Source organism: Drosophila ananassae, chromosome 2L (assembly GCF_017639315.1).
Source record: "Drosophila ananassae strain 14024-0371.13 chromosome 2L, ASM1763931v2, whole genome shotgun sequence".
Taxonomy (NCBI): Eukaryota; Metazoa; Arthropoda; class Insecta; order Diptera; family Drosophilidae; genus Drosophila; species Drosophila ananassae.
The window spans coordinates 20,314,783-20,375,914 of record NC_057927.1 but is presented as its reverse complement, the minus strand read 5'-3'; the positions used below and the strand labels follow the sequence as shown (position 1 = coordinate 20,375,914).

At 43.6% G+C, this 61,132-nt stretch overlaps 10 protein-coding genes across 19 annotated transcripts; all 10 read right to left on the bottom strand.

Annotated features, from left to right (window-relative positions):
- Positions 1-1,605: 1,605 nt before the first annotated feature.
- On the bottom strand, positions 1,606-2,246 carry LOC6501534 (E3 ubiquitin-protein ligase TRIM11). The gene has a single exon (XM_001955397.4). The coding sequence runs from the start codon at positions 2,064-2,066 to the stop codon at positions 1,749-1,751; it is 318 nt and encodes a 105-aa protein (XP_001955433.1). The 5' UTR covers positions 2,067-2,246; the 3' UTR covers positions 1,606-1,748.
- A 6,572-nt stretch (positions 2,247-8,818) lies between these two features.
- LOC6501533 (G protein-activated inward rectifier potassium channel 3) lies at positions 8,819-13,050 on the bottom strand. Of its 7 annotated transcripts, none has more exons than XM_014911607.3 (5): positions 12,716-13,050; positions 12,095-12,342; positions 10,076-10,350; positions 9,231-10,013; positions 8,819-8,995 (listed from the first exon to the last, which is right to left on the bottom strand). In XM_014911607.3, the coding sequence occupies exons 2-5, from the start codon at positions 12,340-12,342 to the stop codon at positions 8,892-8,894; spliced, it is 1,410 nt and encodes a 469-aa protein (XP_014767093.1). In that variant the 5' UTR covers positions 12,716-13,050; the 3' UTR covers positions 8,819-8,891. The 7 variants fall into 7 exon arrangements, with proteins under 7 accessions (XP_014767093.1, XP_014767095.1, XP_014767096.1 ...); XM_014911609.3 differs by having other exon boundaries at positions 12,802-13,050; XM_014911610.3 differs by having other exon boundaries at positions 12,741-13,049.
- Positions 13,051-15,598: 2,548 nt separating this feature from the next.
- LOC6501531 (cholinesterase 1) lies at positions 15,599-26,174 on the bottom strand. Of its 3 annotated transcripts, none has more exons than XM_032456172.2 (8): positions 26,107-26,174; positions 23,572-23,738; positions 19,928-20,032; positions 17,835-17,971; positions 16,877-17,775; positions 16,647-16,816; positions 16,305-16,585; positions 15,599-16,240 (listed from the first exon to the last, which is right to left on the bottom strand). In XM_032456172.2, exons 2-8 carry the CDS (start codon positions 23,719-23,721, stop codon positions 16,051-16,053), a joined length of 1,932 nt encoding a protein of 643 aa, XP_032312063.1. In that variant the 5' UTR covers positions 23,722-23,738; positions 26,107-26,174; the 3' UTR covers positions 15,599-16,050. The 3 variants fall into 3 exon arrangements, with proteins under 3 accessions (XP_032312063.1, XP_032312062.1, XP_032312060.1); XM_032456171.2 differs by having other exon boundaries at positions 26,016-26,168; XM_032456169.2 differs by lacking the exons at positions 23,572-23,738; positions 26,107-26,174 and adding an exon at positions 21,693-22,262.
- Positions 26,175-28,311: 2,137 nt separating this feature from the next.
- On the bottom strand, positions 28,312-30,217 carry LOC6501530 (UDP-glycosyltransferase UGT4). Its single transcript, XM_001955393.4, has 2 exons — positions 29,922-30,217; positions 28,312-29,848 (listed from the first exon to the last, which is right to left on the bottom strand). Exons 1-2 carry the CDS (start codon positions 30,175-30,177, stop codon positions 28,509-28,511), a joined length of 1,596 nt encoding a protein of 531 aa, XP_001955429.3. The 5' UTR covers positions 30,178-30,217; the 3' UTR covers positions 28,312-28,508.
- Positions 30,218-30,301: 84 nt separating this feature from the next.
- Positions 30,302-32,240, bottom strand: LOC6501529 (UDP-glycosyltransferase UGT5). 2 transcript variants are annotated; one of them, XM_001955392.4, is made up of 2 exons: positions 31,818-32,240; positions 30,302-31,736 (listed from the first exon to the last, which is right to left on the bottom strand). In XM_001955392.4, exons 1-2 carry the CDS (start codon positions 32,104-32,106, stop codon positions 30,391-30,393), a joined length of 1,635 nt encoding a protein of 544 aa, XP_001955428.2. In that variant the 5' UTR covers positions 32,107-32,240; the 3' UTR covers positions 30,302-30,390. The 2 variants fall into 2 exon arrangements, with proteins under 2 accessions (XP_001955428.2, XP_032311138.1); XM_032455247.2 differs by having other exon boundaries at positions 30,314-31,755; positions 31,818-32,204.
- A 35-nt stretch (positions 32,241-32,275) lies between these two features.
- On the bottom strand, positions 32,276-33,976 carry LOC123257150 (UDP-glycosyltransferase UGT5-like). Its single transcript, XM_044715004.1, has 2 exons — positions 33,683-33,976; positions 32,276-33,625 (listed from the first exon to the last, which is right to left on the bottom strand). The coding sequence occupies exons 1-2, from the start codon at positions 33,930-33,932 to the stop codon at positions 32,289-32,291; spliced, it is 1,587 nt and encodes a 528-aa protein (XP_044570939.1). The 5' UTR covers positions 33,933-33,976; the 3' UTR covers positions 32,276-32,288.
- Positions 33,977-33,986: 10 nt separating this feature from the next.
- LOC6501527 (UDP-glycosyltransferase UGT4-like) lies at positions 33,987-36,026 on the bottom strand. The gene is made up of 2 exons (XM_032455248.2): positions 35,744-36,026; positions 33,987-35,558 (listed from the first exon to the last, which is right to left on the bottom strand). The coding sequence occupies exons 1-2, from the start codon at positions 36,003-36,005 to the stop codon at positions 34,198-34,200; spliced, it is 1,623 nt and encodes a 540-aa protein (XP_032311139.1). The 5' UTR covers positions 36,006-36,026; the 3' UTR covers positions 33,987-34,197.
- Positions 36,027-36,201: 175 nt separating this feature from the next.
- LOC26514484 (UDP-glycosyltransferase UGT4) lies at positions 36,202-37,988 on the bottom strand. The gene is made up of 2 exons (XM_032449794.2): positions 37,693-37,988; positions 36,202-37,618 (listed from the first exon to the last, which is right to left on the bottom strand). The coding sequence occupies exons 1-2, from the start codon at positions 37,940-37,942 to the stop codon at positions 36,234-36,236; spliced, it is 1,635 nt and encodes a 544-aa protein (XP_032305685.2). The 5' UTR covers positions 37,943-37,988; the 3' UTR covers positions 36,202-36,233.
- A 9,959-nt stretch (positions 37,989-47,947) lies between these two features.
- On the bottom strand, positions 47,948-50,112 carry LOC26514611. Its single transcript, XM_014911824.3, has 2 exons — positions 49,147-50,112; positions 47,948-48,962 (listed from the first exon to the last, which is right to left on the bottom strand). Exons 1-2 carry the CDS (start codon positions 49,551-49,553, stop codon positions 48,884-48,886), a joined length of 486 nt encoding a protein of 161 aa, XP_014767310.1. The 5' UTR covers positions 49,554-50,112; the 3' UTR covers positions 47,948-48,883.
- A 3,653-nt stretch (positions 50,113-53,765) lies between these two features.
- On the bottom strand, positions 53,766-56,280 carry LOC6502686. Its single transcript, XM_001955389.4, has 2 exons — positions 55,358-56,280; positions 53,766-55,203 (listed from the first exon to the last, which is right to left on the bottom strand). The coding sequence occupies exon 2, from the start codon at positions 55,199-55,201 to the stop codon at positions 53,861-53,863; it is 1,341 nt and encodes a 446-aa protein (XP_001955425.1). The 5' UTR covers positions 55,202-55,203; positions 55,358-56,280; the 3' UTR covers positions 53,766-53,860.
- Positions 56,281-61,132: the final 4,852 nt, after the last annotated feature.

Here is a 61,132-nt window from a genome sequence, read left to right as displayed (position 1 = left end):
AACAAAAACTAAAAAAAAATACAAAACGAAGCGAAAAGCTACAAAACTGAAAGCGAAAAATGCGAATTGGGGGTCTAGGGGTCTGGGGGCTTCGACGGTCTGATGGCTGATGGCTGATGGCTGATGGCTGGGTCTCTTAACTGATGGCCCAGCGACCGAAATTGGCGCAAAAATGTCACCAGGCCGCACTCCTCGGGAGGGAGATCCGGAGGAGATTTGGGAGGGAATCGCGCGAATCCATCGATCATCGCCGGCTAAAATGTCAAATTGGTTTATCAGCCCACAGGAAAGGCGGCTTTAATGTCAGTTTAGCAATTTGACAAATGACTTGCGATAATAAAAATGCTAAAAATGTGGCACGTTGCATGTGGTGCTCAAGAGCTGAGGCTGTTGAAAGCCACAGGTTCAACGAACTCCGTGGTACTAGTTTCTGTTATCGAGAGCGGCTAATCGGCGATAAAGCCGTATGCTTGTTAGCTTGTTAAATCACATGTAAGCGTGGCTAAGTTCGAAGATTGACGATCGCACATCGCGGCCATCGCCGGACATTCATAAATGACCAATCGCCGGTATGTATCGCATTTCAGTAACTGCAGCAGGAACAGCAACAGCAGCAGCAGTAACACAAACACCAAAACAACTGCCACAAATTACACGCAGCCCGGCGACAAGAGGCATTAATAATTGGCCAACTAAATGCAATATCGAAGTCGCTTGGCAAGCCTTATCAATAAAACTGTTTACGAGCCACGCCCGCACACACGCACTCCCCCCTCCCACTGGCCACTCCCCACTCCCCGCTTCAATCCACTGGTCAGCGAAAAAAGGCGATTCCGATTCAGATTCCGATTCCAGGATGACAAATTGCGCAAATCCATGAGATAGTTTTTGGCTCTTAGCATTTGCACGATCGCCGCGGCCGTTGCATAATGTGCCGCTTAGATTTGTATCTGCTGCATGCGCCATGTTGTTGACTCAAAACGCTGTCAAAATGGCCAGCCAGAAATGATTCGTGCGATAAAGCCCCAAAAAAGACAACGGCAAACAAACAAATGCAGCCAGCCAGGGAGCTGCAAGCTTTTTAGATTTTTACCTGGGCTAGGCCTGCTCCACTGACCGCCGGTCAGGCATGAACATTTAATAAACATTTTTGCACCATTTTTCAGTCGCCCGACTGGCTGCCACTGCCACTGCCGCTGCTGCTGCTGCCGCTGTCACTTCGGCTAATGGCCATCATTAGCTGTTCATCCGCAGCCGGGGCTTATCAATTTATCAACCTCCAGCATGAGCGGCAATTAGCCAGTCTAAGCGGCTAATTAAGTTGCGCCAGCACGAGCAGATTTCCACAAATGCTGATCGATGGCGCAGAGTTAGCACTCTGAGATGGATGAATGGATGCATGGAGAAGATACCGGCCGGTGGAGATGGCGGTAGTCAAGAACCTGGCAATTCTTTGGCCAACTTGCAGTACTAGTCTGCTCCGCCATCGATTTCTCAAGATGAGCCTCTTTGGGTGGACTTTAAAAATAGTTAAAAATAGAATATTAGCTATGCCATTTCATATAGCTTACATACCTTTCCTTTCTTAAACAATGACATTTTGCCTTAGTGTTTATTGTAATTGGCTTTAATGACTCTTGTGAAACGGACAAACTTTTGTAATAACATATATGTATGTATAACTACAAATAAATATGCAAATATATACAAATCATAGAAAACAGATAGTAAAAGGCACAATCGAAAAATCAGCATCCCAGCTGGGCTTCCCGGTAGAGTTGATCGAAGAGCCGGCACTCCTGCTCCGACAGGGTCAGGATCAGCGTGTCGGTGTCCCCCTCGACCGAGTCCGTGGGCAGGGACGCCGGCAAGGATCCGTCCGGTGCCGGTTCTGGAGGGGCGGGCGAAAAGTTTGGCCGGAAGTCGCGACGACAGAGTGGACAACGCGTGTCGCAACCGAGTTGAATGTACCGCTCGAAACATTCCGCACAGAACGAATGACCGCAGGATATAAGATGTGGATTCCGCTGCTCATCTAAACAGAATATGCACGGGTTAGCGGTCATGGTCACTAAAACTCATCAGCATTAATCGCGTACTATTGAAGTCGTTTTTTTCAGCAGGATGGTCTCTCAGCTACAGTGCTACAAAATATAGGGATACACCTGGGGGCTTCGCCAAACAAAGTGAATTCTCCAATCCAATCGAAAAGTCAAAAGAAAGTTGAACGAAAATGCAAAGGCTTCTGCGATGAAAGTTTGACATTTTCTTTCATGGATAACGCGTGTGGCCTCTGTACATAATACCAGGCGTTAATTTTTGAATTGTACAACTTTATCCGGTAATATTGTTGACCATGTAACACCTATCGGCTTCATTCTAACTGCACCCAGTTCTTGATGAAGTTCTCATTCAGATCGTGTTCGGATCGGTGCGAGTCGTTCCCAGGCAACTCTTTTTGCATAATTCCATTTAATCTCGGCCAAAGTTGAGGGCAATTTTCAATTTGACTTGCCGACAACGACGCTCCTGTGGCTGTTATTGTTAATATTGCCATTGTTGTTGTGGCCGTGTCGCTGTGTTGTTGCCATTCAAATTGCATTCAAATCAATTACATTCGAACTAAACATAATTCATGTGGTATGGGTTAATACAACAAATTACAACTGACATTTAAACAGAAACATGAAACGGACAATTTAACATGAGCGAGGAATAAGCTATTGGAGGGAAAAAAAACAAAAAGAGAGATATGGCCCAGCAAAATCCGAGTAACAAAGGCAACTTCTGGGGCCGATTGGTTAGCTGGCTGGCTGGCTGGTTGTTTGCCCGTTTGGCAGGCATCATATGCGGCCGAAAAAAGGCCAAAAAGATACGAAAACAGAATTCAACTTCAACCACACTAAATCGCAGCCACTCGGCTCAAGTTGGGCCAGGCGAGCCGGAGTGACCTTCAGTATCCACAAAAATGAAAATAAACAAAAAGGCGAAAAATCAAAAAAAGAAACACGAAAAAAGTGCAGCCCCACCACACACAGGCGAAACAACAATAAAATTCTTTTCTCACGATTGTTGACTTTAACACTTATAGCGTCGCAAAAAAATAAATAAAAAAAAGCCCCAAAAAATCGAAAACAAAAACTTACGAGTGCGACTCAAAGTGGCGTACGAGTATTCACTGTCATTGTCAGAAATTAAGCCTCTGAGCTCAGCATGCAACACAATGAAAATGAGCTACTGCCACTGGGAAGTTGGAGTTATTTAGTTTTTAAGTTTTGGCTGCATCTCTGAGCAAAACAGAGTCACAGGCGGAAGAACAGAGGGTCAGACATTGCCCTGCTCCACATGCATTTCAATGGAAACGAAATCGAAGCGGAGATAAATGTTCTGGGCAGCTTTTGTTTTACTTAATTTTATGTGCTTTGCATATTTTTAACGGGCTCTGAGGAATAAAGGGCATTAAGCATTTTGCCTGCGTGCTGAGCTCATTTATTTGCTGCAGTTTTTTGCAGTTTATCGATTGAATGCATTCTGGTTTTGCCTTCTGCAATTAAGTGAAATTTATGTTACTGCAGGTTCGTCGCTTAAGTCTTTTGTTTGCGGGTCGCGCGCCGTGGCACGTAAATTGCCGAAAAAAACAGACATGCAAAAATGTATTTCCTACTTAGCGTGGGCAGACAGTAAGCCGGCTTCAATCCCCCTGACAGTCCCTGCCAGCCCCTGGTCCTCCTTCTGGGAGGCCGAACTTTGCTATCCTGCTCCCCAGCTCCTCATTTTAATCCGCCGCGTTGGTGGCGTGCATACATAATGCATAATTACCGGTTTCACTTTTCTCTCCAGCTCGGGCAGCCGCCCCCTCCCTACGTCTTTTCGCCCCTCTTCAAAGTGATTATCTTGGCATGCCTTGGCGTTTTTATTTCACCGTACAGATATTTTATTTTACAGGCTTTGCGGTTTTATTGCATCGCTCGTATGGTTTCTTAATTTTGAATTTTTATGATGTGTTAATGGATATTTTTGTGACATGACCTCCTGGCGAGCCGTTGTTGTTCATCAAGCTCTGCCAGTCAGCCAGCCAGCCATCCAGTTGGTCCGTCCGCAAGTATTAAATTCAAAGCCCCGAATGGAGAAAAACAGGAGCACCGATCCGGAGGGGTGCAACGAACCTGCAACGGTATTATGTAATCTCTGACTGTAATTGAAGCTATTTAAAGCTCGTTACATGGCAAGGACACTGCACTGAGATCCCAACTCTAGACGACAGACAAGGGCGAACATCCCGAGGGGCTGTCAATCACACAAAACACAGCATCGCAGTGTGGCTGGCAAACGCTAGGTGGCGCCGTTTGCCATTTGGCCAATCATTGCAGTTAAGTGAGCAACCATGTCTGGCAAGTTGCAACCAAATGTGACCCAATTCCAGTATCGTCCGGGGATCGACTTGTCGCTCAAATTACACGCACAGACCCCTCGGCTCTGAGAGCTGATTACAGGGCCCAGGGCATGCAATTTGCATCAATAAAACTGCAAACTAAAAGAACTGGTATCTGCGATATGGTATCTGGTATCTGAAGCCTGGTATCTGGCATCCTTTTCTGCGGCTGCGGCTGAGGCTGATTTTGATGCTGCTGTAGGTCAGTTTGCAAGAGCTGGCGTTGATTTGTTGCCTGCTTCTGCATTGCCCGCATTCTGGCTGCCTTCAATCAAGTGACGATGGGCGCAAACGAGCCGGCACATGGCAGGAGATGGATTCCAGGGCTGCCCCATCCCGGCCCAGCCCAGTTTGGATAACGCCCCTCGGGCACTTTCATCTGAGCCGCGACTTATCCGGCAGCTCGTCTTATCGGGTATCGAATTTGACGGGTGTCGAAGCCACTTGCCCAGGCCAATAATTACTTTCTCTGCGAGTGGGCAACGTCTGTTATTGATTTCCCTTGATTGCCGCCATAATTTTATTACGCATCATTAAGATAAATCTGCATTCAGCAGATCAGCCATTTGCAAATTGTTTACAGCATGTGGAAGTGTCTGGAAGAGGTCCAAATCTCCACCCATCAACACAGCCCATCTCATTCCCAGCTCATTTCCAAGCCCAAGTCATTTTCACAAGCATCAGCGATGAAGACTTTCCAAAAACCAAAGACCAATAAATTATTACGTGCAAATGTGAAAGGGTTCATGGCCCTGATGTAAATTCATCAAGAAGTGATTTTAAAATGGGGCGGAAATAAAATTATATAGAATGGAATTAGAGCCAACGATTATAACAAATGGTAATATAAATATGGTTAATGACTATTTTTGTCCCGATGCAAAGGTTTTTGAACTTTCCAACAACCATTCAGTATCAAAAGTACACAATCAAGCATGAAGGTTATAATTTTGAAAAATTAAGACGAGTCTTTATCTGGAAGTCGTTAAAGCAACCATGAAGGATAACCGTGTAAAAATGATGCCTTCACTTGAACTTACTTTCAATACCTATATACTCCTAAGAATTTGGAAAATATTAAAATAAGATACATAAATTCCCTGTGGCTAAAAGCACTTAAAGTAAAAATATGAAATTGTTTATAAATGCATAAAAATCATTGTATAATTTCTTTTGTGTCAGTTGAAGTTTGCTAAATTAACTTCACTTCACATCAAAAAGCCACCAAAATGATATAAATTCAGAAAATCCCATAACAACAGCCTCGAACAAGGTGGGGAAACTGCATCTTCTCCAAAGTCTTCAAGTGTTATTTTCTGACAGTTCGGACGTCAACTTTAAAGTGAGATCTGTCATAAAAGAGCCTGCGCCGCTTTTGATTTTGATATTTTTGGCGGCTCTTGGGAAAAAAAAGAAGCATGCAAAAAATACAAATAACTTGTATATGGGGGAAAAGGCTGCAAGACTTGCAACTGCCCAAAAATGTATGCAGATTTTTAATTAAAGCGCGTTATCAACAAAGCCGGGCCACAGCGAAATATCCGAAATAAAAAACATCGCAAACCGGTTGACCCGATAGCCAATTTGGTCGGGACTTCAGTCTCGACGGGTCTTGATCGTTTTGAGCGTCTTGGAGTGGCACTTCCTTAATTGGAGCAAGCATAACAACAAGTGCAAGCGCTAATTTATTATGTTATTTAATAAATATAATTAATTAGGCAAAGAAAGAGGGAGATAAAAGTAAGGGCCAATGAGCCTGCTTATTTGGCGGTCACATAAAAATTACTTAATAATTTCCATCAGAAATAATTAATATCAATATTATTCAAGAGTGGCTAAGCATCCAGAGGGCAGCATCTCATCATCAAGTTGAGCATGTCAGCGGCAACGGCGTGTTAAGCATTATTTTGGCCCGGCCCTTAACCCCTTACCCTCCCCTCCTCCGCCCATTGCGACATAAAAATGCTTATTACGCTTACAACAGAACATGCTTCAAGCCCAAAGGCGAATTACAATTATATACACATTCTCATATATTTTTCACTGGCACATCCATACACACAGGCATGGGTTCAGGCAACTTAAATCAATTGCGGCATATAGCGGCAGGGCACCGACTCGGGTTCGGAGTGAAGAAGATCTCCGGCTCGTTCGTTACGCTTGAGTAATTTCGCTTTTTTGGCGGCTTTTGTCCTTAGTGGCAAATGACTCGGAGCTTCAAGCTGGCTCCTGACGACCAGCGCTTTATGGCATTTTATGCTACTTATACTGTGCTGCCATTGCCGGGTCTGTAGCCGTCTTCTGTACCCCATATACCCCGAATCCGTCGGCCCAGGCCAAGAATGACCGTAATTAATCAATTTGGCCAAAATGGCAGCGCACAGGCGGAGAGGCCATACAGATTGGTCAACGGCAACGTCCGTGTAATAACAATGAAAACAGCGTGTGTTGCTGACCGACTCTCGTAGTACTTGTACTCATGCATATCCGCACACCATAAATTATGTTCGCACAGGGTTAAGCGCATTATTTAAGCATTCATCACGCGCTCTCCCCGATCCCATTGCTCAGTTTCAGTTTCGATCCCCGATTCCAAGCCCAGGTCCAGGCCCAGGCTCAGGCTCAGGCTCAGGCCAAGTCCCTAGCCGAACTTGAGCCTGATGGAGTCCCCTCCGCAGTTGGCCGCAGTTGCCGTGTAATAATTTTTAAAATTTATGTAAACAGTGTTGATTATGGATGAGTTATGTAGCATGTTCTACCTTTTGTTTTGTTCGCACTGCCGGGCCGCAGTTAATTTTAAGCTTGTTTTGCAACTTCGTTTATCAGCTCCCTGCCCCCAGATCTTCACCTGAGTCATCCCTCCCGATTGATGTCTTTATTAGACCTGAGTCCGTGTCCCCACTTGGATGAAATATCCCAGGAAAGTTTTCACTTTTATATCTTGATTCATTTAAAAATAAGATTATTTTATGACAAAGTGAACCCAATAAAGATTATGTAGTCCTGGGAGTTTGTCCCAGTTTTGTGAGCTCACGAGGCAGACGCCTCGAATCATGTCAACTTCGAGAAGCATTCGACATAGTTACCTCTGACAAACGGACCACGTTCATGCACTGTTCGCGTGTTTGTGAAGCACATTAAAAATTACACGAAAAATTGTTTAGCACAAACGGGCAAACGTTTTTTTGGCTTTTGGGAGGTAGTGCGGGAATTATGACCTGCGGGGCAAGTGGCTGCAGCCATTTGGGTGGCGCCTTTTGTCTTCGAAACGTGCCACAGTCGGAGGCACAGCCGGAGTCACAAATAATGCCACATGCGGTGTTCGTTGCCTGCAACGTTTCATGCGCGAATAATATTTTAATTCTGTCGATCAGCCAGCACGTTTCGTTGAAGCCAATCACAAGATCAGAGTGGCCATCGACATGTACCCCCCCCACCCCCCCACCCCCCAAATAAAAAAAATCAAAAAACCTTATCAAATGAAATCCATCTGAAACGCATGTCACTCGACGAGGAGCCAGGAGTCATAGTTGTGGGTGCTTGACTCCAGCTAATGGAGCTCTTAAGCATGTGGAGCTGATAAAAGCGACAAAACATTTAACAAGTAATTAACCATAAAGCGCGCCCCACATGCCTTCTGGCTGGTTCTGGTGGCACTGCAACTGCAAAATGCAGCTTGGGGGCCGCAACTGGGTTAAGGACGCTGCACAGCACTCAGCACCACCACACCATTACACCACTGCACCAAGGCACCACTGCACTACTGAAACCGCACTGCGCCCACCCCCGTGGGACAGCCCTCGCCTTTGGCAGCCGAACATTCATTTCGATTTCGTTTGCGTTCCTATTTATTTTTTGTGTTATTTTTCTTTAATTTTTTTCGGGTGAGTTGTAATAGAGTTGCTGAAATTTGGCATTGTATTTATGACTCGGGCATGGAGCATAGCATGCATCTGACCCACACCCACATTTCGTTAGATATCCACCCTGGCCAGGGAGCGGTGATGAATGCGATAATAAATATTCGAGTTGTTTTTCTGTGAGTGTTATAATTTAGTGTTGATTAGTTTGCGCAAATAAGAGTTATTGATTCAATTTCAATTAAAAGGATATGAATGTTTCGCCTAAGCGCCGCCAAAGTATCCACCGTGGACCGAGTTTGCTCGCCCACAAACAAAAGACCTCAGCACCGAACTTGTTTTGCAGAGTGTGTGTTTGGTATTTTTGTTTTTTGGCACCTCTTGCATTGATACCCCCGGATTATTAATGATGCCTAATGAGTGGGTTGGACCAATCTGAAACAGAAATGCAACTTGCAACCGCTACCAGCGAGCGGGGCAATTATGTGTCATTTGTATGAAATCCCAGGGACATGCAATTTGGGTGTAGACTCAAGACTCGAACTAAAGCATTTATTAACTTATTTTCGTAGGGGCACTCATAGTGGCTAAGTTGGGCACTACAAGGGCACCGAGAGCTGCCAGCGGAGGCGGTTCTGTTTTCCAGGGGACTGATAGCCGGAACTGTAGCTGGTGGAGTGCCCCGAATGAATCGAGGGGGAAGCTGGAAAAGGGAAATTAGGTTATACAACAAAATTCAAATTTCTCAAGCCAATAATCAAAAGACACTCACATAGAACAAGGACGATTACAAACTAGAGCAACAGAGACAGGAACAGGTTCTAAGAGGCCTGGTCGGAATGATTGTGGGACAGCTGACGCATGGTGAAAGTGGTTTCTGCTGGACAAAACACAAAATGTACGATTGATTTCCACGGTCATAGGTCACCATGCCTTACCTGGTGTGCGGAAGCCCTCCTGGATCTTATAGATCTCATTAAGCTCTCGGGCACTGCACAGGGGGGTATCCACCTGGGTTGTTTCGTTGAATCTGGCATAGTCGATCTCGTAGGCCTGGAGGTCCTTGTTATACAGCACCACTGGATCGAAACGATGGCCCCAGAGGATCTCAGTGTTGATGTAGCTAGACCTGGCCTGGGTGCTCTGTCCCGTAGATTCCACTGTACCCTCAAGGATCACAACGATTTCAAACTTATCCTGCAGCATATCGGTGGCATTGAGGTTGTAGAGTGGCGAGTTCTCATCAATCTTGTGCTCAATAACCATCGGCCAGATAAAGAACAAGTCGGATCCAGAGTCATCGGTGCCTATCTCCAATTCCGTGAAGTATTGCGTCATCACCTCGCCCTCCTTGGTGCTCTTCGTCCGGATCAGTTGAGCCCTCACCCCGGCCCCGATGATGTGGGACTTCCGCATGTCACCCACCCGGAACATCAGGGACAGGCATCCATCCCGTTGGCAAATGACTGCGTGCTTGGAGAACAGCAGCGTCTGGGCCCGTTGCTTAGCCCTCGTCATCTTGGCAAACACAATTCCGGCCATAAAGGCAGAAGACATTACACCGTAAATGGACTGGAAGCACATCATGAAAATGGCTTCGGGGCACTCGGGAGACGTTGTGCGGACACCATAGCCGATGGTGTGCTGAGTCTCAATGGAGAACAGGAAACAGGAGGTGAAACCATCGATGGCCGAAACACAAGGTGCCCAGCCAGACTCCTCTGAAGGGAAAAATCCTTATTTTACAAATGAAAGTCCTGTTTTAAAAAAGGCTTTCACTTACCTTGGTTATCGGGCATATGCAGATCCTCCAGATCGCCGTGTGTGTAGACAATCAGCCACCAGATGAGCGCAAAGAAGAGCCACGAAAGGATAAAGCTGAGGGCAAAGGCCAGGAGTGTCCAACGCCATTGCCAGTCCACCATGGTGGTGTACATGTCCTGCAGGAAGCGGACGCGGCGCCTCTGTAAGTGTTTTTGCACCACATTGCAGTCGCCATTTTTGAAAACAGCCCTTCGGCGGACTCGTCGCATACTACCCGGCCGGAAGTTGCGGGATCTGCAGTGAAAAATAAATAAACATTTATTACCGATTATCATACTGCCTAAAAGTTTGCTATAAAAAATTTAAGCCAGCTGGCAATTTTTTATTACTTTTGAACAAAATTTAATAATTTATGTTTAGTTTATAAAATAAAAAACTTATAAGATAAAGGCACATAAACTTTAATTTCACACTTTTCGAATGTGAGACCCAAAACTCTCCTATCTTTTCAATGTCATTTAATTTCTTTGATTTATGCAAGTGTCGGATGAAATTGGATGTCTCGACATCGTGTTGTTTAATTTGTATAAATTAAGTGAGCGAACTTGCACTAGTTTCTTTTGGGCAGGCCACACGAGAAATGCATTTAATTAAGCGGCAGTGGCAAATGCCAATGCCGTGAGCTAAAGAGCAGTCGCGGACCGGCTTATGCCACTTGATTATGGCTTAATTACAGCTCTCCCACAAATTGTTTGATTTATTGGCTTCACTTGTCACAGCACCGGGATTTAATAGGGCTAGTGTTCCATACAGTTTACGGCACCCACATGACCTGTTTGCAAGTAAGCTAACCAATAACCTTAACCCCATATTGACACTTGCAGCGCCAAGCCGATTAATTGGCATTGTGCCGATTGCATTAATGCCCGCTAATCGAATTAAATCATCTTTTAATGATTCATACACTGTATCATCTACTTCTTGATTGTTTTCATTTCTTTGGGACAGGCCCACGCAACAAATAAAATGTCTCTGAAGTTGCCGAAAAACTAAAAACGACGTAGGAAATGCCTGGGGCAATGATGGGAAACCTTCTGGCAGAGCGTTTAGCAAGTGACAAATGTGAGAACGAGCTCTTACCGAGATTTCAACGGAGTCTAAATAGCCTGGCCTAATGAATCTCATTCGTAACGCGCCCCTAAATCAAGTGCAAACTGCAATCTGCAGTCAACAGCACACACAAAATAAACTGCATTCGTAGGCGTGGGCGTGGGCGTGGACGCAACCAGATAAATTACAACCGCAAACGGCGGGCGGCACTCCGCTAATCAGCTAGACAAAAAGCAAAGTAGATGCCCAGAAGATGCGACAACGTGACAGTGGATCCACTACCGATGATTGAGCGTCTGTGTCGGCAAGTTCAAGTTGAATGTCAGGCCCCTTGACGGGCTAATTACTATGCGGAAAGCCATTGAGAGACAACGGCAGCGGAACTTTGAATAATTGGGTAATTGGAGAAGCGGATCACTATTTTGGAAAGATATTTTTAAGCTATTCGCTAGCATTTTAGGGAGTTATAGTTTTCTATAGAATAAAGAAATTTCTGCCTTCCTTTTTATCCAATCACTTTTAAATTTAAAACTTAAAAATCGCACCCTTTAGCCAAGGAGTGACTGGATCCTTTGAGGGCTTCGTAATAAACTCCTGCCTGTGATGGCGTATGCGAAATCCCTCGCATATACTGCCGCTTCCACTCCTTCATATGAGCAAATGTCTCCTCCTTGTCGCCGCCGGCTATAGTCTCGGCATCGGCTGGATCCTGTAGGACCTGTACATCACTGAGTGGAACCTGCATCGCGATAGACGTTCTAGCTTCGCGACTTCAAACCGAACTAATGCTCCTCACCACACTTTTCGACCAGGCTAACGTCAGAGACGCCAGTTAATTAGAGCGTCTCTAACTAATCGTTTATGGAACTTATTGACCAAGTCACTTAGGCTGGGCAAATACAGAAAACATATAACCCTTTCCACTCACCTGCAGCTCGGTTGGCGCTGAAACGCCTTGCCATTTGGGGTGATGCCATAGAAGCTGGTCGGGCGATTCGGAACTATGGTTATGGGATAGGAGTGGGGATTGCTGATGACGCTGTCCAGCGAATCGGGATCTGCCTCTATGACTTTTTTCAAGGGCTGGGAGGCGGCCTTTTCACTCCCATTCGCCTTCGCAGTCGACGATGTCGCGGTTGTGGGGGTCGCCGAGTGGGTGGAGAAATTGAATCGCATCTGCGGGATGTTGGTGAAGGAGCCATTTAAGTTGTTTTTTCAATTAAATTAATTCATAGGCGTCACGGCAAAGTATCTCAAGCCTCGAGTGGGCAAACATAAACTTGTGATAAGTGCAACCCAGGTGCGAGAAATCGACTTTGTTGTCAGCTGATTCTCACAGATCGTTGTAAAGGTAAATGAAATAGATATGGAATTTATGTGAATGAGGGAGCAGTGCAAAAAATTTATCAATCTGATTAAAAAGTCACGGATATGCTACATTATTATCATTGCATAAGATCATTGCAGATTCAGATTCAGATCGCTTCCGACTCATAAATTTTCACACCCTTTTTGCACTTTTCACAAGATTCAAAGGCACTGAGCACACCTTTTCGGAAATTCAGAGCACGCACCGTGTATGTTTGAATTGAGTTTCGCCTGATCGGCACGTTTCAGCTTAAGAAATTTTAGCACCTTGTTATGAGCCGAGAAATGTTCAATTAATTGACACCTTTAAGACGATTATTTCCTAGGTGGCCATTGGCAAATGGCCTAGGATTTGCTTTGTTTCAACGGCGCGTGTCAACTCGAGGCCGGGAGATCACAGGGCATACTGTGCCACACAAGCCGCAGATATAGCAGCCACTAAAGCCACGACTGACAGCGATCCGCCAGTCTGCCCAACGGATTAAATGACGGCCGACTGAAAGAACATTTTTCCGACTAAACAAAAGTGACGAACTGGAAGCGACGTGCTGTAAATGAGCTCGCACACCAGCAGGAAGAGAGAATTGCACACATACCGAGGCACACCACTTTTTCAGTTCTCTCACACAGATACAGATCGGCCACAGATACAATCGCAACGATACTGAAACCGAAAGATACAGCTTGAGGCTTTGCCTCGGAATAAGTTCAATTGGAATGATTCGTAAATTGAAAATGAAGCGGAAGATAAGCGTGATAAGCTCATCTTATCTGTGAAGCGGAGGAGAGAATGCAGGAAGAGGCAACCTTGAGCTGCAAGGGGTGGCGTATGCGTAATATTTTGTAGGGCCCTTACAGAGTGTGGCAATATTGATTGCCCGCCCACGACGCTCTGATTTATCATATCCAGAACAGTGTTTACTTACTTCTCTCTACTCAAATAGACAGTGCTCACAAATGAATCTTTGCTCAATTTCGAGTACAAGGTGGCGTATACGTAATATTATTGTTTGCCGAGACTCACGCGCTTTTCGGCTGCATTGTGTAAATACCAGTAACTGTGACGCCAACGAGATTGATATATTCGCGAGCGGTCATCGGCGGAGTCATGCGTAGTTGATTTTAAAAGCACAATACCCCATTAAAAACATTAGCTTCAGCAATAAATCAATGGGCTGGTTTTTTTTTTTTTTAATTTAACACTTCCTAATCTTCTTGTTGTAATCCATATACAATATGGCAGTGTATACAGCGAATTTTGAATAATTAACAGCATCATATTCATAGCAAAGATATTGATTGGTCCGTCACATCGATCATTGGCCGTGGTGGATTCTTTTTATCGTCTATCTTAGCGAGAATTGACTTTCCTTAACGGAGAGTGACGGAGTGCCTCGTGAACTTTGCGAACAGTGCTTTAGTTGCTCGACATACATAGTCGTAGTAGGGTGCAATCTACCGGGTACTGATACGTCACCGCCACCACGTCCTTCTTCCCAGCGAATTAGTGTATTGAGGAGCTTCATAAAGACAGAGTTGACAGTATACCTTTGGGACATAAATGTCTCATATCGACAACAGCAAATCACAATGTCACCTTCCATAAAATCCTCCAGACATTCGTAACGAGTCCCATCAATCCGGCAAAAATGCGATATTGCAGAGGGCATAAGCACATATTGTCGCAGCGTCTCCGTTATACCCTGCTTCAAAGTCCTCATATCTTTGTAAAAGACGCGAGAGATAGACACATTCACTCCTTTGAAAAACTTGTCCTTGTTGCGCAGAAAGCACACACGCATCGCCTTCGTGGGTGGTGAAGTGCACTTGGGCTTTGAGGCGAGGTACCGGATATACTTGTCAGCATCCCCCATCATGGTTAGTTTGGAAGTATAGGATTCGAAAATTCGGTTAGTTTGTCTAACTTATAGGGGAAATTCTTAAAAAGTTAGAAAATATATTCCTGCCTTGAAGCTTTACGCTTTTAATATTATGTTTGCTTATAGCCTAACCTTTCGAAAGCCTCAAAGGAAGAAAATATTCCCGACTACTAAGTTTCCTAGCGCCAGCCACAGGTTTTTGTTCCCAGACTACTATGTTTCCATGCGGCAGTCGCAGGGATTTTCCAATTTCAATGCTCTTCCGACATGCCACTGCCACCTCCGCTGCATAATCTACGAACCAATAAATTGCCAGTGACGCGGATGAAGACCAGCTGGGGTAATTGAATAATCAGCTTGTCGCCCAGTGTGAGCGCGACCCCTGCGATATGCGAACCATGTTTATCCGAATCCCCCACCAGCGGGGGTGATTTAACTCGCGCCAAGTGCAAATTTGTAGTCAATCATTATGCCACTTTATACTTATACGTTCTTGGGGTGATAATTCATATTTAAATCCACTATAGGGTCCAGTGAGGCGGCTATTTCTGTAAACGTCAACATATCGATTTGGTTGACTTTCACAATTAGCTCACATCTGAGAGATTCATATATTTATTGCTAAAATAATATGGACCGTTGGGTTAAATGGAATCGGATGGAAGTAGGGTTTTTTATTGTTATACATTTTTAAGTTTTCTCCGAGCTTAAAACTGAAAACTGAAAATAAATAATATATGGTTGTCCCGAAAGTATATGTAATAAATTATAACATATAATATATGTTAATATGTTCAAAAATCATTTGTATTAAGAAATTGTTAAAATGTAAAATTAATTCGTTAGAGAGGTTCGGTAATTTCGGACGGTCAGAGACAGATACCCACGTTTTTATAAAATTCATTAAATTTCTAAATAAAGTGTTTTTTAATCTTTTAAATTTGGACCATCAAAGTAAAAATAAATATATTTTGCTAGTTTACTTACATACATCGATTTTACATCAGCCATATTTTGGCGCCATTTGTAAACTGTGAATTTTACACAAACAGTCGCCATTTTCGTTTTACTTTTACATGCTTATACTTTTACTTTTAGTTGTTATTTGACCTAAAAGTAGGCAACGTTTTTTGCGAAATGCAAAGATCTCAACCCAACAATCCATAAAAAAAAAACAAATTATGTATTTTAAAATATAATATATTAATTTACAAAAATATTGTGCGCTGGTTTTACCAGCAAACAACTCAATCGATTGGGACCGGGCTACCAATATAGAGCCCGGCCTTAATGTTGGCATTAGACATATGATAGACTTTGACTATTTACACCTGATTATTGCAGATATACGTGTAGTAAGGAAAGATATCTTGACTTTGGCCAATGCGTATAAAAGTACGGGTGAAAGTGGGTGCGAATAAATGCTGGAACATTTACGAACTAGATGCTAAATAATATAGCTAATAATATAGCTAAATATAGCTACAAACTAAGAAAATTGTACAATGAAATTTGCATTTAAATATTCTGGCTTTCGCGCTATCTTTCACAAAATGGCAATACGAAATGTGTGTGTCTATGTGTTAGTGTAGGTGAATTTGTGGTGGTGAGAGAGTGTGCATGTGTATCCTTGAGTTTACATAGCAGCACCATTGTAATGCTGATACATCTCGTCCCAGAATCTTTGACGTTCCGGTTCGGGATTGGTCTTCATGGCCAGGTTGGCCGAAATATCCAAATAGTTAAGACTATTCATCACATTGGAAGGGTCAATGGGCGCCCACTTGGTGGTCAAGTTTGGATCATCCGTGTCGGGGGTTGGGGAACTAATATATAAATCAAACATTGCTAAAGTTTTTGAATAAAATTATTCTCCAATTGAATACGCACCCATATTTGGCGAAGTTCGTCCACATGCGCACCATGCGGTTCTTGACCTGTACCTCCATCGACTTGGGATCCAGACTCAGATTGAAGAAGCCAAATTTAAAGAGGTAGCCCAGCTCATCTCCATGGCAAACTCCAGGTCGCGGAATGCCCAGCATTCTTTTGTACAGACCCAGAGCTCCATCGAAGGAGAAGCGGTACATGTACACCGGAGCATTTCCGTACTTGGCATGATTGCGGGCCGTTCGACGAATTCCCTGCAGGAACATCAAATCCGTCAAGAGCTGAAAATAATAAAATGATTATTCAAAGAATAAGTTTTTTTAAAGATTTCCCCACACTTACCGCAATCATCTCGTCTACTGATTCAATTCCTACGTGTTTGTTTCCCAGGTAAAATGCTCGAATTTCTCGGGTTACTCTGTCATGAACATGAGTAACATTTAAATCACGAGGCACCAGCCGACCAAAGTCGTTTTCTATAATCTGCAGGAGTTGGGGGTTCTTGCGAAGTCCTATTAGCAAAAAATTCATGAAAATAAACTTTAAGCACTGTCCCTTCCATAAAAACTTACTTCTAATGAAAAGCATAGCCTCGTGTGTATTATATCCCGTCATGTAGGCCACATCGCTGTTGAAATTCTGGGAGTGGTACATGTCACTGGGGTGCTGGGTAAGGAACGGCTGCTCATAGAATTGCTCCTCTTGAGAGTCCTGATTCCAGTATCCCTCAACGACTGGAACAAACGGCAGACCAATGTTGTTGCGCTGATCCTCCGCCGTTATGGTAGTGGGTGCTGCCTCCACCAGTTTCATGGCCGGAACCCTGCGCAAGAAGTCCAAGATCTCCTCCGTCTTATTGGCTCCCACGTAGCCCAAATTGGCAGCAAGGCGGGCAGCCCGTTGGCTTGAGCTGGCGGCCATGGACCAGGGGTTCAATGCAGAGCCGCTCTGCGAAATGGCCCGATGGAAAAGACCCTTGGCCAGGGGTGAAAGGAGCAACAGCTGCACTGAGGAACCTCCAGCGGACTCTCCGAAAATCGTCACTTGATCGGGATCACCTCCAAAGGCAGCAATATTATCTCTAACCCACTTTAGAGCTAGTACCTGATCCTTGAGACCCTGGTTGCCTGGAGCATCTGGTCCGGCTGTAAGGAAACCCAATGGACCCAGTCGGTAGTTAAGGGTCACCAGGACGATATCCTCAGCCACTAAGTAGTCCGGTCCATAAAGGAAAGAGTTGCCAGAGCCAAAGGAAAATCCCCCACCGTGCAGCCAGACCATCACGGGAAGCTTTGTCGGTTCACTTGACTCCTCTTCCTTGGGCATTCGCGTGGTAAAGACATTGACAAAGAGGCAGTCCTCGTCTCCCTTAAAGGTGTCCAGGATCATATTCTTGTGCGGGCAACTCTGTCCCTCCCTCGAAGCATCCCGAATACCTGACCAGGGTTTCTCTGGTTCTGCAGCACGGAATCTGGATTGAGAAACATTTGTTAGTTTAATTGAACTTCAATCATTTTAATTCAATAATACCTTCTGGCGCCGGTGGGTGGTGCTCCATAGCGCATCCCCCTAAAACTGTAGTAGCCCCCCCGCTCTCCCGACCGGTATTTTTGGTAGCGTCCTCTCACCTTGCCCAGTGTTGTTGTGGCAACGATCTCTCGTTCTTTCTGAAAATGGAGAGAATAACATTATGTTATTGGATTTATATAATTCAAAACCAACGCTATAGTGCACGTGGTGGGTCATATTGCTCCTCCAATGCATACTTCTAAATTGTGACAAAGAAATAGATTGTGGATTTAAATCTTCGATTTCTTCGACCGCCTAATGCAAATAAACAAATCGATATACTAGTCGTTTAATGTTCTCTGATCAATAACCGGATAAAAAGCCATATTGTCTACAATGCATTTTCAACATTTTCAAATTGCCCACACAATTTAACAAAAAATCTTAAAAATATTATGTTCCTAGATTTTTATGCAGATTAATCGGTCTACTACTCATTTCAGATACTCTGCATTAAAATCGGATGATTTTTGGCAAAGATATAGCCATCGAAAGGGGTCAGATAGGCGGCCCCACGCATTTTCAACATTTTGAAGGGGACAGCTCACAAAATTTAACAAAAAATTTAAAAAATATTTTGTTCATAGATTTTAATGCAGATTGGTGGAGAATCGATCTAAAAATCGTTTAAGGTATTCCGCATAAGAATCGGATGATTATTGACAAAGATATAGCCATTGCAGGGGGTCAATTAGTCGACCCCATGTATTTTCAACATTTTGAAGGGGACAGCCCACAAAATTAAATAAAAAATCTTTAATATATTTTGTTCCTAGAGTTTTATGCAGATTTAGGGAGAATCGGTCTACTAATCTTTTAAGGTATTTGGATGATAAGAATTGGATGATTATTAGCAAAGATATAGCCATCGCAGGGGGACCCCAAAATTGAACAAAAAATCTTTAAAATATTTTGTTCCTAGAGTTTATGCAGATTTGTGTAGAATCGGTCTACTAATCTTTTAGGGTATTTGGCATAAGAATCGGATGATTATTAGCAAAGATATAGCCATCGCAGTGGGTCAAATGTTCGACCCCATGTATTTGCAACATTTTAAAGGGGACAGCCCCCAAAATTAAAAAAAAATCTTTAAAATATTTTGATCCTAGATTTTGATGCAGATTTATGAAGAATCGGTCTACTAATCTTTTAAGGTACTCCGCATAAGAATCGGATGATTATTGGCAAAGATATATTGGTCAAATAGTCGACCCCATGCATTTTCAACATTTTGAAGGGACAGCCCACAAAATTTAACAAAAAAACCTTAAAATATTTTTTTCCTCTTCTCTCTGAGCCATTTTGTCCTTACATGCATTCTTTCAATTCTACAAAGATTTTTGATTTTTTTTTTGTAATTTAATTGTCGTTGTTCTTATAAAATAAGTGTTTTATTTCTAGTTCAACCGGTTCTAGCCTCAAAGGTATCTTAAACGTTGTTACATTGTGCTGTTGGTAATAATTTTTTTAGTCTTTAAAAAATGTTGTTAAAAAATAAATATTATATTCCCCAAAAATGTAACTTTCAACTAAAAGAACCCAAACTCTTAGTAAATCCGTCAGATGTTCATTTAGTGCCTCATCAGTTCTTAACAAACAATTTGACCCACTTTAATGCCCACTAATTTGGCTACCAGCTGTGAATGCCGCCAAGAATATTGGTTGTACAACAAATTTGCATTAGAGTGCGAAAGTGGTTAGAACCAACATTTTTCCATGCCATGGAGCAGGCGTTGCGCAACTGGCGCAACCTGGTCAATAACCAATGGCGAAAAAGCGAGTTTTCGCCTCTGTTCTTGACTGAATTTTTTAGGCAAGGTGGTGGGACAAATGTCAAATCTTTCAATGCTATTTGCTATTGAGCCGAGAGTTGACGCGACCTCAGCCTCCAGTGCAGGTGCCTGCAATGGTCTGCATCCATATTTGGCCAGCTGGCTTCCACGTTCAAGTTGAGATTCAATTGGGATTGGCAGTGGGTCAGTCAAGCGCTTAAGTGCTTGGCATTTTCAGCGGCTGGGGTTCAAGGTGGAGAGATAAAACAATAGACATCTTACCCGCAGAGATCGCACCACCTCCTGGACCACTCGCATGGCCCGCGATGGCAGCAGCTGGACGAGTGAGTTCGGATGGGAGGTCAGGGTCTTCCAGGCCGTCGTCTCCTGCAATTACACAGAGGTGGGGATACTTAACATCAATTAAGAAAACAAGCAGCATAGCACAGTAGGTCAAATAATGTTTACTTGCAATATTTATTATTCTAAGCTTATGTTATAAGAGAAGATTACCATTATGCTTGAGTAGTAATATCATATTTTTTATTACAAAAACGAGGGTTTCAGCCCAGAGCACTGCGCCTTGTGCAAAAACTCAAAAACCAAGATCGCTGGGCCCGATCCGATGACAATTTTTGGGGCTGTCCGATTTGTAAAGCGGTGTTAACTGTTAACGGGCAACCTTCACCGACTGCGTCGCTTAATTGACACGCCATTTGCATAACTCGCATCAATCTGGGGTCTGTATGGAGGCAATTTGGCAGCAATAGTAATATCTCCATTTCAATTATAAAAGTCACGTGCTGCTGGAGGAAACGCCAATCTTAAAGTGTTGGCTGTGGCATTAGGCGATCCCCTATCTTTCAATTGGGCCTGCCTCAATGTGTAATTATAACTCATGGCAAATCATCATAACTGACATACTTTAAAAGGCCAACGGATAAATTAGTCACAATCTAAGGCATTCTGATTTAAAAAAATGCATCAGAGTGGGTAAGAAAATTTGATTAACTAATGCACATATTAAGTTTAGTCCATAAGGCAGCCAAGCGAGGAAAATTATAGACTACCTTAACCAATCAAATGTTAAAGACCTTCTTAAAAGTGAAAATGTTTTCCTACATTTTAAATTAATGCGGCTAGGGACTCCTCTCTATAATGTATTTGCCTTAAGACTTTAGCAGTGAATCATGACACACTTTGATGACGGTTGTGGTGGCTGTGGAGCACCGAATTCCAAGTTCACCTTTTACGAGTGGTTATGCTAATTACGTACGCTGCATACTCTAGGTGGGTAAATATCGAAAGAGCTATATAAGGCCTGCCACGGAATCGAGATCAATTGCTTGAAAGGTATTCAGGCTTCGGATCAATACTATCCATCATTGTTTATTTTGCATTTGAAATTCAAAGTGTGTGCGTGTGGCCTGCATCTGTATCTCTCGGATATGGTAATGTGGGTGTAGCTGGTTTATAACAGTTTTTTATTATTTTTATACGGCTATATCCGATCATTTTTGGCTTTAATTATAACTGTTTAATGCGCGCTATGTTTGCTCTGCTTGTTCGACAGCAAAACAAACCGTAAAGGCGATTAAGAAGTGGGTCATTGTTCAACACATAATAATAATAAAGATTAAGTGTGCTGGGAAAATAATTAAAACACGCAGCACAGACACGGCCAAGGGGCTAAGTAATCTGCCAATCAATCTTGGACTTCACTTAAGTCGACTTATCGCAGCATATGCCAGTCCATTGTGTTGCTTCGATCTAATATGCAAATGAGTGAGAGCAGCAAACAAAGCCGCATGCCTCTGAGTTGCATTGCGGATCTCGCATAATATTTTTGCCACTTACAATGCAGGATTATGCAATCAGCGCTTTCACGCCACGCTCGAAATCCAAAAATAATAAATGCGAATAAAATGCAGGCCGATCACCGGGCAGATCACCAGCTCCGCCACCGCCACTGCAACTCCCCCGATGAAATGGAAAGTTAGCCATGCATTTTCTGGAATATTGCATAAGAACCGAACCGAATACGAACCGTGGTAGAACTGGCCGCTCCGAGGATTTGGCGCATGTCCACTGACCCGGAAGACTTGTTAGTGTCCGCTGGTGGTGCTGGGGTGGTGCTTGTTGATGGGGATGTTGTTGTCGTTGTAGCGATTAAAAAAAACGCTTTTGCTGGCAAATCTGGCAAATCTTGCAAATCACCGCTCGGAGTTGGGGACTTTCTCTCCATCGTTGTGATTCGATGGCCGGATTCATTCGGTCGCTGCACACAAATTGCCAAGACAATTAGACCGATGGCCAGCACGAGGCCTGCGGCCATCGCTCCGCGGGCCCAATTCCGGGGGCAAGGCATGTCGGATCGCCGGAGGGACTGGTGGAGGGTCCCTGCACCTCAGCTAGGCAGAGCTGCCTTTGTTTTATGCAACAGCTTCACAACCGCACTACTTTGCCTTAGTTGCACTCGCAACTGCAACAGTTGAAACCCGGAGCCGTAAACTTTGATTTATTGAACTCGTACTTGCATGAAGTGACACTGGGATAGAGCAACAGCAAAAAGTCTGTGCACCCGGGATCAAAGCCGTGTTTCTCCGACCGCAAGTGCTGTACTTTCGGCTGACGAGAGCCTTGTGAGCTGGGGTCTCTAGTAGCGGTGTGAATAAAATTCCACTTGTACCTCGATTTTTCGATTTTGGCTTGGCAGTCATTATAGCACCCTGGAATCAATATAGTCGAGGAGCTTACCCGATCTATTGTATGGAGATCAGGGCTCAATAGTTGAGGGTATTCTGTTGTCGAGTCCACTTTCCCACTCTATTGCTGCCATCTTGTTAGAGTTGCACTTGTTATTGTCTGTCCGTCGTCGTTTCGGCGTTTTAAATACATTTTTGGTTTTGTTTTGGTTATTTTTTATTGCTTGTAATCATTGTTTTTTATGACCAGATTATGTAAGGCACGCAATGGCTCAGTGCAGAAATGTGGCCATTGTTCGCCGTGCATTCTGTAGTTGGCGGGTTTAGCTGGCCTTTTATCAGTCAATGTTATCCGACCGGCAAGCGGAAATGTTTCACATTTTAATTGTAATTTGTGTTAGGTTTTGGCCTCATCACGATCATAATTTGTTGATTGAGGGCAATGTAAATATTTAATTTATAGCATTATTAGTGTGGGAATGAAGATATTATGGATCGCGTGATAAGGTCTGATATATTAAGGGCCTAACTATGCAATTTCCAAGCGCATTGCAAAGCCGCTTCTGAGCCATGCACTTCACTAATAAATTCAAAGTGTCACAAACTGCATTGGAATATGAATTACGGCTTGGAGATTCAAATCGAGCATAGCCGATTGGAAGGTTAAACTATGTTAGCACAGAATTTCCTGCCCAACCTCCCATGTAACATATTGCTAGCCACTGCCCATCTAATTAGCAGATTTCAAGTGCTTTGTCCCTTTCACGCCTCCCATTTTGCACATAAAACAATAGAACTCTGACAGAAAACAGGTGTTGCAGCCATAATTTTTTGAGCCATAAAGTCCATTAACAGGCACATGTAAATGCAGTGGCCAAAACCGCGGTCGGTGAACGAGTTGGTCAAAACAGAAGACAATAGCACCGCGTTCATTGCGGAGTCTACTTGCAGAAGCCAGCATGGTGTTGAATTACTTTTGGGGCGGGGTAACAAATTTGCGACACGATGTCAAAGTCACACTAGCTTGCCGACCACCAGCTCTTTGCCTCTTGTCTTTGATTTAAATGATACAAAAGTGACTGAATCAGCCGAAAAGCTGGAATCTGGCACGCTCCACTCACCACCACAGAGTTTCTTTTGTTACACACACAATTTACTCAACCAAATGCAGATATTTTCAAAACTGATTTGTAGTTGGCTAGACTGGTTCTGGACACTCACCTTAAGCGTGTTGGATATCTTCCCGGCACGTGCTATGGCCGTTCCAAAGGTTGAGGGGGCGATGGCAATCGAAAAGCCTCCATCGCATAGAAGGAATACCACTACTCCGAGTAGCAGGAGAACCGAGGACAGTCTGGTTGTTGTCATCATGTGCGTTCGTGCTTCGACTGGGTAGACAAATAGGAATAATGCATTAGTCGATGGCCCGTGGAATCGCTTAATGTGTTTGCCGAACGTCAACGTCCAATACTGATAGCCCAAAACCGAATAAATAGCCGCGAACACCACACGCCATACACCGAACACCGAATGCCGAATATCGAATCGTAGTGCTGAACGTATGCTTCTGAGCCAACTTCTTGGTCATGGCCAAGACAAAGACGCGAATGTCAACAGCTTAAGAGCCAGCTGGGGCACTGGCTAAAGCCAAAATCAGCTTTGAGTCGACTCAGAGCTCGGCACGGCTCAGAGCTCTGCGCTCAAAGTTTTTCCAGCCATCAGCTGGTGGTCTCGATTTAAATTACTTGCGATTATTTTCAAATTTGTTCACCGCGCTTGTCTTGAACTAATACAGACATTATTCAATTTTGTTTTGGCGCTGTTTTTTTTACAGCCGTCTTGTTTTTTCCTTGCGTGAGGTCACAATATATTTTGCATGCTCACAGGGCGTATGATTAATTAGGAATTCATTTTGTTGCTGATGGCATTAACTTTATTTCACATTATGGGCTTGTATAAATATGAATTTGTTTTATTTTATTTTTGTTTTCCACATAAAAAGCTAGTCCCAATGACAACGGACTAATTGAATGGCAAGACCGGAAACCGGGGCGAGAAGGTCTCCAAGAAGCTAATGACCTTTTTTTGGGGGCCCATAAATCTGTTAATCAACCTATATGGAAAACTTCGGCAAATGTGTAAGGGTGCTAATTTGGGCTAAAAGACTGTTCCGCTTCCTTAACTGACTTAGCTAACAACACCAAAGAAATGTTAAACTCAGCCATAAATAAAGCAGTCAATGGCTAACCTGAACGCCCCCCAGTTAACCAGTAACCCAGTGCGACTTCCTTATTTATTTTGACCATATTTCTCTCCCTTGTTCGCTGTTTTCTCCTCGGACTCTCCTAGCCATTTTTGCCATTTATAACCATTTGTGGTTATGACAATGCCACGGCAACACTTGCACTTTCCTTGAAAGTTGTTCGACCAGCTGCAGATGCAGAGAGAAGAGAGTATAAGCGAGTGGGCCAGAGTTTCGAGCCAATTCCCGATCAGATGGGAGCTTCCCGCCATCTCTCTTGACCATAAATTATGCTTTTGTGATTACAAAAATCATATATTTTATGCAAATTGGTCATGGACCTTGCGCAAAGTCTCTTACTGATTTGTTACAAATCGATTGGGGGCCACCGCAGTCCCGTTAACAGAATGCGGCTATTTTGTAATAGCCTGGTCAATTGAGAGGCTAAGAGAGCCAGAGAGAGCTACAGCTACTGAGCCACAAATTATCAGCCATCCAACTCAAAATTAACAACAGCAAGTGGCTCATATACGGGTCGGGAAAACTCTATCCCAGCTGCTTTTGGGACTCTCAGCTTTGGCAGGGGGAGTGGGGGCGTCTGCTGAGAGCTGGAAATGCAACTGGGATTGGGGATTCAGGCCGAGATCGCAACTGGAGGCTCTGACTTGGTCCGAAGCCGGCCAGACGGGCTTGCGATGCCTTACGTAAGCGGCGAGCAAAACAAAAAAGGTAAATATTGGGAAAAGAGTACAGAAAAAAGACGAAAAAAATAAATTAAGCCAAATAGCTGGGCGGTCGAGCAAATATATTGGAGAGAGGTGTGAGAAGCGAGAGTTTTGGCCCAATGATAACGCTTCGAAGATGATGGCCAAATGAGTTGGGATGGATGCGTTCAAATTGCCATTTAACGGCGAATTTCGCCTGACCCATTACATAAGTAGCCGGCTCTGGCCAAAACGGAACTAATTCAAAACTATTTTCAAATTTGCCCATTGAAGACATTCAAAAGACATCATCTGCCTGGTCTCCGCTGCCTACAGCCTGCTGCCTTGCCACCTGCCCATGGGGCAAACTGTTTGTGTTGACGCATGAAGTTTCATTAACAAAAGTTGGCTGCGCAAATATTACGGCAGGCGTACAGGCAAATATTTGACACACATATTTTTCTTGAACCCTGCTCAATGACTCAACAAGTCGGCAACTGCAGTGCGCAATTTTCAACAGATTTTTCGGTTAAATATGTCAACTACATTGAGCACATCAATCAGTGGGTTTTTCTTTTCAAACTATTTTTGGATTTATTTATTTTTCGACACAGTCACAACACTCTTTGCTGCACTATCTAATTGACTTTTGGTGTATTAGGCAAGTTCAAGTTTGTCGTTTAAGTCATTCGTTTGCCACATTGATTCGATTCGAGTACCATTCAATTCCACTTCTTCTCGGGACTTGGTTAACGTTTTCGGTCTCGGATATATTTATTTAATTTTTGTTGGCTGTAACTCTTCGCGTACCGGAATTTATCGTGCTTCACGTTCGACTGTCGCCGGCGAACTGAGGCTGCGACTGTGCAGCGGTGCGCTTAAGCGTCGAATTGGCCCGGCTTATACCTTAACCCCTCATGGGCAACTACGCCGGCTCTTTGGACATGCAAATCATGGTTAATACGAGCATTCTGTTTGATTTTGAAAAATTCATTTACGGCATGACATGAATTTTAGTTTTAAAAAAGTTTTAATGAGTCCAGCTTACAAAGATCTTTGTGAGAATTAGTTTGTATTTAAAGTTTACATTCCAACTAATCCTTAAAATTTAATGTAAATATATTTTTTATATGTTTTTTTTTATTTTGCAATTTTTTTCGACAAAAAACCTGAAAAGCCATTGATTTTAAATCAAAGTTTTAACAATTATGATATTTACATTTTTTAAGAGCATTTCCAATTCACCGTGAGAGTTTTTGCCTTTGAGCCAAACTGTGGTTGGAGACAGCAGATTAACAGTTTGTTTGTATAGCCAGCTACTCCATGGGCTTAAATTATGGCCGTACTCATTTTGGGTCCGATACGCCGGCTTACGCATAAATTATGCAAAATTATATTTCTATTTAGATTTTGGCTACCATAGCAGGCATATTCTTGGTCAAAAATATGTGTCGATCGAACCCTATTTTGGGCATTTAAGGCACGCAGCTCATTTGTCAGTCGCAATGCTATGGGCACGTGAAATTCAACTCGGTTTTTGTTTATTGCCACTGCGGAAAAGCAGTTGACACTGGGGTTAGGGTTAGAGATGGCCAGTCTCGTTTACCGTTTGAGATCAAGGATGCAACTAATAATCTGTGGCACAATAAGCCAAGGCAATGAGATCTCGATGTGGAAAAGTAAGCTAGCAGTTGGCAATTGGCAATGAAATGACAACTGTAAAGGCAAGTCGGCAACGCAATTTGAGCCCAAAACCATTAATAGACGTCGGATGGAAATGAACTTTTCACGAAGCTCCAACTAATTAACGCAGCCGCTATTGCACAAGCAAATCGACAAGACACTTTAGTTGCAGTATTAGCGGAACAATTAAGCGGGGAATCTTCGGAAGCACTCGTATCATTAATTTATCACCCGCCATGTGTGCCATGTGACCTCGTTGCCTGTATGTTCTCACTCCGGTGCTTTACGGACGGATTTAACCAAGCGCAGATCGTAAACAAAAGAATGCCGCCGCACTGTGCAAATAAACCTCGAAACTGAAAATTAAAAACAAACCTGAAAACTCTACAATATTATACATGAATTCATATTTTGTGCATTCTGCCAGCGAGTTGCCTGTTGTTCTACCTCGAAAGTGTGTCACCATTTGTTTTAATTGTTCTGCTCAAATTTTTGCCAAAGCGTCAATTACGACGACATACTATAGATTCAGTTTAAGTATGCAACTCAGACCAGGAAGCTTGAAATTATTTCGAAATAAAAAGGTCTCATCTTGGCGAGTGAAGCTGGTGAAAGGCAGAACTTGTAACGGGGCTTCTGAGGAGCCACCGATCAAGGACGGCTGCAGGTTATTTTGACGTCACTGGCTTCTATAAGCTGGAAGTGCTTCAGTCTAGATTCTAGGACAAAAAAATGGGATTAAATAAATACAGAGTCATCTAAAAATAGATTGCTGCCTTATTACAAAGAATTCTATCCATGTTTTTGAAAAGAATGTAAAATATATAAATTTTTAAAGCGGTCCCGGATTTAAAGCAGAATAAAAAATATATTTTTTATATGAGTGTAATAACTTATAACTAATATGTGCCTTCTTTAAAAAACTTATTTTTGATGATGAACTAAACTAAACTAAACTAAACTAAACTAAACCAACTAAAATGATCATATTTATAAATAGGCAGTTAGTTGGTTAGTAGGTACTAAGAGAGAATACCTACATTATTACTGATAAAATTTATAGGTTTTCTTCCGCTTCACAGTTTTAAAAAATTTTACATATTTGGGTAAAAACAAGTTAATTTTTTTGAATAATGCCCAATCGTATGCTTTGTAACTTACAAAACAAAGCAGCAAATTGTATCTTGTAGCATACTTTTTAGAGATTTTTTTGCAATTTAAGCTTCAACTGTAACTTAACAGTATCTGTGTTAAACAGTGGTCTTACTTTAAGAAAAAACACCATTTTCCCAAATCACAAGTTATTTCAAATGGAAAGTCGATTTGTAAAAGTATTTTTGATTCAGTTTTATCAAAAACCGTTCACAGAATATGAGCGTTTTTGCGCTCGTCGGAGTTTCCTGGGCATTAATTTTCCATCAATCGAAATAAATTTGCAAGCTTTACTTAAACTTGATGAATATTATTTAACATACTCATTGAGAATAAAATAAAACTTATCATGAAATACTATACCTAAGAATTTTACATTAATATAACTTCTGCATAACAAGAGAATTCCTTTCACGTATTTGCATATCTGCAGTGCGGTGTTTTTTGATCAGCCTACAACTGATAAATATTATGAATATGAATATAACCCCGATTCGAAGACACAGAGGTAGAAGGTCAGCCACTTTGTAGTAAACCATGAATGAAAGATCACTCTCGTTGATTCGCATAAGTCTGGCATCCCTATGGCGCAAAGCATATTCCGTCCACCAAACCGCCGAGTCCAAAGGACTGATGGGACGGTCTTTGAAGATAGATGACATTTCCTTAGCTCTTTGAGCATACTTTGGTTCTTCGATCAAATCCCGAATAATGTCAGTAACTGTGTCTGCAGTTGGGGAAAGTGTGTCTAGGACTCTTGCCATACCTGCCTGTTGAACTTTGTGCAAGTTATCTAACTGATCGAAGAAGAAGGGTATTCCCAGCATCGGAACTCCGCTGTCAATCGCCTCAATGAGACTCAGAATCCCCCCGTGGGTTATAAATATTCTGGTTTTGGGGTGGGAAAGAATCATTCGCTGTGGCGTTCTGGCCATCCTGTAGATATTACCGGTTTGATTGGGCGTTACGGTATCATCGGTTTTCCACACCACCCTTTGTTTAATTCGAGAAAAAGTTTGCTCCAGCGGTTGCAAAATATCTTGTGGTAGAAGCTTTAGCATAATGTCGAGCCCCAATGAGAAATATATAACACCGTGCTCGGCTTCGTCTAAGAACTGTTGAAGATCCTGCCCACAAGGCTCTGGTGGTTCGCTGAGGTGAATTCCGGCTATCTCGATAATATTGGGCACATTCGATCTGACCCGCCCAAAACTGAAATGGTTATTTACCAAGATCACCGAAAATCTTGACCGTAGCTCTTCCATTTTTTGGGCCGAGTAGCCAAAGAATTTCTTAAAGATGCGCAATTGAGCAGGACGGATGATAAGGTCATTCAGCAGCTTCTCCTCAGTTATGTAAACCCAATTATATATCCGACTAAAAAGAGAGGAGTGCAATGAAAACCCCATGGGGGATATAGGCTCCAAGACGCTCGGTGCCGGATTTCCAGCCAAATCTTCGACACTCCAGTTGAGACGTATGTAGGATACCCCAACTAAGGTGGCGTTATAGTATTCCGCCATTCCATAGACTGCATCCAATTGGGCTGTCTCTATCATGACCATGTCGAAGCGCTCACTTTTGTCACTTAGCATTTTCTGGACAGCATCATCACTAAGAATCGCAGCAGAAGTGTTGGCAAGAAATGTGGCAGCAAAAACTGCTTCTCTCCATTTGTCCCGGAAGAAGTCAAGAAGTTGGTCCGAATTCATAAGTTCTGTTGAAGTTTATAAAGAGTGTTAATAGTACTATAATCTGTATCTAAAATCTGTTTGTCATAGTAATTTTACCATGCAGGTGTTGGTGTAACAAGTCCACTCGTATATGACGAACTCCATCGATATCAGGCGAAATATGCGAGGGGGCTATGATTGTTAAGTTATGGCCTTTTGCAACAAGGGCCTGCATTAAAGGTTGGATTACCTTATAGGTCGACGAATGTCGGTATGGAAATATGCCTAAAATATTCGCGGCCTCAACTGAATTCACGTTCATTTGGAAAGTCAGACACAGGCTGAGCGGCAGCCAAGCAATAATGAAGCGCATTCTTACGCGGTATGTCCGCTCATATCGGAGGACTTAACTCAAATGAGCATAATCTAATCAGAAATTGCTTTATCAAACTTCAAAGCTCTGTGCTGATAAAATATCAGCTATAAGTTCAAACAGCTGTTTTTAAAAAGCTTTTACAGTAAATTTTTTATTAATATAGTAATAAATAGGAGTGCGAATATAACTAAATATTATAAGACTGCTGATTTAACGCAACATAATCTGCTGCCTCAAAAACAAATTTCTTTCTTGCAGCCTTCTCTGTCGAATTTGCAGTTTTTCGAATAATTTATAGCTAAAAAATATGATTGATACAAGGATCACCCCGATTCGCAGGATAAGGGGAAGAAGGTTATCCAGTTGGTAGTAAACCATGAATGGAAGCTCCCCCTTATTAAGTCTTATGTGGGTGGCATTCCTGTGTCGCAAGGCATATTCGGTCCACCAGACCGCCGTGTCCAAGGGATTCATAGGACGATCCCTAAAGTTCTGCGCCGTTTCTCTGGCCTTTTGAGCATATTTAGGGTCTTCTATTATTTCGTGGACGGTGCTGATTAGATTATCCACACTCAGACTGTTCCAGTCCAGGACCTTGGCCACTCCCGCCGACTCCACGCGTTGCATGTTATTGAACTGATCGAAAAATAAGGGCAATCCCAACATGGGAACCCCACTATCAATAGCCTCTATGACACTCAGTAACCCACCATGGGTAATAAAGAGCCTGGTGTTTGGGTGAGACAGAATTATCCGCTGGGGTGCCTTCCCGATTCTGAAGACGTTGTCCGTTTTATTGGGACTCGTAAAGAGTTCGTTCTTCCACACTACCCTCTGCTTTAGTTCTGCGAAGCTCTGGAGCAATGGCTGTTGCATATAATCTGGAAGATACTTGAATCGGATCTCAAGGCCCATTGAGAAGTAAATGACTCCATGCTCCGCTTCGTCCAAAAACCGTTGCAACTCCTCGTCACAGGGCTCCGGTGGATCGGAAAGGTGCATGCCTCCCACCTCAATGATGTTGGGCACATTGGCTCTCACCCGACCCATGCTGAAGTGTGTGTTGATTAGGATTAGATTAAACCTGGAGCGCAGCTCCTCCAGTTTCTCGGCCGAGTATCCGAAAAACCATTTAAAGATTTTCAGCTGAGAAGGTCGGATGACTAAGCGCTCCAGCAGATACTCTTCCGTTATGTCCAGCCAGTTATAGAATCGACCTAGCAGCGAGTACTTCAAGGGAGGACCTTCCAGGGAGATGGACTCATGGATGCTTGGGGATGGGTTTCCCGCCAGTTCATCGACATGCCAATTGAGGCGCATGCTGGCGATCCCCATGAGGGTGGCGTTGTAGTATTCCGCAAGGCCGTACATTGCTTCCAAGTGACTCGCCTCTATCATGACCATATCGAAACGCTCACTGCGGTCTTTCATCATTTTCCGTACGCCCTCGTCAGCCAGAAGAGCAGTCGACACGTTGGCGAGCATAGTGGCGGCCAAAATGCTTTTTTTCCATTTGGTAGAAAAGAAATGAAAGTAGTGGTCCGGGTCCATAATTTCTGCAGGTAATTAGAGATACTTTTAAAAATTGAACAATTTTATTTAGTGGAAAGTGTATAAATTATTTCTTGTACACTTACTTCGAATTTGACGATTAAGCTCGGGAACTCGAATATGGCGAACACCTTCTATGTCGGTTGGTGTATGTTCGGGGGAAATGACCGTCACCTTATGGCCTCTTTCAACCAAAACGCGAACCAAAGGCCGCACAAATAAAGGTCCTGCTGTGTGAAGATAGGGAAATATTCCCAAAATATCGGCAGCCTCGGCAACATCCAGTTGGAAGTCAATTTTCAGGTGCAAAAAAATCATCAACCCCAACCAAATTCTGTTTGTGCGCGCATTCGACCACTTACGCCGGAGTTCCATGCTCAAATGAATGTTATCTAATCGAAACTTTTTCGAAAATGCCCGATTAGGATTGCACGATATGCAAACAAAAATCAATAGCAATATGAAAGCTAAATTTGTTCATGTATGATTCAATTAAACAGCTGCTAAAAGCAAAAAAAGCATAAACGGTCAATAAACTACAGTGTTTTTGATATACTTTACTTTATTGGCAATCTTATCAGTCTAAACACTCGTACTCTCTCTTGTTTACGATTACACTTTTGGACTAACTTATAGGCCAACAAGGTTACTAATCCAATAATGAATCCAAAACGGAGACCAATGGACAGCAAACTCTCTAACCTGTAGTACCGCATGAATGAAATATCATCCTCGTTAAGTCTTATGTGTCTGACATCAGGATGACGAAGAGCGTACTCTGTCCACCAAACTGCGGTATCCAGCGGACTCATCGGCCGGTCTCTGAAGCTCTGTGACATATTCTTGGCCCTGGCGGCATATTTGGGGTTTTCTATCAGCTCCAGAATAGTGCTGGTAAGAGACTCTGCGCTCAAAGAGTTGGTGTCTAGAACCATGGCCATGCCGGCCTGCTGCACTCGATGCATATTTCCAATTTGGTCGAAGAATAGTGGCAGTCCCAGCATTGGCACGCCGCTATCAATCGCCTCCGTGACACTCAGGATACCTCCAATAGTGATAAACAGCCGCACGTTGGGGTGCTCCAAAATCCTCCTCTGGGGTGTCTTGGACATTACATATATGTTATCCGACTTGTTTGGAATCGTTGACAGTTCGTTTTTCCATATGACCTTCTGCTTCAACTGAGCAAAACTCTTCAGCAATGGTTGCTGGATATCGAGTGGCAAGTATTTTACCATAATGTCCACTCCCATCGAAAAGTATATGACCCCGTACTCAGCCTCGTCCAAAAACCGTTGCAAGTCCTCGTCACAAGGCTTTGGGGGCTCGATGAGATGAATTCCTCCCACCTCGATGACATTGGGGACATTGGCCCGAACCCGTCCCATGCTAAAATGATTATTGATTAATATCACTGAGAAGCTAGAGCGCAGGTCGTCCAATTTTTTTGCCGAATAGCCAAAAACCTCTTTAAAGATGCTTAGCTGTGATGGTCTGTATATCAAGCGATCCAGCAGAATCTCTTCTGTGATATATACCCAGTTGCAAAACATGCTCATCAGAGAGTTGTCCAGAGAGTATCCGATGGGAGAGATCGGATCGTAAACACTCGGAGCGGAATTTCCAGCAAGAAACTCGGTGTACCAATCTGTGTACACTGAGGAAAATCCCATCAATGTAGCATTGTAAAATTCTGCAAAGCCGTATATGGCATCCATGTGGCTTGGCTCCAAAATGACCATGTCAAATCGGACGTTCTTATCGCTTAACATTCGTTGAACAGAAAAGTCCTGAAGGATGGCTAGCGACATGTTCCTATATATAGTGGAGGCCATCAATGATTCCGACCATTTGTTAATAAAAAAGTCGTCGAAAAGATCAAAATCAACCACATCTAAACCATAATGACATTGTCAGTAACTCATCATCATAAACATTCTTGTAAACCCACCTTGTATGCGCCTATTGAGCATGGGAACTTCTATTTGCTCGATTCCCTCAATCTCATCCAACATTTCCATTGGAGTGATCACTGTTATTTTGTGTCCTCTGTTCCTTAGAGCAATCAAATAAGGCCGCACCACCTGAAAAGGTGATGGTTGGCAGTATGGAAAAATTCCCAAGATATCGGCTGCTTGTGGGTGGTGAAAATTTGAAAACAGCCACAAACTGACCACCAACCAAGCACTACCGAGGCGCATTTTCACGGTATTCGTCTGCTCATGACGAAGTTATACACTTAAATGAGCGGAATCTAATCTAAACGGGCCCAGAGACCATATATTTCTCATCAATTCATTGATTAGCACGAAACAGCTGATAAAAACAAGATAAGATATTGGGAAGTTTTAAAAATTGATTACAACTTTTCCTTATATTTCTGTAGAGGTTTGTTTAGTAACTCGTAATTACGTTTTCTAAACATTTCTGGTTTTCCAAACATACTCGAGTATATTAATATATTAACTATGATATGGGACTCCCTTTAATTGGCGTTTTAATGTGCACCAGGACTATTTCTTTCTTTTCAGGCTTTCGTCCAATTCTTGTGAATAGCTTATAACTAATCCAAGTTATAATCCAAATAACCGACAATGTAACAATTCCAAAGCGAAGACCCAAGGACAAAATGCTGTCCATACGGTAATATCGCATGATGGGAATCTCATCCTGATTTAAGCGAGTATGGGTGACATCTGGATGCCTCAGAGCATATTCCGTCCACCAGACGGCGGTGTCCAAAGGACTTGTGGGGCGGTCCCTAAACTGGCGCGCCTTGGCTTTGGCCCTTTGGGCGTACTTGGGATTTTCGATAAGCTCCCGAATAGTACTAGTAAGGAGGTCTGCATTCAGTGACTTGAGATCTAAAACTTTTGCTGTTCCAGCCAATTGCATTCGATGCATGTTACTAAACTGGTCAAAGAAAAATGGCAGTCCCAGCATCGGAACTCCGCTGTCAATCGCCTCTATCATACTCAGTTGTCCGCCGTTTGTGACAAAGAGCCGAACATTTGGATGGGACAGAATCATTCGCTGCGGGGCATGGGAAATCCTGTATATATTTCCCGTTTGGTTAGTGGTGGCTCCAGTTCTCAACACGATCCTTTGCCTCAGTTGGGAAATGCTTTGCAGCAGCGTCTGCTGTAGATTTTCAGGCAGATACTTCCCTATTAATTCATTACCCATCGATATGTAAATAACTCCATTCTTCGCTTCGTCCAAAAATTGCTGAAGATCCTTTTCACATGGCTCTGGTGGCTCGGAAAGGTGTATCCCTGCGATTTCGATAATATTTGGAACGTTGGCCCTTACTCGGCCCATACTGAAGTGGTTGTTTATCAGAAAGAGTGAAATTCTGGAACGAAGCTCTTCCAGTTGCTGAGCCGAATAACCGAAAAATTGTTTTAAGATGAGTTTCTGTGAAGGTCTTATGACCAAGTATTCTACCATCCGCTCCTCCGAGATGTATATCCAGTTGTGTAGTCGACCCAGAAAAGAGTTATCCCGGGAAAATCCCATGGGGGATATAGGCTCGAGAATGCTCGGCGCCGGATTTCCAGCTAGGTCGTCCACATTCCAGTTTATGCGCACGGAGCAAAAACCCATCAGGGTGGCATTGTAGAATTCTGCCAGTCCGTAGAGGGCGTCCATGTGACCTGCCTCCAACAGTACTAGGTCGAAGTGCTGGCTACTGTCTTTAAGCATTTTTTGGACAGCGTCGTTGCTGAGTATGGCATATGAGATGTTATGGAACACGGTGGCAACCAACGATCCTTCAGACCATTTGTCGGCGAAAAAGTCCAGAAATTGGTCCTTTTCAACCGTAGCTGTGAAGTACAGTTTAATAGTCTCGTATTAGTTAAAAAAAAAATATATTAGGCAATTGCTAAACTCTACACATAAGTCTCAAATAACACATGTCAATGATTTGCTAAAAAGGCTATTTATCTATATTTTTAAGGTACGATTAGAGTACCATAAAACCGCTGTCATTCATAACAAACTTACTCACCTTGCATGTGGGTATTCAGCATGGGCACCCTGATGTGCCGAACTCCATCGATGTCCTCCAACATTCCCATGGGCGTGATCATGGTGATGTTGTGTCCTCGAACCGTCAACGCCTTCATCAACGGCCGCACCACATGAAAGAGGTGTTCCAGGCGGTACGGAAATACGGCCAAAATACTGGCCGCCCGAACAAATTCCAAAGGTAAAAATACACTAAAACACAGGCAGAGGCCTAGCGCCAGGCATGTGTTGCCGAGGCGCATGTTCAAGCTTTTTGACCGCTCATTTCGCTGTTCCGAAGTCAACTGAGAAGTATTATCAAAGGGTTCCGAATGTACGACCCATTATTAGTCAATACGATAATACTTGTAGACTGATAACAATGTTTTTCCTCCATAACCAAAAATATTATTTTCTGGTAAGCTCTAGTAGGTTGCTCAGTTTTTTCAATATCGTTTTAAACTTCTTTTCTGGGTTATTTTTCAGTTTTATTAATTTGACTGTAAACTCTTTCTAAGTTGTAAGTCGGACTTTTTATTTCGAGCATAAATAACTATATTTTGATCCGTTTTAAGAACTTGCCTCTGTCTATTGAAACCCTTCTGATAAATTCTAAATCCCAATAGAAATAAAGAGCCTATCACGAATCCAAATCGTAGACCCCAGGATATAAGGCTTTCTAATCCATAGTATTGCACGAAAGGAAACTCATCCTCATTAAGTCTTATATGACTGATGTCCTGATTTCTCAAGGCGTACTCAGTCCACCAAACGGCTGTATCCAACGGACTCATGGGTCTGTCTCTGAAATTGAGCGACATCTCCTTAGCTCTTAATGCATACTTTGGATTTTCGATCAACTCTCGAATGGAACTGGTAAGAATATCTACACTGAGAGCATTATTGTCCAGGACTATCGCCATTCCAGCTAGCTGAACTCGATGCAGATTTCCAAACTGGTCGAAAAAAAATGGTATTCCCAGCATTGGAACTCCACTATAGATGGCTTCCATTACGCTGAGCATTCCTCCGTGGGTGATGAATAGACGAACATTAGGGTGTTCCAAAATTTCCCTCTGCGGCGCTTGAGATATGACGTATATGTTTCCAGACTTATTGGGGATCGAAGACACATCACTCCTCACTACCACTCTCTGTTTCAGCCGCGTAAAACTCTCCAACAAAAGTTTCTGTATGCTTTTCGGTAAGAACTTAATTAGCACATCCATCCCCAGGGAGAAGTATATGACGCCATTTTCTGCCTCATCCAAGAATCTGCGAAGATCCTTATCACAAGGCTCCGGCGGCTCACTGAGATGAATGCCAGCCACTTCTATAATATTGGGAACATTGGCCCGCACTCGTCCCATACTAAAGTGATTGTTAATTAGAATAACGGAAAATTGGGCTCGCAGTTCGCTCAATTTTTTTGAGGAATGCCTGAAATACTTGTTGAATAACTTTTGCTGAACGGGTCTAAAAACCAAATAGCTTAGAAGCTTTTCTTCCGTGATATAGATCCAGTTGCTGAATCTGCTCATTAGAGAAGTGTCAAAGTTGTATTCTCTGGGCATAATCGGTTCATAGACACTGGGTGCCGGATTGCCGGCCAGTAAGTCCACATTCCAGGTGGGAATAACACAGGAGAGCCCCATCAAAGTGGCGTTAAAGTGATCAGCAAATCCGTAGAGAGCATCCAAGTGTCCCGCCTCAAGCAGTATCATGTCAAATCGCTCGTTTTTATTATGGAGCATCCTCTGGACACCTTCGTCACTTAGAATACCATCAGAAACATTGGAAAGCATTGACGCTATCCAATACGCCTCTGACCATTTGCTTGAGAAAAAATCCAAAAATTCATTCGACTCTAGAAGATCTACCGAAATAATAAAATAAAGAATCACATGCTTTATCCGCCATAAAATGTTCCAAAGTATTCTTGTTACTTACTCTCTGACATTTTGTTTAGGTTAGATATGCGAATATGACGTACTCCCTCAATGTCGGCAAATATTCCTACCGGGGTTATTATTGTCATATTGTGACCTCGGTTTGATAGTGCCTTCACCAGAGGTCGAACTACCTGGAAATGCGACGGAAGTCGGTATGGAAACACTCCTAAAATATTAGCACCATGGCTAAGTTCGAAATAAAAGTATAGAAAAATGGCAAACGCTATCCAAAATTTGCGGAACTGCATTTTTACGCGTTGGGTCCGCTCATGTCGGTGCTCCGAACTTGACTGAACACTATCTAATCAGAATTCGATCATGAACCCATAAAACTAGTATAATACTTTTATCAATCATTATCAATTATTATCAACCAGAAACTAATACCATTTAAAAAAAACACCATATCGTTGTACAGTGCCGTGTAACCCGGCAGTTTATTAAATTAATTTAATCTAGTCTAGTAATAAAGTATATATATGAATAATAGTAAGTAATATAGAAGTTTGAGAAGTTCCAAGCCGGCAAAGTTCCAAACCAACAGGTCGGCGGGTGGTTTAAAAAATATCCCTTTGATTATATGCCTGCCTCTTTCTATTTTAAGTATTGTGCTCTCTTTCTTTTCTTTCACTAGCTAGTCATCTCACTCTAAGGAAATCCGAACGCATGCGCTAAGAGCGACATCTAGCGAGTTTTATTTTTTTCATGTACCTAATTGTCCTTGTACCTATGCTTGTATAACACTTTGGAGGCAGTCCTTACTGAATTTATCCTTGGATATTATTTGAAAGGCTTATGGCATCATCGTATTCCATAAAAATGTTAGAATACTACAACTGAACCCATGTATTATTTAAATTGTATTAAATTAAATTTTAATAGAGCCAAGTTTTATAAGTCTTAGGCCAAAAATATATTTTTCTTTTCACCAACTTATAAATTTTTGATGCCTTTGTTGATTTTTCTCAAGTTTAAAAGCTTTTTTCAAATGTCAATAAAACTCGATGCAACAACTTGTATTCAAATTAGAGAATTGACATACAAAAGTATTGGTTACATTGGTCATACATAGTAGTTGAAATGGAACTCACATGTCCCGCAAGAATGTCGGATAATTCAGCATTTAACCTTTTACTGCCCCCTCAGGCGAAGGTGTAAAATGCCATCGCTCTCCATTGGACCGAGCGCAGTCTATGGCCTCGTAAATGCAACTGTGCGTTTTATATTTTGACTATAACTCAAAGTGCATTTCAACGGCGCCTCTATTTGCATCCTGCACCAGTATGGGTGCCTCCGGCTGGGTGGTCGTTGCATGCGGTGTGGAGCATAGAGCGTGGAGTCATGGAGTATCGCTCAAACATGCATGAACGGGGCGGCAAATGCTGCCAGTCGGAGCCTAGAATGATGAAGTAGTGGTAGCAACCTGCAACTGCAACGCGGAGGATGGGGACGATGCCCAATCAAGGCCGGGCGGTGGGGGACTGGCAGCCCAAATTAACTTAACACTCATAAATCAGCGTTAACGGCAACCGCAAAAAGCATTGCATAAAAAATGGTTATGGCTCCTCTTTTCGGGTCTCTTTTTTTTTTGAAGCTGTTGTCCCTTTGACGTTTGCCCCGAATGCACCCAGGAGTGGGGGGAAGTAAATGGGATCAGTGGGGCAACAATGCATCGTTGCATTCCAAATAAACAGTTCTCGTAAAATGCAAGCGTTTGCATTGCTGAGTTGATGGAGGAAATATTTTGGATCCAAGCCGGATGTCGGGTATATCAGACTGCCGAGATATAAGCATATTAAAGATTAAAGCCACTAGACTTTGAAACAATCACTAAATGTGCTCAAAAATGATCAATTTGTTCAAACCTATTACTCTAATAGTTTGAAATTTGCTATTCTATGCCGCCCCTCGATAAAAAAAGTTCGAATCCTTGACAAGAAACTCCACATTTGTCGGACATGCGGCGCAATCCTGTTGTTTGTTTCGTCCTTTTTGGCCGCCCTATGTAACGGTCGAGCAATTTGGTTCGGTTGCCCAAAATTGCAGCCGTCAATTTTGGTAATTAAATTGTAGTGCTCAATTTTCCATCTTTTTAATCGCCATCCAATCATCGTTCCGAAGTAATTTAGATGGATTTCAGTTAGCGTTTTTTCCCCATCAGCATGTTGCATAAAAAAGGACCCGAAAAAAGAGCTTGAATTGCAGTCAAATGCATAATAAATATAACCAGTGACAGGCGTGTAAATGCGTTGGTCGGAAGTGTAAATGATATCAATGCGGCAACTCGAGCCGGCAATATTTATGCACTTTTGATTTGGGGCTTCCCGAAAGCTGAAAAGAAATGCCGCGCACTAAATCACAATTTTCCGCCAACTGGCTATGAAAAAAGGCGACAATCCCGAGGACTTTTTCTTTCGAATGGAAAACCCTCAGAATAATTTTCCTCCATTCCCCCTTTTTTTTTCTTCAGCTGGCCTTGAGAAGCTTCGGACATAATTTATGCGAGCAGACGCCACCGGAAGCGGAAACGAAAGCGGAAGCTGTCTAATTATTCAGCGGCAGATGGGTAATGGAGCGTTCTGTCTGGCTGTCTCCCTTTTTGACTTGTTGCCGTATTTTGCATGTTTATCGACTGATCCTTTGCAACGTGACTCGGCAGCTTTTAATTATCTTAATGGTGCTATGCGGCGTATGCGCAATATTGACTTTTAGCGGTTCTCACACGCAACACGGTCTCACACGGGCGAAGGGCGCAGGAAGTGGCACCAAGAAAGGGAGTGCTGTCACATTGCATCAGGCGGCAAACAATAAAATGCCCATCGACCCAGCCAGCTCGGCAGGTGTCGCTGCCGTGATAATGTCAACAGCGGAAACAATAAAAGCCGCAGTTGTCTTTCGCCTTTGCTGCGGGCTCTGGCTTTTCTCCGTAAAAAGACAATTGCCAGAGACGGAGGAGCTGGTCCAGGAAGAACAGGATGAGGCAGTCAGTCCCTTCTCCAGATGGAGATAGCAACTGATGGGCCCGGAAGGGGCGGAGCTGCTAAATATGTCGTTTGGCTTTTCCGGCTCCATGTCTAGTACCCCACAGATGAAAAAATGATTGTCTAGCAAATATTAACACATTATGTAAATATGTACTGTCTTATCGCAGAATTGCTAATGTTTTGGCATTTGAAAAAGAAGTGTATATCCAGAAACAAAACATTTACAAAATAATCAAAATACCGAATTTTTTTTTCTGTGTACTAAGCATTTTGTTTTATTAGAAGTATAGCACTTTGATCTAGTAAATAATTTAGATACTACGTCCTATTTTGAGCTCTTTTTTTCGATAGAGCACTTTGAGCTGCTAACTTAGCAATTTTATTAAGACCTGACTGTTATTTCAGACCCGGCTGTAGTTTCCGCAAATGTTTGCCAATGCTTTTCATTTCCGTTTCAGCCCAAAAGTTGACAAAGGGTTCGGCGGCCTAAGCAGAAAGTTGGCCCGAAAGTAGTCCCCGTTTTGGCCCACATAAATTGCCAGATGCTGGTGGCAGCCACTTCACACGCCGCTGACAAGCGTCAGACTCAATAAATTACATTTCACTGTTTGGTCGGTTGGTTGGTCGGTTGGTCGGTTGCCTGTCTGTTGTCTTCTGTCTTTTAGCCTGGTCCTGTGGCTTCATAAATTGATGCTGGCATCGGCCTTGAACCGCTGCCCGGGCCGCTACACTTTTCATAGTGTAGTGGCCACTCCAGGGGCTTCCAGCTGCCTCGAGTGTGTGGCCAATGCAACTTTAGTTTCAGCTTCAGATTGTGCTGGTGTACTGTTTGTTTGCTCTGTGTTGTGTGGCAGCCCGCAAAGTTCCGCCTCCACTCGACCGGACGGGGATTTGGAGGGGGAAATTAAAATTTATATGTCAAGCAGGCACAGCAGAAAGTTCTACACCAACTTTGTGGTTTGGCGGTGAAGCAGGCAACTTTTGTGCCACATTGAGCGCAATAATGCTAACAATAACAATATTACCGCCGCCCCCCCACGTCCAAGGATAATGCAAACTAATGCCGAATCCACCGCCAGCACGGTGGTGAGGATGAGCAGCTACTCGGTACAACTGCTGCCCCAGTGGCTCGTTTGGCTATTATTATTATTATTGGCCTGGCCAGACAAGCGAAAGCCAAATGCGAAAACGACTGCAGATGCAAGTGCAAGTGCAAATGCAAATGCGCTACTCAATGGCCTTAAAGTGTCAGCTGGGGTGCTGCTCTTTGTCCTGGTTTTTGGCCTGCAAGTACCCTAATTGCTGGCTGCAAATTCCAATTAGTCGCCCCAAATCTCCAGCGTGCGAAACGGATGCAGCCAGTCCATTCGGCTGGCCGACTTTTATGAGCATAAGCGAGGCCAATAAAGCGCTCAGCCCCATGCGATTATCGCCTTCATGTTGTGCCCTGGTAGTGCAGAAAATTCAGCGAAAAATCAGCCTGAGCTGATGTGCAAAAAACAGGAACACACAACCAGATTGCAACACCAGCTCTCCAGTTTTTCTGTGGTGTCTTTACCAGCTTTTAAGCGTTTAAATATTTATACAGCGAAAAATGTTATGTTGCCACGATGGCGCCCCCTTTTAGGATTCGGAGGATCTGGTGAGACTGACTAAATGGAGTTCAAGTTAAGTGCCGCGAATTAAATGAAATGCAGGCAATAAGCAGATGTTTAAGGACTTTGGGATTCTAAAGAAAAGACAAGAGTTCTTAGTTCAAATGTTTACATAAATAAATTTTTTCCTTTGGTGTATCAGTTATTGAAGAAGTTTCCATTGAACTGTTGTTCCTCCATTCGGAGCAAGTTAGCTGATTGATTTTCGTCATTCATTTTTAACGACTCTCTGCTCCATCTTGGAGTGCATTAGATAATTTTTTAGATTATTGTTAATGTAATGCCTTTTTTTTTAGGTTCCTTCATGTCTAGACACACGCATTGTTAAACATTTTAATCAACGCTGCCATTTACAATCCCGAGCTGTAACCACAGAACTTGAAAGACCTCGGAAAAGACGGCTTCCTCTAGCAGTGACAACAAAGCGAGCATGCATTCTAAATATTGCGCATACGCCGCGTTGCACAAGCAAATATGCATACATTCGGGTTTGTGTGTATGTCTGTCTCTGAAAAGCCTCTTAGTTGGGGCCGAACGAATATATGGACTTTAACTAACTGACTATGACTGCAGGCAGTGTCAGCGTTGCGTTGCGGCATTAAGACCTCAGCTGAAATGATTACATGCCTGTTTAGATTTGTCAGTGGAGCGAAGAGCTGGGAAGGGAGGCGAGTTCTGGCGGCAAGGGGGCGTGTGGCCGCCGGCAGCCAGCTCATGTATTTTACAGTTGATAAATGATGAAATTAGGCATGGCATACAGCCGACCTACATGGCAGCTCCGAAACTATTGGTGGTCCAGGGAGCGAGGAAGAGCTGGAGCGGAGGACTTGCAGCAGCTGCTTTCAGCTTCGGCACGGCATTGTCTTGCCACAACACTTTCGCTCAACGGAAGGCAAAGGAAAAAGGCAAAGACACATCCTTGAAGATGAGATAAGGACTGACAGATACCTGGTACCTAAAAAAGTTGTTTTGAAACTACATGGTGTCAGTTAAGAGCCCAGAAAGGTTAAAAAAGGACTCCATCCTCCCCAAAGCCAATCATATATTTAGATTACGTTTTTCACGTATTCATAAAAGTAAACATCCTATCTTGGGTAAATACCATAAAATAAAGAATATACCCTTATAATCACCAAGTAGCGGGTATAAAAATAAAGGCGAACAGACTTGGACGGTCCTTGCAACCCGCTAGGCAACTTCCTGCTTGATATGCGGCACTCGTCTTCTACTTTTGCTGCTGTTGCAACCTGCTTTAGTTTTGCGGCATCTTGCTGCCTGCTACTTTATGTGGCTGCTCACACAGACACATCCATGTGGATGCACCAACACACACCACAGAGAGATAAAATAACGCGCTTCATGTTGCCTGGCACTAAACTTTTTGGAAAAATCGTGCACGTTTTCATTTAGCTGAGTGCACGCGGCTGCCAGGGTTGCCAAGTTGCCATGCTGCTGAGCTGCCGAGCTTCCGAGCTCGCATCGTCCGAGCCCGAGTGGAAGTCTATGTTCGGTGGCAGCTACAACAGATGCAAATGCAACTACTTGCCCCTTATCGAGATTTATGGGGAATATTTTTTGGCTTCGGTCTGCATATGCAATGCCTGTACATAAATTTTCATTTTAGGAGCAGTTTCCTCCGGAGCTCATTAGCCCGGCTAATGAATGGGCCAGGCCTTGACCCTGGCTGAGGCGATTTGCCATCGACGTTTCCCATTTAATTGTGCAGCCCGAGACACAATCTGGGTCAGCACTTTGTCCTGAGCCCCGACTTAGGCACTCTAATTGCAATAATTAAGCTAGGGACGCCCGTTTTACTCACCAATATTGTCCGGGCCACAAGAAGTGACAAGTTGGATGCAAATATCCTCAATGGAAACACGGCCATTGTTCACAGGCGTTTAGAGTCCGGAGCACACTCAATGGAAATGTTATGGCATTATCCATTATCCATTTATCTTGAATCTACCAATTGGCTCAACAACGTATCCCGAACTCAGTCATTTGCCTCTAATAGAACTTATTGAATTTGTGGTCTTTGACAGAGCACAAGAGTTGGTAATTGAATAGTTATGGCCGCTTTTGCTTTAGTCTTAATAAACTCAATTAAGTTGTTCTGTTTAGTGTTAGACAAAAATTTAAATAAATAATTGGTGCATTTTTGGTTTCTCTTCGCCGTGCTGTGAATGAATTTTGGGATCCAGTCTAAAACAACCAGCTAACATTTCTCTTTCTGAATGAATGGATGGGTGTAAGCGGTGGTGGTGTGTGCGTCTGGGTGTGTGTATCCTGTGGTTCCCTGAAAATATGAGCTAACTGCCTGCTGTTGAATTTATTTGCGGTTCTGCAGATCCCCTCATTCACCGTCCTCTACCAGCAGCTCCTCTTCACATGAGCCGCATTTATGCATGTGTGGCACCACCGGGTGCCAGTGTGGCAGGGGAGTGGAAAATAAGAACTGCAGGCGGAGGGCTGCCTGTCGTCTCCTTTCGGGCACTGTCGTTGACAGTTTGTTGCCATTTGTGTCGCCGGCGAGGCAGTTGAAAAATGCACTGCTGCTTACACACCGAGCATGAATTTAATTTGCCACAGTTGCTCGGCGAAAATTAAATTTTTGTCTAGCACCCGCTTTCATTCCTTTTCACGCCCTATTAGTCTAGTAGCCGGAAAGCGAGCGAAGTTGCGCATTATAAAAGCAATTTTGCCAAGTTTCGAGTTGCTTCAATTTTTGTTAGCGAAACTTTGCCAGATGCCCGGGAGGCAAAGTTTCCGCGGCAACCAACTAATTGCTGTTGCCAGCAGGAAACTATAGGTATATTCGAAGATATCATCAGTTTCATCCGGTTAACCCTTAGACAGTAATAAGGTCAGTATCAAATAATTCTTATATTAATATAGTAATACACTGCTTAATGCTCCTCTTGCATTACATTAAAGACAACATTTTGAATGTATTTTTACCGGTGTCACAAATAATATTACTGATCAGAAACACTTTTAACCGCATGGTGACGTGTGTAAACATTTCAGCCGCAGGTGTCAAAATACCAAAATACCCCCAGAAATGCGGAATATTCGATGTCCATGATACTTGACTGCATTATAAATTCCAATTCCCAGTTCGGTATTCCGGCGTTTGATGAGAATCCGTCGATGGAATAATTAGGAAATGCAGTCAGTTGGCTATTATATATTTAAGAGTGGCGGGTTTCATGTTTCAATTTCAGTTTTAATGGGCAGGTCTCGGTCACACCCTCTATAAATCAGGGCAGAAGGAAAATCGCGGTTGGAGGGTGGTATCTCCATTACAGATTTATACATCTGCCATTAGATTTTCCCTTTGTTCTACGGCGAAACAAAGACTCGGGTCCGTGGGCATCTTATCTGCTTGTTGGTCTGTTGATTCAGGCAGCCTGTTTCAGTTTCCTTTGTCCGGCCGGACTTTGAGTGTAAGAGCCGCATAATCCTTTCTGGCAATTAGCTGGCAAATCAATGCCGTCTGTCAGCGGCTATCTCACGGATCTGAGGCCCAGGCACGGTCGTAGTTAATTTGATTTATGTTCTGTTAATTGGATGCCCGCGCCAATAGGCGAAAGTGGGACCCCCATTAGGCCACTAATAAAAGCATGGAAGTATTATGTGTAAACACGCACATAAACACATGCCGCAATACATCCACAGACACGAAAGAAATAGACGCACTTTCTCTGAAGCCCACAAACAGGCGACTCGGATGAAAAGGACTAAGGACTAAAGTTCGTTCCGGCTACTCCAGAAGCAACAGCACGTCATTGACTCAAAAACACTAAACATAATTAATTAGAGAAGTTTTAAGATAGACTTGTATATAATTTTAAAAGCAAGGCTACTAATTTTAGTCATCAATTAGCCAATAATCATTGGGCAAATAGTCATATCTTAGGCAATAATTATCCAATAGATGAATGTTATACCTTCCCGGTGTTAGATTTCCACATACTATTATTCTAAATCAAAACCTGGCCAACTAAAATCTGACCCAATTTTCTAAAATTTTCAAAGGGGTAAGTAACATCATGATTTTGGCCAAAAATCGATCAAAAATTTTATTTATCGGTTTTGATTATATTTTAATGCAGATCGACGGCGATTACAGCTCTGATTCGAAAATGGTATTCCCTTTTAAATTCCGATGAAAAACAACCGAAATATTGAGAAAGAACTGCTAAATAGCATCGTTTTCCACTACATATTCTTAACTTGGGCAATAATACTTTCTGCCTCGTTTTGTGTCTGAGAAATAGTTATAACTTGACTAATAATTATACGACCCATGAATGTTATGCCTTCCCAGTCTTAGATTTCCATATACTAATTTTCATATTAAAAACCTGGCCAACTAAAATCTGATAAAATTTTTCGAAAATTTTGAAAAATGGTTCAAGATGTCACCACCATGATTTTGGTCAAAAATTTACCCAAAATTTTACTTTAGTATACTTACTATATTTTTATGAAGATCGATGGCAATAGAAACTCTGATTCGTATATGGCTCTAAGATTAGACTTAGCTAAAATAAGTGGCTAAAACTGGTTTTAAATAGGAAATTGCTTTTTTACCAAATAGTGTTACTTTTGCTAGGACATCTCTCTGTCAGTATTTATAAGCTGCCAACTTGTTAGTCACACTCTTTTGATTTCGACTGAACTCAATATACCATCAAATTGATGGCCATCAACAAGTCAGCACATTGGGACTCGAAAAAGGGGGAAATGCGAAATAAAATCAATGAAAACAATTGGTGTTTTGCCCAGGAGGAAAGCGTGCGACGACAAGGACTCGAATATCAGCGTGGAGCAAGCGAGCAGGACGCAAATTGAATGACTGACAAATGCACTTATCTCAGAGCATGCCGAGCCAGTTGGTCGAGCTTTTGGGGATTTGCATACGCAATAAGCCAGCAAGGAAATACACCAGGACATACACACTCGAACAACAAAATCCTGACAAGAACAACAAGTAATCAAACAAAATAAAATCACAAGAAGAAAGCTCCCTCAAGTCCCTTGCACAAGATCCTAAATACATGAATAATAGAGGCACTGTAAATCATTGCTGCGACCCACCCCACTCCATACGCTATTGACTGAAAAGTATGCTAAGAAATTCGAGTGATTGAATTTTGTTTGATTAGAGAATAACCAAACGTCCTCCGTATGCAGTCATCCGGACAATGTGTCCGCCCCCGGCCATATTGTGCCGTATTTATTGTGCGTTAAGGGCCCGGAAAACACACTCGGGCCAAGTTGCGGACATAAATAAATATATGAGAAAAATAATAATTTCCTTTCACAGCAGAGAAATCTTGCACATAATAAACAACTGCAGCAATGCCATACTTGAGTATCCAGAGCCAGGGAGCCCTCCGTGCTTTTTAATAAAAGCAAAATGACCGCAAAGGGCTCTGGGGAATGGTTGGTTATATTAAAGCAAGCAGCAGTTTCCCAACAACAGGCCGCGGGAAAGGGGCATGGCTTGGTGGTCGCCTCAGAAAAAGTGAAAAAAAAATATACAATAAAAATTACTGGACCGAATGCATCATAATGTTTATGTCAAAAATGAACAACAGCATGAAAGGCCAGGCAGGCAGGCAAGCAGTCAGCCATCCAGCTATCCAGCTTTCCGCCCAGCCAAGTCCAAGTCCTAGGATCTGAAGCCAGCTGGCCGGGCCAAGATGCATTTTCTGTCCCCAGGCACAGGGCCGTTTTGTTCGAAGAAGTTGCAGCCCCAGTTATGAAAGGATATGCTCAAACACATACACCCGGAATTGGAAGCATCTAAATTGATTATGGGCAGCTGAGACCAAGGTATGTGTAGAAAATAAAGCCCTTGAAGCAAAATAAGCGAGGTAAGCTTTCTTGCTCTTATCCGGTCGTTGAGTATTCCCACAACATTCGGGCTGTCTGTGGAAAGCAGAGCTGCTTTAAGCGTCCCTCCGGGTTCTGTGGGAGTTGCAATTAAAGCTAGAGCATCGTCTAGCCCGCTCTTGTTGTTTACCTTGAACGCTGCTCTTGACTTGGCCAAAGGCAGAAGCTTCAACCACATTATGGAGGAGGCTAACGCACAGCTTTTAGCTGCTGAAAACGGCATCACATAATTACAAAGTGTCAGTTTCTGTGGAGCTCATTCCTAGTGGGACATGTGGGGTATATTGGACATTTAAATATTAAAATAATAATTCTTGGTGATTATAATTGTTCATAATAAATGGTGATAATATTTGTTGTAGTTTCTTCAGTCCTTGGTTGTAATGTGTATCTTTAAGTTTCTAAGGTATCGCCCGATGTGGACCTATTCTCTCACCTGCGGTCGCTTGCCATTAGGCAACCTGCTCGACAAACAGCACCCGTTCTGTGCCCACGCCCTACCAGCCACCAAGTGTCATAGAAAAGTGTGTTGAAACAAAAAAAAAATCCAACATTTGGAGCGGCATTTCTGTGCTGTGTATTATTCCGCTGTTTTTCATTTCCTACTCCGGCAAAACGCCGCAAAGCGCCCAAGAGCGCACTTCATTCACACTCGATGCGTGCTGCCATCGTCCGGGCGACAGTTGCCGTTACAGGTTGAGGATGAAACGAAAACAAAAAAGCTCCTGGAAATGGCATAAAAAAATGAGAAGAAAAAATGGATGAAATGAAACGACTTCACTCCACTCGGGGCTGCCAAGCGCTCGAGCTAGTGCTGTTTTCATGGCAAAATATTTACGATTTGGCATGTAAAGTGGCGTTTCTCCTGCACTTTTCCGGCAAATTCACACCACCCACACTCACACATACCTGGAGGGCTTCGGATTTAAAAGCGTTGCCTTTGTTTGCACTGCAATCCTTTTAAGGCTCCCGTCAAGGGTTTGATTTTCCGGCAGTGCCAAATACGCTACTCCTTGTGGCGGCCCGACCCCGAAACTTTGATTAAAATAGTCGATTTTGTCCATTTGCCCGATTGAACAGATCAGAGCAATCATATTTATTTCCATGAAAAATGCACCAGCCTCGTCAAGCTCGGTGGTGACATCTTTTAGTGAATATTCCCTCGACTGGGGGTCCTTGGTCCGTTTTTCCTCTTGGGTATCCAGGGGCAGGCCCCACAGTGCCCGGCTCTGTGTCACATTTTTCTCCTCCCGCCTGTCAATTTGTCTCTTTCTTTTTCCCGGCCACTTATTTCCTGGCGCTGCCGTCGAATGCATTTTTAATTGGCTTCAAATTTCCGGCCAAGCCCCTGAGTAAGACGAGGCACAAAGCGAAGCGAAATGAAATTGAGTTTTATTATTAAATGCCCGGGTGTAGTGAGCAATCAGGTCTGGAATTGATTGTAAAGTTAAGCACGACGGCGACGGAAATGAAAGAGTGAACTTGATATCCTATGTCGTCTGAAGAAATTGCCACGAGACAGAAAATTGCCACAAGAAAAAAAATAGAAAAACCCTCTCCAAACATTGGCCATAATTTAGCCGCAATTCTCTGACCTGGTCAGACAAACTTTTCTCTGCTGGGAGAAATCTTTCAACTTTGTCTGGGGCAGGAAAAGTGCCCGTTTGCCTCCCTCCGTCGGCCGCTGCAGCATGCTGCCCCTTGGTGGTGCCTCAAAATCGCACTTTGAACCACTTTGGCAGCGTTTATTGATTTCAATGATGACCCCAAATTGCAGCAATGAAAGTTGACCACGCAGCTGGGGCCGGTGAGCTGGGGCTCCGGTCATTTTCGTACCGGAACGGAATTGAGAGCTAAAAGTAGAAAATGGAAAGTGGTCTGGAGTGAGGCGGAATGGGGGAAAGCCAAGGTGAAAACGAGCAGGAGGCCTTGACATTTTCTGTCTGTTGCCGTATCAGAGAGCTTGGCAAAATATTTAATTAAAATGAAACGCAATCACTCGCACACAACGACACCACCGCCCGGGCCCATGGAAGAGCTCACTTAATCCATCTGCACTTCTGGGGAATACCTTAGCTGCTGCATTTTACGGCAATAAATTCAAAACCAACTGCGTGTGATGCTCAACAAACTACCAACTAAGGCACACCAGATGCAAATGGGCATAGACAAGTGCAAACAACCACACTCGCACACACCCATATACTCCATACACTCCATTACAATCGCAAAATCACACATACGCAGTGTGGCCCAGTGCAGTGCTGATCTCTCCTGTGGGCTCCTCTGCACATTTTTGTTACCAAGATTTTAACTGTCAGCAAGTTGGGCGACTTAATTTGAATTTACGGCACCGCCAGGGGCGCACCTCCCTCGTCTCTCTCACTCCTCTCTCGCCCCTTGGGGAGCCTGGCTATTATTTTGCACAAACAGTATTAAATAGTGGGTTTCGCTTCGGCCCTCCGACTCATCGCTCCCACCGCTTTCGGTCTCCAGGTCGAGGTCTGTCCGAGTCAACCTGTGTTTCTGCCTCTTCCACGCAATGAGTGGGTGGTGGTGGCGGTGGGGGTGAGGGGTGACAATAATATTCAAATTCCACTCTGTTGGCGGTGCAGTTGCAGGGGGCAGTAGGCAGCGGGAAATGGCCGTTGGGCGTGGCAGTGACACTTTTACACTCCATATATCTGCCTAGGAAGTCGCCACTCGACTGGTTACCCCTTCATATGCACTGGAAGAAAATGATTCTCTCTAAAAGATACGGATTTCATCATGAATGTAGTATAACTCTTTTTTTCTCTGAGTGCCCTTTTGCGAGCCCCGCTTGCGTTTTCATATTTATGTGTCTCCTGATAGCGACGCTGCTGCAGTCAAAAGTTTTTCTTCGTTTGCACTTGCATCTGTGTGGGTATCTTCTGTGTGTTTGCATTATTGTATTTGTGTATGTGGGTGGATCCATGTAGCCATGAAGGGGTGTGAGTGTGTGTGTGAGTCTATGTTTATATGCTAATACTTTAGCGCACATGGCAGGGACCTATTATCGCGACTGCCACTTGGGCGTCGAACTTCCGTTTTGCCAGCAGCTTCGCTTCTGTTCCCACTGCCTTTCCTGCTGAAGCTTCTGTCTCTGCTCCCGTCCTTGGCTGGAGGATCTCGCCGGGAGCTTGGAGGTCGGAGCTGGAAGCTCCTATTCGGAGCTCTCAGCACTGAGCCCTCAGCTCGATGGCAGCCCAGAAGCATTTGCAATTTAGGTTTGCATTCGGGCTACAGTTTGTCCCGCTCTCCACAGGGACGTATGTTGTAAAATGAATTTTACTTCATTTTGATATGTTCTCCCTGCTGGCTTCAGTGCCGGGCACATAAATACATGCGGGATGTGTGGGGCGTTAGCTCAGTCGGTTGGTTTGTTTTTGTTTGCATTTGCCACTATCGCAATGATAATAAATTTTATTAATCTTGCCGTCGCCCACGAACACACACAAGTGAAATGGATGGAAAGCATGGCAGTAGTGCCCATGCCCCTGATCAAGTGCCCAACTAGTCGCAGGCATTTGTTAGGGCGGCGGCAGAATAGTACGGGCTTGCAGTTCCAAGCTCCAAAGCCTCAGAGCTCATGGCGTCTTGCTACTTATATCCATTTACATTTCGTGGCAGCTGCAGCCGGAAGACGCCGCATGCTGTTGCAACTGCCGCTGCGCGAGCGAATTTATTATGTAATTATTGTTGTGCATTCTAATTGCAGGGTGCATTTATTTTACTAACCCACTGGGGGTGCTTTTTGGATGCCACTTAGTAAACTGAAAACTGATATAAATGGTCTTGCTTGGGCTTTATGTTGGCTTCGGTTGTACATGTTTTTCATGCAAGTTGCACTAATGCTTTATTCAAGCTTTTCAATCTTTTTTCTGTGTTGAATTCTGCAACTTTCATTCCATTTCCCTTTGACATGTAAGGCCGAAGCTAAACCCAGTCGCTTGCCAAGCTAATCAGTCTGGTTCAAAAGCAGCTTTGGAAACAGAACAGAGTTTACATAGAAATGGCGGAAGCGAGGCTGCAGCGAACTCGACCTGCCAATTAAACATTTATTTAATTCTTGGCCACTCAAAGGCGGGTCGCAGCGAAAGTGCGTCCGCATCCTAGCGTACTGAGCTCTGGCCACAACCTGACATGCCGACCCCAGGGCCCCCCGAGACTGGAGGCAGTGGCTGTAAATGCCAGGGCATAAAATTTGATGATGTCAACCAAGAGCCGGCCATGTCCTGTTCTGTCCGGTCGTGTTGCCCCGTTGATGGGGCTGTAGCTGCGGGAAATGCATTCTAAAAACCAACAAATGCCGGAAATGCGCCGCTGCAGATGCCGCTGCCATTGCGATTAAACTTTCCGCATTAAATATTTCGCCATGGCCGGGGTAGGACCAGGGCCAGGCCAACAATGTTTCGGAATTGGGACGCCAGGCGGATGTTGCGGCTGCCTTTTCGCCAAATCTAATTGCAAATTTCATGTACCGACAGCCCACGCCCACTCATCCGCCCTAAAGCCACGCCCGTTCCGCTCGACAACTACATAAACATTGTGGCCACTGCCAAGTGTCATTTTTTACTTGTTCGCGCTTCCCGTATGGCTGCCGCAGTAAATCATGAAATTTATTTAGCAACATGCGAGCGTCGAGAAGCGGGCAGTGGCAGCAAAAAAAATCAAAAAAGAAAAAACCTTGCAAAATAAATTGCACAAATGTTGTCCGCACTTCGAGTGGCAGTGTTGTCATGGCTTCCGTTTGACCAGCAACTCCCCCTGTTCCAGACTCTATTCCAGCTCCTTCTCCCCGGGGCAAAGTGTCATTAATTTTGATGTGTTTTTAATTCGGTTTTGTCGGGCTAACTCATTGACAAAGCCTCGAAGAACACACGGACCACTGCCTCGGAGAGTGCAGCATGGAAATGCTGTTTGGGATTTAATTAAAACTAATGAAAACTTTTGTCCTAGCCAACACAGCTTATAGCCCACACCCACACCACTCCTCACAGCCCACTCACCCAACCTTAGCTCCCATTTTCCACTTGCCAGTTTTCCCTGAAGCCAGCCAGCTGAGCAGCAGTCAATCTTGCAATTTGTGCCCAACGACAAGTGACAAGAGGCGGTATGGTTTTTAAGGTCCTGCATCAGGACAACTGCCTGCCAAGCCAAGAACTTGCCTGACATTTCCCCAAATTCAACTCGACTTGAAGGGCAGTGGGCCGGCTCTTCTGCCGGCTTGGGTGAACTTCGGATTCAACCTTTAGGCGAAATGACAGAGAAAAGTTGAAAACACTTTTGGCCACAATTGGGCAAACGGAACAAAATGAGCTGCCTCCACGCACTCGAGGCCACCTCGGAAATGAGCAATGAAAGTGCGTGGTTGGACAATAGACCATCATGCAATTAGACAAGTCCTGAAGAAGCACCTATCCAAGAAGTGGGACAAAGTAGGAACTTCTGCAATCAGGCTCCCATAAGGGAGCGAAGAGCTAGTTGCTTGTGAAACTGAACGTCCATTAAATCGTTAAATATATATTTGTTTTTCAACATTTCAATGCAATTTGAATTCAGTTTTTGAATAGCAAATAAAGTCCGCTCGACTGCACCCATTTCAATCCCTCTTCCTACCGTGGCAGTATCTGGCTGGAGCGGGAACTTTCAAATAGGTTCCTGGTCTCTTACGCATATAAGGAGATTTGATACGGCAGGATGAGGATTCTGGAAGATTCAAAGGAGCAACGTGGGAAAAAGGCAACACACTTCCTTCCAGCTTGAGGGTGTTGACGGACAACTGTGATGCCTGCGAGCGCACAGGTGGCTGAGTTGATTCCAAACGTGTTCCGGAGGGGGAAAATATATTGATGATGGGTGTCCGAGATATAGGAAGCTGGCTGCATATTGGGCGAGCCTGGGGCTGAACAACCGCTTTGCGGGTAGTGGGCTTCAGATCGGTAATAGCTTGCACGGAGCACTTGGCCACACCACCTCTTGGTACAAATGTCACCATATAGGAATAGGTGGAACCCTCATCCAGCGCCTGACCGTCCTCCTGCTGCAGCTGTAGTTGCATTAGCAAGTCCCCGATTTGATTGATGATCTGTTGCGTATTCAGGGGCGGGGATTTTCGGCCTCCCGAGGTGCTCGACAAGGAGGTGGAACTCCTGGAAGGTGTATGTATTATCATGGGAGCTTTGGTTTGGTTCAGCGTGTGGCTTTGCTTCAGGGAGTCTTCAGCATCTACGGATATTACGGGAGGGGAAATGGCATGCCGTGATCCAGCGCCACCTCTTTCGCGTTTTATGTCGAAGGTAGCCTGGCGGCGAATGCTGGGACGACTGTTAACAGGCTCGGGCACTGGCTCCGGTACCATGATCGCATCCTGCAGCTTTCTAAGCTCCTCCAGCTTCATACGTATTTGCTCCAGATTAGATGTTGTCTGCAACAGCAAGCGACTCTCTTCCACGGAACTTTTGGTAGCCGTGCTCTTGTTTAGGGGTTCAGTGCTTATAGAGTCTGTGGTAGCAGGAGTAATCTCTTCATCTCTCAAGAGAGAAGAGAGGCAAAGACTCTGCAAATCCTCCTGAAAGCGCCTCTCATCTTCATCAGCTCTCAGCTTGGCAGCTTCCTTTGATCCTAAGTTAATGGGTAGATCCAGTTCTGGCGGCGGCGATACATCCTCCAAAAGCAGCAAGTGGTTGTCCTCTGAATCCGCTTTTACCATTTTCATCCTCCGCTTTTCCACAAGATTCAGAGCAGCATCCAGATCGCTGCGAGTGTGGACGACCGCACTATCTACCAAAATGAAAGGAACACCTTGATCGTCTGATCCTGAGGACAAGTCTTCAATGCCTGCCAAGCTATTTTCCTGTTGGGAAGCCATCAAGGTCTGCGGTGGATCTGAGTCCGATGCTGAAGATGAGGAAAACCCACGGCTTTTCTTTTTGCGCATCATGACTGTGGATCAAAATTAATAGGTTTAAGATTTTTTCTAAACTTAAGAACAAAGCAACGGTCTATACTAAAAACAAAGCATTTATGAATATGTATTACAGCTTAGAGGAAAACTATGGACGAGGGCGAGCCCAGAAATAAACAAAAAGAAACTCACCTGAACGCCAAGAAGTTGAAGTTGCCGCTCCCACGATTACGCTTCGCCGATAGCACCGGCAGCAAACAAAAATTTAAATCCCTCAAAAGTACTCGCCAGGCAGAAACGAAATTGAAAAGGATAAAAGTTCGGCGTGGCCGGGAATCAACACGGTTCAACTAGCCCCCAGTTCTCGGCCCACAGACCTCCTTGATCCAGCTGCTTCTCCTGGGCACTTGTGGCCGCCCTCGGCAAATGCGGGAACGGCGGTTGGGGCTGTTGGAACACAATCCGTAAACCAAAACTTTATTTTGTGCTGATAAAAACTTAAATGTTGCGGTTGTTGCCTTTGCCTCAGCCTTAGCCTTTGCCGCTTCCACGCAATCGTAAATGTTTGATATCCCCAAAGGTTAACAATTTCCGTTGCCGCTTGGCTTTACTTTTCTTTGGCCCAAGTTAGTTGTGTTTCTGCTTCAGCTTCTGCTACTGCTACTGCTCCTCGTTTTCTTTATTTTGTTTGGTAAGAATTTTGCGGCTGGCCAAATGAAACCGCAGGGCTGGTAAGTGCCTCACCCACACATACGAACCTGTACGCACACTCCCGCACACACACACACACATAAGCTCAGAGACAGAAGTAGGTGTTCGGTCTTCGGGCTGTCTGTCCAACTGCTGTGAATGGCTTTCGACCTGTGCCTGGGCTGACTCTGGGATTGTGGAATTGTGGCAAGGGATGCTGGCAAGCGGTGCTGGCTAGTACCGGTGCCGGTGCTAGTTGGGGAAAGGCGTACTCAGTTCAATTTTGACATCGGGAGGAGGCGAATAAAAAAGATAAGCAATGGCAAGAGCCGGAAGCAAAGGTTCCAAAATTTTTGTATTCGAAAACTTAATAAAATGCTAATGACCAGACCTGACAAGCCAGGCTGTGCTTCTGAGCCAGTGAGATCTTTTCCAGGGCTGTCTTTCTTTGATATTTATTTCTCTTACTTTTGTTTCATCTTCGAAATATCACAAATATGACAAAATCTGCCTTATCCTTTTAAGCTCTTAATGTACATCACATTCTTACTTCAAAAGAGACATGTATAAATCATTTAATAATTAATGACTTCATATTGAATAATTAATTGAAATATATACTGTTTATAAGTCTTCAGCTTCATCATGGGCACATATATTAGATTGCTAATGTCATGAGATATTCAACTTTAATTTAATAATGCAATTACTCCACATCCTTCTTATTATGCGAACCAAGGATACATTGTACCCTTTTGGCTGCTAATATGAACAACCAAACTTGGAAAGAACAACATGGCTTTCTCTTTCGTTTCTCTTAACGTTACGATATTCGGGTGTTCTAAAAGCTCGCTCCTCAGCTGAGAGAGTGTGGCCACGATGCCAGGACGAAGGACTCACGATGCCAGGACGAAGCACTCACGACGGCAGGCCGTCGAGAAGAGGGCATAAACAAATCCAGCGGCCCCTGTCCGTTGGCATTCAGTTGAAATCGTTTCGAGCTGGCGAGAGGACGTGCCCAGCGGTCGTGTGGCAAATAAATAGCCCCCGCAATCGAGTGACATCCCGAAGTCTCAAGTTCGTGTGTCGAGGTTTGGCCAAGACTAAAGGAGAAGGCGCGAAAACACATTAGTGGCGAGTGAATTTTTCCCTTGTTTTTTTTCGCCGCCCTTTACCCGCAACCGTGTGCGGGCAATTAAAGTTCCGGGTGCCCCGCTGACTGATGGTCGCGCAAATTGCATGTCGGAGTGCCAGGAGTGCATGCCGCAGTGTGTGACACCGAAAGCCAAATGCTCGTGAGCCACACCGGGCTGAAACGGACTGAAAAAGTGTTGGCCAGGAAGCTCCGGCTCCGACTAAGTGGAATTATCAAGCCCGCAAGACAAACAACACGCAAGCCGAGTCGAATGAAAACCCCATCAAAGGCAAGTGCAGATATGAGGAGCAATGGCAAAAAACCTAATTAGAGCTGAGATGGCAAAATGGGAAGCATAAAATAATTCGAAATGGATGCCAGGTCATCCCAGGGAACACATGAAGCTTGGGCAATGGCATTCGCATGACAAAAACAAGACTCCAACCACAAACCGAAAGGAATTCGCATACATATGAAATTTATGAGGGGCCCCCCACACCGACTTTCATGTGTGTGTGTTTCCTGGCTATGAAGGAAATTTATTTATTTGTTTTCTTTAGTTATACAGCAGAAACAGGAAAAAGTACAACGATAGGGAGTGGGAAAAACTGTAATGAAAACAAATGCTGAACAAGGATGTGAGGTTTCCCTTTAAATTTGTGGAATAATTCAACAAGCTCACCAGGCAATGGCCTTTTAGGGCATCTTGTGGATTTAAGCGAATGCAATTAGCCAAAGCATTGGCACCCAGCATCAAACATGCTTTGACCGCAATGCCCCATGGCTAGTGCTTCGGAGGTGAGCACAAACAATGCATATTCTAATATGCTAAATGGTCTGCCATTGTATTCGCGCCACCTCCTCGCAGGTGACCTCCCGGGACAACTCCCACCTGCCTGGCGACCCCCTGACATACGGCCGAAACCGCAGCTGAAATTATTGCTCGACTAGACAAACAAAGCACGGCAGTTAGGAAAACAATGGCTCAGCGTGGTTCAGTCCTGTTTGGTTCAGTTAAGCCCAGTTCAGGGTAGTTCGGAATCGTCATAATTTCAATTAAAATTCAATTGAAATTATATGCAAAAACAAACAATGGTGTAAATTGTGGGGCTTGCTGGCGCACCCGTAAAAGTCAATTTAATTATGAATTCAGCGATATTTATCAATCTGGGTACTTGGGGCGTCCACTCCCATACTCACACCCACACACATTTGTCGAATGTACTTTACTCTTTCGCTCGCTTTCCTTTCGCCCTTCGGCGCTGGCCCCTCTTTTTTGTATTGATTGGCAATGGAAGGGTAATTGACATTTCAATAATTCCATAAATAGTTAAGTAACTGCCCTCACCTAGCCTGCCCTTATTTTCGCTATTCCTTTTATATCCTTTCTTTTTTACTTTTCCAATTTTTTGTTTTTTTAGTTGCTTTCAATTTAGTTCCCGCCACTTGAGCGAACTTAAATATTTCTTCACACTTTGCCTTGTCGCCATTGCCTTTTAAGCAAAGTTTTCCAATTATATGTCGCCTTTTTTTCGCCGGAACAGTTTTCCCGGACGCGCTTCATATTTGCTTTTCCTCCGCCAAGCTCCGCTGCCCCACTGTTCGCTTTCTCCGTGTGGCTGGAGAAAGTTTTTATCGTCGTGCGGAAAAAATTATGCTGGCATTGCCTTCTCTCATATGATTGGCATCGCGCCCCGAAACTTTTCCCCTCAGGCAAAATGGTTATCATAGGAAAAATCGCAGCGAAACTGGCGTAGATTTTTTTCGAAATGGAAATTTCATCGCAAACTACTATTTCTATGGTGGCTTGGAAAAATTTCCCTATCAGGGTCTGAATTAAATGGAAATCAATTCGAATATAGGCCAAGCTAAATGTCAGGTTTAGCTTTTACGCTTTTTCTCTGCTTCTATTTGCATTTGCTGCCAAAGCCGAGCTGTATCTCTATCAGTATCCATGGCCATGTACAAGTGTCTGTGTTTACTACCATGCCCATGTTTCAAGATACGGCATACACGTTATTTCACTTTAGTACATTAGGGCAGACTTCCTCCGGCCGGTGCGCTTAATTTCCGGCGCAGTCAACAATGCGGATGGGGAGTCTCGGGCGCCGGGCGGGAGTCCGGTGGGTATCGTCTGGGATTAGGGATTGGTCGGTTGCTCCTTTCCCTACAACCCCCGCATCAGTTTCTTGTCATGTCTTCAAAGGAAGTTGCTAAGAAAGCTAAGGCAGTCTAAGCGGAACCACAATTATATAAAACATGAAAGGTAGTCCATTTAAATTTAAATTAAGCTGACTTTCAGAAAACTATTCCACGCCATGCCTCGCCACAATGGGCGACTACCAACTGACCCTTTTCACCTTTTGGCAATTAAGGAGCTTAAGTGGTTTCCTCATAATTAGCTTATAAATACATAGCCCGACTTTGGCGCCCTTTTCGGGCCTTCAAATATTTATGCCCTTCCATTTAATTTATTAAAATGCAATTTAATTATTTTAATATTTATACCACCCCCCGGAGGGTATCCAATCAATTTTGAGTTCATTCGCGTCACATGTAAAATTTATTTTTCACTCTACGCAGACATCTGAGGGGTGTGTTGTGGGTTTTCTGTGAGCCTACGTGGGCGTATCACTCATACGCACCGGTGCCCGGAGTCTGCGGCTGGCACGCTCGCAGCCAACAAATCTTGCGTATAGCATTTAATTTTTTGACTTCACTCGCGGCTCACGCGCCACATTTTGGTGGGGAGTTCCTCAGAAATGGGGCAAGGGGCATAACAGTCGATTCTGAGTCTTCACACAAGCACGGGGCGCCCAGGCGATGCGTAAGTCTCGCCATGTTGCGGTTTCCTGCATTTGTAGATATGGCCACAAATTAATTCTAGTTTCCTAGGAATGTATGCACAATAAGATATTATTATTGTTTTTATATAATATATTATTATATAATATTCGTTAAAATATATGTATCAAGTAAATGCCTAAATACTTAATTACTTTTGGAAATAAACACTACTTTTGATTGAATCGATTCCTTAATATTACTGAATTTTTTTTCTGTGCAAAATAGTAATTTCTGGGGAGTATAAGCCACTATTTATAGACTTGGAATCCACAGAGGTAGGCAGCGCTTGGGGATTCCATGAAACCCCCAGGGAATTCCATTGAATTGAAATTCTGTTTGCCTGTTATCCCTCAAATATTCGGCTTTCAATTTACATTAGTCAGTCATATTCCACTCTGTAAATTGCCTTTCACTCCGCTTTTGTGAAATATTAAGTACTTTTTCATTTCCTTTTCCGACGCAAATCCCTTCGACTTCCCTGCTCCGATTTCTGTTTGTGGCGCGACGAGAAACAAAAACAAAATTTGTTTGCCATAAAAAATTGTCGCAAGTTACGCGGCTGGGTGACAAAATGTGGATGCCTGTGGAAGGTTGTTTTTTTACTTTTTTCCGTTTTTTTTTTCCATGGGCCCCTTCTCAGCCACATGCTACTTCCCTTATCCACACAATTGTGGCACGCCGTGGATTCCCACTTATTTTCCATGCCGAACAGTTTTGTGTTTCGCTAGCTGGCTGGTAGTCCCTGTTTTTGTTTTGCTTTCTTTTTCCCGACTTGGTTTTCTCTTACTGTGCTCATTTATTTTTAATGTGCCTTGCACCTGAAACGACACACATTGAGTGGGCCAAAAGCGGGTCTGGCATTAAAAATTTAAGTTTTATGTCAATGAATGTACTGCTCCGGTGGCTCCTCCTTTGTTAGTCGCTTCGACTTTTTTTATGGGCATTTTTCACGGTGTTTTCGTTTCGATGTTGATTTAATTTGGGCCACACAACCTTCTGACTACAAAGAGTCGGAGTCGGAGTCGGACTCGAAGCCTCAGCCGAAATTAACATGGCACACAGGAAGTAGGCAAACAGTTCCCCAAAAATTAATGGCTCCCCATCAAACGTGTCTTCGTGCGAGCTTAGGAAAATGATAATTTATTTATAATAGTGGGCCGGGGCTGGGAAACCGTAAAAAAGAGGGAACCATAAACACTTTTTAGTTGACTCCAACGCCCCCACACGACCTGGACTACCATTCCACCCATATTATTACATATTTTTTTTTTGTATTTTGTATTCGCTCATAAACT

Bases quoted from the DNA above. Each gene is read 5' to 3' on its own strand.
- LOC6501530 (XM_001955393.4), bottom strand. From the start codon at position 30,177: ATGCGCTTCATTATTGCTTGGCTGCCGCTCAGCCTGTGTCTGACTTTC. The intron at 29,849-29,921 runs GTAAAATTACTA...AAACTTCAACAG, and splicing joins GTTACACCAACACCTGCATG to AACTTATGAATTCGGACCAA.
- LOC26514611 (XM_014911824.3), bottom strand. From the start codon at position 49,553: ATGCATTCGACGGCAGCGCCAGGAAATAAGTGGCCGGGAAAAAGAAAG. The intron at 48,963-49,146 runs GTATGTGTGAGT...TGCCATTTCCAG, and splicing joins TTAAATCCGAAGCCCTCCAG to GAGCTTTTTTGTTTTCGTTT.
- LOC6501527 (XM_032455248.2), bottom strand. From the start codon at position 36,005: ATGCGCCTCGGCAACACATGCCTGGCGCTAGGCCTCTGCCTGTGTTTT. The intron at 35,559-35,743 runs GTGAGTAAGTTT...TGTACTTCACAG, and splicing joins GCTGAATACCCACATGCAAG to CTACGGTTGAAAAGGACCAA.
- LOC6501534 (XM_001955397.4), bottom strand. From the start codon at position 2,066: ATGACCGCTAACCCGTGCATATTCTGTTTAGATGAGCAGCGGAATCCA.
- LOC6501533 (XM_014911607.3), bottom strand. From the start codon at position 12,342: ATGCGATTCAATTTCTCCACCCACTCGGCGACCCCCACAACCGCGACA. The intron at 10,351-12,094 runs GTGAGTGGAAAG...TTTTCACTGCAG, and splicing joins CAGCGCCAACCGAGCTGCAG to ATCCCGCAACTTCCGGCCGG. The intron at 8,996-9,230 runs GTAAGGCATGGT...TCCCTTTTCCAG, and splicing joins GGAGGGCTTCCGCACACCAG to CTTCCCCCTCGATTCATTCG.
- LOC123257150 (XM_044715004.1), bottom strand. From the start codon at position 33,932: ATGCGCCTCGGTAGTGCTTGGTTGGTGGTCAGTTTGTGGCTGTTTTCA. The intron at 33,626-33,682 runs GTGGGTTTACAA...ATTATGGTTTAG, and splicing joins GCTCAATAGGCGCATACAAG to ATGTGGTTGATTTTGATCTT.
- LOC6501529 (XM_001955392.4), bottom strand. From the start codon at position 32,106: ATGGAACTCCGGCGTAAGTGGTCGAATGCGCGCACAAACAGAATTTGG. The intron at 31,737-31,817 runs GTAAGTGTACAA...AATTACCTGCAG, and splicing joins GCTTAATCGTCAAATTCGAA to AAATTATGGACCCGGACCAC.
- LOC26514484 (XM_032449794.2), bottom strand. From the start codon at position 37,942: ATGCAGTTCCGCAAATTTTGGATAGCGTTTGCCATTTTTCTATACTTT. The intron at 37,619-37,692 runs GTAAGTAACAAG...TTATTTCGGTAG, and splicing joins CCTAAACAAAATGTCAGAGA to ATCTTCTAGAGTCGAATGAA.
- LOC6502686 (XM_001955389.4), bottom strand. From the start codon at position 55,201: ATGATGCGCAAAAAGAAAAGCCGTGGGTTTTCCTCATCTTCAGCATCG.
- LOC6501531 (XM_032456169.2), bottom strand. From the start codon at position 22,013: ATGCCTTGCCCCCGGAATTGGGCCCGCGGAGCGATGGCCGCAGGCCTC. The intron at 17,972-19,927 runs GTAAGATGTCTA...CTCCATTTTCAG, and splicing joins AGGTGGTGCGATCTCTGCGG to AAAGAACGAGAGATCGTTGC. The intron at 16,817-16,876 runs GTAAGTTTTTAT...TTTTGCTAATAG, and splicing joins GGCTATGCTTTTCATTAGAA to GACTTCGCAAGAACCCCCAA.